Genomic DNA, 72,089 nt, shown 5'->3' with positions numbered 1-72,089 from the left:
CTTCTGGTCACTCTTTGACTATTGAACAGCCCTGCGGTGACATTTTTTGATGTCTTCTTTTCCACTTTGGTTGAAAAGATTTAACAAGACATTTAATTAATGTAAAAAAGTACAATTGTATGATTATTTTGCACATGTTTATTTCGGAGTACATCAGGCTCTGTGTGTTTGTGTGTCTGTGTTTGTAGGTGAGAGGGCATTCCAAATATATTCAATACAGAGCTTCTGATTCCAGGGGTTATTTTAACTTACCAAAGCCACTTATGGGGTGGGATAATGAAACTGAAACACTGGCCAATTTAGTGTTGAAGCTTTCATGGCTAAATTTGACCAGCCTGAGGGCCAATCTTCATTAATTAAACATTCAACCAGTAAAGCTTCGGTCACACCGGGCTTTGTGTGTGCGAAATTACGTCGTATGGTGCTGCGAAAAGGGGTTGGATTAAACAAGATGTTTAGACATTAAAAAAGCCAGAGATTTGCTCCATGTTTTAAATTTCTGTCCAGAGAGGTCATGTTTTGATCCTCGATTGGTCTCATGCAGTCAAGTGATGCGATTTCGCAGGTCAGAGTTCACCAAGCTTGAACTTTGCACCGCAGCGAACTGCGAAACTTGCATGACCCTGCGATTCCAGTCTGACGCATTCGCGTGCGTATGAATGGAAGTCTATGGGAGGAAAAGCCCAGTGTGACCGCAGCTTGAGAGTAGAGTTTGACAGGGTTAATTAGTAGAGTAATAGCACAGTTTTGCTTAAAATATTGCAATACACACAACAATATGAGTGACATATCAGAGTTCAGAAAAGGACCAATTGGTGCGCATCTCACTGGTGCATCTGTCACCAAGACAGCAAGCCGTTGTGATCTATCATGAGTCACGGTATGTCAGCATACCACCAAGTATGACGAACCACATCCAACAGGAGTAACTGTGGATGCAAGAGAAAGCTGTCTGAAAGGGATGTCCGGGTGCTAAACTGGATTGTATCCAAAAAACAAAACCACTGCAGAATTAAATGTGCACTTCAATCTTCCAGTTTCCACCGTAACTGTTCTTCTGGAGCTCCATTGGGTCAATACACATCGCCAGGATGCAATAGCCAAACCTTTGGCCGCTCGTACCGATACCAAACGTTGGTTTCAATGGTGCTAGCAACAAAAATCTTGGGCTGTGGACAATATGAAACAAGTACTGTTCTCTGATGAGTCCACTCTTACTGTCTGAAAGAGTAACAGTGTGGAGAAGCCCCAATGAAGCGTACCACTCAAACCGTTTCATGCCCAGAGTGAAGCATGTGGGTGAATCAATGATGGTTTGGGCTGCAATATAATAATAATAATAATAATAATAATAATAATAATAATAATAATAATAATAATAATAACAACAATAATCCTTTAAATTTAAATAGCGCTTTTCTGGAAACTTCAGCGCTTTACACTTTGGAGGGAAATCTCCTCATCCACTACCAGTGCGCAGCATCCACCTGAGGAGACGAGGTGTGATGAAGCCAATTAGGATGTTAGGAGGCCATGATGTACAGAGGCCAGTGGGCAAATTTGGCCAATATGCTGGGGTTAAACCCCTACTCTTTTTCGAAGGACATGCTGGGATTTTTAATGACCACAGAGAGTCAGGATCAATTTAACGTTTCATTGGAAAGATGGCGCTCACTGAGCAGTATAGAGTGCCCATCAATATACAGGGGCGTTAGGATGGACACAGACCACAGTTTGAGCGCCCCCTGCTGATCTCACTAACATCACTTTCAACACCACACCAATTCATTATTGAAAAATCATGGCATTCCCTAGACTGAATACTTGTGCTAGATGGGTGCGTCACTGCCAAGGACTACTGAACCATTCTGGAGAACCATGTGCAAATGTAAACAGAAATAGCAACATGGATGGAAACGGTAATATAAAACAAGTTCCCCCTTCCTATGTTACTAGGTCAGCGAAATCTAAAAAATGTAAATGCCACACCAAAACCTAACCAAAACAAAGTAATTTTCACCTTTCTGGGTTTGGTAGATGCACCGGTTATGTTAAAATATTTAATATTATAAAAAGTCTGAATTGTCCCCTTCAATTAAATCAGAATGCGCACACTGCACACCAAATTTCTCTTATTGCTCCCGCTCGAATGGGTTCCGCTGCCAGTTCAGGTGCTGCTTGCGAAGGTGTTATATGGGTACATTAGTCAAACAGACTCAGCCCTCTCTCATGCCATGCTTTAGGGATTTCTGTCTGATTCACACATATTCCCCCAAGCATCGCTCCATCTCTCACTCCGTCTGAAGTTCCTGAATCAGCACTATGTGGATTTAAAGGGCCCTCGCTCCTCAAAGAGGCCTGACAGCTTGGGCTTTCATAATGTTTTAATGTGACATTCTTCCTTCGTATTTTGTTTATTTTCTCTTCTCTTTCTGTCGGGACGCTGTAGGTCCGGCTTACACACCTGCAGCGCCCCAGGGGGAAGAGCAGGGATCAGACCCCACACCCCTGACACTCGACATGGAGGAAATGAGAAACACTTAGAGCTTTCAGAGATCACAGAGTCTGGAATTATTACCCGGCCGTAACAAAACACTGGCGCTGCAACCAAACCTATCATCTCCAGCCAGTTATCAACAAAGACAAATTGGCAGGAATTAAATTTACCGTCAAGGTTGCGTGACACACTTTAAATAAGGGAATAATGTTTAGTCTACAATCCAAATAAACGCCTCAGTGTTTTGCTCTCTGGCCGTATCAAATGAGGTTGATTGTTATGAGGGATTATTCTTTGTTTTTGGAACAACAGTATCTGTAGCCGTGTGTTTGTGCTGGTCTGTTTTTGAATGTACGTTATTTAAGTTTTTACATTCGGACGTGTGATCTGCAGCACCTGGGATATCAGATTATATTGTTTCTACCAATATTTATGACAGTTTGTAACACAATTATAGTTTAAGGTACATCTCACAATCACAAGAAACACATTTAATTGTTAGACATAACCTCCACAGTTTGATTTAGTAACTAAAATGCACCCATAAATAGATTTAACTAATATTATATTTTATTTTTCACATATATTTAATTATTGTCAATTATGAAAATATATTTGTTCGCGACCCACCCACCCCCTTTTCACTTTCGTCCATGAAAGGTTGTCAGAGGGCGCGTGCCAGCCAGCGGTGCCCCTGCATACATATATACATTTTGTACCAGGCAGGCAGTCACAGCCAGTTTAATACAAAATATATGTAATACATACCTATATTTAGCAACTTTTCAGACCCCCTTAGCAACCATTTTTTTAAAAAGCGACTAGCGACAAATCTAGCGACTTTTTTGGCGCTCCTGGAGATTTTTATAGACTCTTATGTGTCCATACTGTACTGTTCCTACTCTTCTCAATGAGCTGCGGGTGATGCCATCGGGCCCTTCCCCACCTCAGAGCACTGACAGGCGGCCTAGTCCTCATACAGCAGTCTCTCCCTCCTGCAGCCTGAGAGCAGATCAGCCCTCTGTGTACCGACGGCCAATGATTTAGCACCGCGAGTGTGAGGTATTTCCCTTGTACAGTCAAACCGATCTGCTTCTCCTTTGTTTGAAATGTAACAATTTTAACTATTTATTCTTTTCTTGTTCACAATCACAGAGATTTTAGCGACAGTTTCGGAACTTGTCTGAGTTTATTATGTCTGAGAGATTACTGCAAATTCACTACACATCTATACTGATATACTGGATTCAAACAACAATACATTTAGTTAAAATGGCATGCATACATAAAGCGTAGTGCAAATATAAATACCTCTTTGTTAACCATAAGATGTTAAACAAACAGACACGGTTAGCCATGATGATGTTAGTAATATGCAAACTGACGTATGATGTAATCTAGCGACATTTAGCGACTTTTCAGGCAGAGCATAGCACCTTTTCATTGAAAATAGTTAGCAACACATTTGGTCACAGCTAACGACAGAGCCCAAGTGATTCTCAAGCACTGGTCATGTGTTCAATTACATTTAATATTAGTCTTAATGAGATAAAGTTTTACTTGATAAGATTACTAGAATAATTATAATAAACAAAATTTGTGTTTTTTAAGTAGTAAAATTTCATGATCCGGATACCACTTCCAAAAAACCCTGTACATACATATACTGTATACATATCTCATTCCTCAATTGTGGATACATTTCAAACATTTTCCATTCATTTTCCTCAAACTAAACAACTAATGTATGTTTTACTGTAAACTGAACAATTTACAATTTATTCATTCATTCATTCATTTTCCTTTGGCTAATCCCTTTATTCATCACAGGTTGCCACCGCGGAATGAACCACCAACTTATCCAGCATACGTTTTACACAGCCGATGCCCTTCATGCTGCAACCCAGTACTGGAAAACATCCATATACACATACACTTCAGCCACTGTAGTTTATTCAATTCACCTATAGCGCATGTCTTTGAACAGTCGGGGGATTCTGTTACTAATTGTTAACTTATTGTTAAACTTTTTATCCTATAACAGAGTTGACATTTTCCACCATTTTGTGCTTTAGCTCAAGATGCTAACCTCAAACTATAATGCATGGCATGTCTAAAATTAAGAACAAAATTTATGTTTTTTTTTATCACATTATTGTTTTTAAAAAGGGAACTGACTGAAATACCACAATACCAGAGTTGACATAGCAGATGCCAATAGTAAATCAATCATAAATAATTTCTTCAAATGAATAATGACATGCCTTAATGCCTTCCAGAGTTTCCTGCCAGAGGAAGCGATATAACACAGAGCAATTCACAATTCACAAGTCAAAATGCTTTATCAAGATTTTTTTTATAACCTATGTAACAAAGTTGGCCTGAAACGTAGTGAGGGATATTACAAATATTACACAAAATAGATGTTTTTTTTTGCAAATGCTTATTTGACTTTTATGAAATCAGTCTTAAATACAGCTGCACTGATATTGGAATATGCGTCCATATGCGACTTTCTGATATTAGAAAAATCTAACATTGCGATATTTTTTTATTGTGGGATTTACACTACCGGTCAAATGTTTGGGATCAGTAAGATCTTTAAATGTTTTAAAATAAGCTTCTTCTGCTCACCAAGGCTGCATTTATTTAATCAAAAATACAGTAAAAATTGTAAAATTGTGAAATGTTATTGCATTTTAAAATAACACTATTCAAAAGTAAGTTTATAGTTTAATATAATAATTTATTCCAGTGATTTTACTCCAGTCTTCAGAGTCACACGATCCTTCTGAAATCCCTCTAACATTAATTATTATTATTATTATTATTATTATTATTAATGGTAATAGTAATAAAACCAATAATGCCTGGAGTAATAATTTCATTTGAAACTGCATACAATAAAAAATCAGTTATTTAAAATTGTAATAAATATTTTACAATTTAATTTAACCATTATTTTTTTTTTTTACATTTAATAAATGGCGCCTTGATGAACAGAATAGTTTTATTTACAAAAAAGACATGAAAAAAAAACTGACCTCAAACTCTTGACCGGTAGTGTATATTGCGATATAAATACAATTTACTAGATGACTTTAATATAAACTGTTTGGAAAGATCTCAAATTTTAGATTGATTGGGATGATTCTGTAGGGGAGTGCATAAAATATAAAAAAACAATCTACAAGCGTAGACAAATTCAATAATGAAAAATATACAAATGAATTGAACAGCATTTGTTTGTTTTCAGAAGAGTCAAACTGTATTCAGGTATACAGTAATTGAATAATCAAATGTCAAATAATAATACTGCAGTCTTTGCTTTATAAACAATTCAATAAAATTAATCCTTCTCAATTTGTCAAAGTTACAAAGGTACAATTTCTTATACCTGAATGCTTTTAAAACCCTCACACAGTCGCAGGCCTTAAAAACACTTGCAAGATGATCAGTTATAATCTAGACTCAACACTGCGCATATTCGCGATGTGCCTTTTGCGAAAGATTACATTGCGATATCGATGGTGAAACGATATATTGTGCAGCCCTAGTCTAAAGTATATTATATATTAACTTTTAGAAACTTCTAATTTTCATGCAATTTTCAAGGTAATTGTGTTTAATCCAAAGAATGCCTGTGTTGTGTAGTCTAGCTGTGTTCATATCACATTTTTGCTTTGATGATTATGCAGGATTGATCACTGTTGTTGGAACAACAGTATCTGTATTCATGTCTATGTGCCGTTCTGTCTGTGTATGTGCGTATGAGTGCAGTAACTTTGCATGTGAGTGTTTTTTTTTTTGCGTATGCATGTGCGATCTGCAGCACCTGGGACATCAGGCACACCAGGAACGGTCCCTTTCCCAGAGTGCCGAGCAGCAGTGCCCGCCTAGCTTTGGCACCTCAGCTGTCAGCCCGTTCTGCTGATGAGGAGAAGGTGTCGGGCGATGAAGTCGATAATGAAGGTACCATCTTGTTGTCACGACAGATTGTTTGCTCTGGGCTTTCCGAGGTGCCGGCAAGCTCCACCAAACTCCACGCCCCCTCTGCCTCGGGGCTTGGCACCTCTGCCGGGGAGAGGAAGGTATTTTTACCCAGCGTGCAACTTTCCGCACTCCTGCCCAGAGCAGCCACGCTAACTCTAAATGATAATATTTTGCCTAATGACTCTCTATTTTTGTAGACGAGCATGCATTTTCTGTCTCTGTCAGTGTTAAACTGAAGTGCGCACACAAAATAATTAAAAGATTTTACTTTTTTTGGTAGAATGTAAGGATGAGCTTAAATTAGAGTAATTTTTCTGTCGGAGGTTTAGTCTATAAAGTGTTGAAAGGGTTTCATGTGGGGTTTTTCGGGCGCTTTAGAGCTGAAGACTCTGAATGGCAGTATCTGAGTGAGCCAAGACTTCAAAAGAATGCTTTGTGAAATCTGTCAGGGATTTGCCTCTAATGAGAGTTTGCCCACTTGATGAGGGACGCCCACTTCCTCTGCACTAAATGCCATATTCATTACCTGCTTGTCTCTGATATTGTGCTCTTTGTCTCCGACTTGTTGTATTCTTTATTATCTGCCACTCCAGATCAAAGTGATCTGATTTTAGGCAGCCTAAGCACATAATGATCCTTACAGAAAGGTAGACAAACTAACCGTAGACTAATTCTGAAAGAAGTAATTGTGAAAACCAATCAAAAATATGCAGACCTTGACGAAAGGGTCAATGTAGATGGAATCGAGCTAAATCTACCGCACTAACTACCAACTTAACCAAATAAATAGTTAACTAACTAGCGTGGTTATACGTGTAGAATTCCATCTATTAGCCCAATGACGAAACTAACAGCATGGTCGAAGGTTAAATACATGTAAGACTTTTCTAGTGCTTCTGGAAAGAATTGTGGTATTTATTTATATTTGTTTTTCAGCTCCGAATGTAATCTGACTCCAATTTTAAGTGACCATCAAATTTAGACTGTATTTCTAATTGTAAGAACGGATCACATTCATCATTTATGACTTAATTTAGAGTTTTGATCTATATCTGATCCCATACTCTTCAGTTATACGTTCATTAGGGACCAAACGCCACTCAGAGTTTCATGCCCCAGGTTTGCGTATCTTCTCACGGACAGTATGTCGACACTCTGAAGTTAGAGGATGTAGGGTTAGCTAATACTTAAATAGTCTAGTTGCCAACTGCTCACTCATTCTAAAAAGTAGCAGATTTAGCCACTTCCATACAACTTGCTCAATTCAGCGATTAAATGATTAAAGATCTCCATGCTGTCGTGTTAAAACGACTCCATCCAGTCAAATGTGTCTAAATCAAAGAGTTAGAGATGCATACCTGACCAGAGAAGTAGCTATGTTGCAGCATAGAAATCTTAGAGACTCACGTGCTGTAAACACAACAGATCTCTCACAAAAGTGTAGAGTGACCTGATTTTTACTCTTCACACTGAATGAAGCATCAAAACAGATCAAAACTGACTTACTACCTACATTATTATTTAATGATCTTAGGAATCCAGACAGAAGGGCAGAATAGTAGAAAAACTCAAACTATATAGAGGCCAAAAAGAAGGCACATTTGCTATTTACATGGCGGACTTTGTAAGTGGAAAAACTGAACGCTTCACTAGCGAGAAAACAGTTAAACAGACCATCTGCAGCATGATGATAAAGAATGAGCCTCCTCCATTCAGCCTCTTTACTTTCTCTTTATTTTACTTTACTCCTTTTCTTTCGTGGATAAGGTAACGTTGTGGTACGCACTTCACTGAAGACATCCATTAGCCTACATATTTAATTTCGCTTGTGAAGCGCAAAGATTTGTTTCAAAACTGTTTCTAAATTCAGTTCTAACTTCCAGCAAATTAATAAATGAACAATAATAACAAAGTGTGGTGAAAAAGACGGACTTATATCCAAACACACGTCCTATTTGTATGCCCCATATGGTGATGCATATGTCTCCAAAACCCAACAGGTGGACAAATCTAAACCTGTTTTTATTCAAAAATATATATAAATATGCATATAATAAATAATATTGCTAATAATAATAACATTATACATACATATATATTGTAATGAACAAACTGAAAAAAGCCTTCTGAGATAAAAGCATGGAGGCAGTGGTTTTTATATTTATGTAGAAAATAATCTTTTTTGTAACATTTTAATCCTCTAATTTTTTCATATGTAAAGATATTGGTGTATTGCTGTACATCCTGTGTGTATTAAGCATTGTGTGAGTATTTTGGACCTGCATAGGCGCATAACTAACACGCTCTGCGCTGGACTTTAGACCAGGTTTTAGTTGGTCAATGGTTGGTCTATTTCAGTTCCTCAGAATAGAACACACATTCTTTTTAGACCGGAACACTTATGAGGTCACAAAGTGGTGTAAATGGATTTACTTTTTAAACAGCGTGGTGAAAAACGTGAAAATTAGTGTTGCGCTGGTCTGAAAATAGCAACAAATTGCACCAAACACGTCTTATTGCACTGGGTGTATGATATGGCCCTAAGTCTTTGCTAAAAACAAATAAGAACTTCCACAGAGCTGTAACTGACTAGTTAACTGGTCAAATTATGTCTACGCTTAAAACATAACCCACATAAAAGAAAAATAGTGTACTCCCATTTTTGTCCCCATTATAAGGTAAACATAATAAAAATATTACCTGACAAAAAGTTTAGGTGAACAAATAGGGCCAATGACAGAAGGGTAGAAACAGGAAAAATAGCTAGCTGCTTGACTATAGCCAGCTAACTACACTGTTAAAAGTTTCCTCTAAAATGTAACTTACTGGAAATCAATTACAGCAGGAATACTGTATTTACATGTACAGCATCATTTATCTTGCTGTATATGTATTTACAATATTGCATATATTAACTGTAAAATAAACAGTAATTTTCACAATGCAAATTTAAAATACAGTAAAATACCGTATAAATGTCCTACAGTAAAATTCAGTTCAATTTACAGTTACATACTGTGTAATTTACAAAAATTGCTAACAGTGTTGTAATTTGGACTTGATTTGTTCGATCCGCGTGCTTGATTTGATCTTAACACGCTGTATGAACACATACAGCAGGCACCCCGAGAGAAGGTTAGAAAGAACGAAGCGAGAAAACAAATAAATCCTAATAAGTTTAGGGCACTAATCCCACTAATGAAATGAATCATTTGAAAGAAACCATATGCAGAAGCATCTGCTTTCTGTGACTCTTAACTTGCAGAAAAGTCCAAACTATCTCCAGAGTCTCTTGCAGCACACCAAACACTGTTTTCAAATGGAAGGGCCATCTGTCCTCCGCTCTTCCCTTGCGAGGGCTTTTCTTGGCACGCAGGGATGCTCTACCTCCACCGCCGACTCTCTGAAATAACTCTCTCCAGACAACTCCCAAAAGTGGTGGGATATGGACTGTGATTGGACGATCTGTGTGTGTGAATCCGAGGAAAGTATTTGGAGAAGCATAGATCTCACACTAAATGTCACACAAAGTGAACTGCCAACATATGACTTGAAGTAAATATTTTCTCAGGCATAAATTCATGTGACCAATTAACTCCCAATCTGTTTCAGCGATTTCTTGCAACAAAAACGGGAGAAAAAGCTAAGAATATCTTCTTAAATATCTTCATTTCCTCAATCCTTTATGTCCAGTCCACCTGTCACAAAAGTGAATCATCAAAGGCTGGGGGCTTTCAGAGGAAGACGGGCTTACGTAGGGAACAACGAAAGGAAAGCTTTAATCTGCGTTCTTTTCAGGTCCTGAATGCTTGAGAGCTAAAGAGGCCTGTGGCAATAGGATGCGTGAATGAGACAGGATTGGATGGCCAAAATCTGACCCGTTTCTCTGGGTAATTAGACATTTTTTAAATGTAGGAAAATTTGAAGTTAAAAAAGTAATGAGCTATTAGCAGTCAGCCATGATTAATTTATTCAGTGAGCAATAGAGGCCAATAACAGAGACCAATTAAGCCAATAGTATTTGTATGGTCATGCGATTTCAATATAACTACGTTATTTTAGTATTTAAAATAATGAAATAGTGTTTTAGACACCATTGTAGTATTTATACATATTTTTATTTTATTTGGCTTTTATATTCTACATTTAGATTTGAAAACTTTAGTCATTTATTTTATTTTTAATTTGTTTTAGGTTAAGACACCTATTTTATTAACACTAAAAAAGATGTTTGCTGTTTGTTCAAACTACTTAATTAAAATGAGCTAAAACAACACAATTTCTGTATTTTTTGGGGGGACAACTTAATGTTTTTATGTTCAATCCACGTACATTTTGTAAGTTAACTTAATTCCTTCATGTTGTACCAACTTCATGTTGTCCCATGTTGTCCCAACAAATTGATCGTGTGAAGCCCAGAATTTTACACTGTGAAGTGACCTAATCCATATCAAATAAAGCTTTTAGTACTGGATTCGTCATCTAGGCATGGGACAAAAACCGGTTTACCATGGTTTGGAAAAGTTTTAAAACCACTAAAATTTTCTGTTCTACCCTTCCTAAGGTATATGTAAGGTTTTAAAAAAAATGTTTTATATGTATTGTAAAGAAATCAGTGTTTTTGAAACTAATGAAGAGAGTAAAAGTCAATGATTTATTTGAATTATTTATCCTGAAATGTTTACTGTTCCAAAATATTAAAATGTTTCCTAAAATGAATATTATGTGTTCAATGGGGTAAAAAAGTAGTTTTTTTACTCAGACATTTTAAAAAATACCTATTTTAGAGCAGTAATCACAATACCGTAGAACTGGAATTTTTATTCAAGGTTATTATACCATCTGAAACTTATACCAACCCATGCCTATTGTCATCGCATGTAAGCTTACATTATTTTAGTTTAAATCAAGAATGATGTATGCGACACACAATTCATACCAAGTGCACCTTAAACTAGCCTTTCAAGGCAGGCATGTTTTCATATCACACCACATGCCATGAAAAGTGATGACCAGATGAAAGGCCACGCAAGCGCTGGAATGCCCACTCACCGCAGAGCTGAAAGCTAGGAAGTGATTGTGAGCGCTGCACTAATCACTCGTGATAATACAGTGAGCTCCAGTCCTGCCGCTCGTAATGAGGGACTTGTTTTGGGAACCTGTGATGACGGCGGCTCCTGCAGGTGTCTATTGTGTTGGCTCTCCATGAGAGGTTTAGTAGTGGGAGGAGTGGCGGCTAGTTTGAAAACGACCACTAGAAAAGGCCCAGGCATGGATTAGCTTGTTCCCAGCAGTATGGGGCTATTTTGGAGGTAACGTCATTAGATGGCATTAAAGTGATTCACTTTTTTCTCCTTTATGCCGGAGTCTTTCCACAATGAGGGAAGGATTAGAGTAAAAGCAGCTTTAATTGACAAACCACAATCATTATTGATTTGCCTTTAAAATAACGTTATCCTTCACTGCTTATTGGTGATACTCTATAAAAATATCTAGCATCAGATCAATCTCTGTCAGGATAAAAAGCAAAGTGCTTAGTACTTATAACACCACAGAGCTTTTCCAACCAGACCTTATTGATTATCCAATTATCCAATTATTGTATATATTGGTGACTAATTTGTTTTTATTAATTTATCTATGATGAAAATGTGCAATACCTAGGCCCACACAGAATCTGCGCGCACATAAATCCGAAGACTTTTAGCCCATCGAGTCTATGTATTTACTTCAGTAAAGGTGTGTAAATTTATATTTATTCAGCTTTAAATTAATTGCACTAATATTATTATGATATAATAATAGGATGTTTATGATTTATTTACAATACAGTTTGTATAGTAATATGTTCAGTCTTTTGTTGATATATTATATGAGAGACTTGCTTTGTTTACCAAATAGGTGGATCTAATTGGATTTGCATTGTAAACATTAAATAAAAGTTAAAAATGTATTTTTATTTCATATATTAAGTTTTTAGTTTTAATACTTCTAAAATCATCCCGCATAAATCCACAGATTTTTTACTAAATTCTCCGCAGAAATAGCTAAATATTTTCGCATATTCTGTCTGGCCCTAGTGATAACTAACTAAATAACAAACTAAATGGTGTATTTAGGTTTATGCTGACACAAACAAGGAAGGATAACGTGACAAAAACATCAAGATTGCTCTATATAGATCCTAAAAGTAAGATCAAACTTAAACTAAGTGTCTAGCTATCTTGATAATGTGTGAACCCTCATCATACATGTATTAAATGTTAATACATAAATCATAAACATAACTGACTAGTGCTAACTAGAGATTGAACAGTAAAATTAAAACCAGAATGGAAGAAAATGTATAAAAATGTAAAGAATCTTGTATATAAAGCTAGCTAGAAAAATAACTAGTTACCCAACTAAATATAATATTCATGTTTATGACAAAAACATAAGAGGAAAATAACCTGGAAAAATATTTTAAAAAAGCAACATGAACAAAACTGACTGACTATTGAAATTAGTTAACTACTAATCTCATGTCAAGCAAACTGAGGAAAAACATCTATGTACTGTACCTGACTAAACAATCAGCTAGATAGCTCAGCTAACTAACATGTGATTTAATCTTTTTGCTTGAGGGAAAAAAAAAAAATAATATTAATATTTAAGTTTTAGGGGAAAATCCCAGTAAAATTAACGAATCTACTAAATTATATGTTTAAAAAAAACGTATACAGAACAACTTGTTTTCTTTTACTCAACGTGCAAATGTGGGAATTTTAGGGAAAAGGTATTAATTAGAGCTGTGTGATAAACTGAAAGCTATTGGCATGTACATTTCTCAGTAAAGCCAGTTTTGTAATCAGTAGTAAGTTCTATATAGTGCACATGCTTTCAGATGGAGCAGCATTTACTACATAGAGTTGTAGTTCACTGACAAGCAATATCACATACTGGCAACATCATATTCATTATCACAGATGATTTATTCACGCAATAATGAAATTGAAGTTAATAATTCTTCGATAATGACAGCTGTTTCTGTAGCTTCTCTCAGCATATGAAAGCATGTAAAAATACCACATTCAATAAATGTTGGACAATTTATCCAATTACATTAAACCATCTGTAAGAATTAAAATGTAGGTTTTAACGTTTGAAAAGGTTTTTAAGTGTGAACACATTGCTTTTGTCCTCTGCTCCCTAAATTGTTTGCCGATATGTTTTAGAATTGGATTTAAAATTTTAATGTATGTTCTTAATTTATTAATTGGCCAGGCTCGGACTTATATTTCAAATCTTATTACGGTTAAAATATCTGGCAGATGTTTAAAGGGGTGGTCCAGAGTATATTTGTAAGGCTCGATTGTGTTTATGGGGTACAAAGCAACGTGTGCTCAAGCTTCATTTGTAAAAAATCACATAATTTTTTCATATATCTTACTTTGATTATATACAGCTACTCAACTAACATGAAAATGACTGTCATATTTCCTAGTTCCTGCTAAAGCCCGCACCTCAAGAGGCTCTGATTGGTCATCTAACATAATGGCAGCATCACACCTCTATTAGCACATGCTTTGCCTCTGCTTGTATTGTAAGCACTTCTCTTGGAAGCTCTGTGGAAATAGCAGCATTTGGATGGCATTTTAGCTTTCTCTGCTATAACATTACAGCGCTTTTGGGCATGCCCCTTCGCTGCGTGTGATGCATGCGTGTAACCTAAAGCATTTATGACATCATTAACCCGGATGTGTTTTTTTTTTAGTCCCTAAACTTAGTTCGCTGTAGGCTTTGCTAAGCTAACTCTGTAAAAGCCAATGTCTCACTTTGCATTGAACTTGGAGCGTATTACATTCTGAGATGTTCTTTATGTTAACACAGCTACATTACACATCAACTAAAGTTTAAAATATGATATCGTAGTGGACCACCCCTTTAAGGTCATCAAACCAGAAAATGCTAGTAGTTCCCAAATCTAAATGAAAGAAAAAAGGAGATCGAGCTTTCTCTGTAGGCCCAAAATGTGGAACGGGCTACCTATGTCCATTAGAACAATTTCCAATGGATCTTTGTTCAGAGGGAAACTTAAACTACACCACCTAGAAAGAGCTTTTAAGACTTTGGTGTCTTGTTATTTCTCTTTGATGTTGTGTAGTATGTTTGATGTACTCTATGTTGTTTTATTTTGCTGTTGTTTATTTTTGATAGTGTACTTTTAGGTACGTACAGCACAATGGTCAACAACTGTCAGTTTAAATTGCTTTGTAAATAAATAAACTAAACTAATAATGTTTTTTGCTCTGAACTTACTAGGTAACTTCAGTTGAGTGTTTGAAATATGTAATGATTTCGTAGTTATGTGATTATCAGTCATGTTGAATCTATAAAAAATGTTAAATCTGTTTATTCAGCGACCTCTATACTATAGGGATTTCCTTGATTTCTAATTTGTTGCATATTTGGAGATTCCACACGATAGTGCCCTCTGGGTTTTGTAGATTTACTACTGATCAAAGAATTGTGCTTCCCTGACAAGATGCGCATGACAATTGCAGCGCTTGTGATTTTATTTCAATTCATCATGCAGCCCTAGTAAGAATAAATGAAAATGTACAGATGAGATTCAAATGATTTCTCCACTAGTTTGCCAAAACGTAAAAATAGTTGCAAATTGTCATAAGATTGTTTTGGCTCTGCTGCTGCTAAACCGATCCTGAATTTCACCTTGTTTAGTAATAGTAATACGAGGTTGATTGTGTTTAGTAAAAGTATATGTGTTTAAAAACGTTGAAATTAGTTCAACATTCAAAGCCGCATTTTGCAAAAATGTCAGGTTGTTTTGTCTAATAGCTCCTACTTCAGACTTTATTACCTGTCTGAAAAATTACGATTGGCCAATTACAGCCATTAGAAGCAAACTATTTTGCTCAAGTGAGGCAACTTTACTGTTCGCATAGCAGGAACAAGCAGCACTGCACTAATGTAGTCCTTCATCTCTCTAGAGCCGCGCTGTAATTAAAGCATGATTAAGAGGCCGGGTCTGATGAATGTGTTTCTAAGTGCCCCATGCTGTGCTGCTGTTGGGCCCAGCATGGCGATTTTAATTGATTCGGGCTAATCAGTGAGCAGAATTAAAACAGTCACAGTTGTTTGGAAGAACAAGAGAGCAGGTCTGGGCACCAGGATGAGTGAAACCAGCAGAAGGCCTGATCCACGCTGGAATGGCTTTCAGCCCTGCATAAATTACAGCGGGAGGCGCACCATTGCGCCTGGCAGTTTGGGGAGACAAATGCGAGCTGCTATTGTTTGCTATCCACAGAAATACTTCGCCAACAGACTCTTCTGCCTCATTTTTGTTCTCAGTTATGTCAATGTGCGCACGATTAATTATATGACTGAAGAGTCTGGTAATACAATGGAAATGAATTGTGCTCGTGATTGCAGTGGGGGAACTAATTTATTAGCGTGATTGCTTTGGCAATGCACAGAAAATGTCCTACGGAGTCGGTTTGAACATTTCTAATGATTGCAGGGTTGCAGAATGTCAAGCCAAAGGAGTCTATAAACTCAAACCTGACAAGCTGAGTAGTCTTTAGTTGGTTTAACCCCCCTGTTGTGTCTGTAGTGTTGGCAAGAGGCCCTGCTGTTCAAGAAGAGGAAGTCCTGATGATGTCCATGACAGCAGCCCTCAGGGCCTGGACTGAAGCCAGAGAGACCATAATAACACACACTCAGATGGACCAATGGCTTCACAAGGACTTAAATTACAACGGTAAATCACTAAACGGTCAACTTTGCAGGGAAAATTCAGTAGAAATCAGATAAAGTTACAAAATGTGTTTAAGAATCAGCTGTAATCTGTTGCAATTGATTGTTTTTCATTTTGAAAACAAGTTATATTTACCTGAGAAGTTTTAAAGGCTAGCTGACCCAAAAATTAAAGGAATTTCAGCACTGTAAAAACCAACCACATATTTTAACACTAAAGTAACAATAACTGTTTTACAAATATAAAGAAATATCAATTAATTCAAGCTACATAAAACCCATGTTGTCCCAATACAGTAGTCAAACACTCTTGTCTGAACACAGAATATCATACTAAAGAATTTGAGTGTTGTTGAAATGTTAAAAGGGTTAGTTCACCTAAAAATTGATTATTCTGTTAATCAAATATTAATCTGATATTTCAAGTAAAATCTAAGTGCCCCCTCTTCCTCTATAGACAGCAACGGTCCCGACTCCAAACTCCAAAAAATATGCATATGCAAAATATGCATGATTAAACACATTATTTTATAAAAAACATAAAATTTTACACTAAGTATTTTCTGTGGCTTGATAATATTTCAATTAAACCCCTCAAATATGGTCTGTTTTGAAGATTTTTCTGAACTCTGAATGAGTCGGGAATCTTGATATTAGGAGTGTGAACCTACACTGGTCTCACGGTTGGGTTACGATTATCATGCCATCGATTCGGTTTAATTCAATATCTTGGTGCATCACGGTGCATTCACGATGCTTAAACATTTTGATATTTTACTTAGCAACACGAGAATTCTTGTGTATAACTTATAATGTTATCATTTATAATGTATAATTTATATAATATTTGTAATACAATTTTGTCCTTTGATAAAATCATACAGTATATGCACTGCACCTTTAATTTTACCTGTTGAAAGAAAACACTAGTTTTGAGTGTATCAAACAAATCTAAAGTACATGCACAGAACAACATGAGCATTTATAGCAAGTAAACAATGTAAATATTATCCTGCTTGGTTTTTGAGCCTTTTTAAACGAGTTCTTAAATGCCTATGATTGATCATCGCTGCTGTTTGAGCGAGTTCTCAAATGCCTATGATTGATCATCGCTGCTCTAGCGCTGTTCAGCAAACCGTGACATGGACACTGATGTTAAACTGCCGTGGCGATCAGCTGATCCATTATAGACGGCGACGCGGTGAAGAAAACTCACTCTGCAGTCACGCTCGTGTCTGAATCCACAAGTAACGTTATTGCTGAAACAGCCGAAAGAGGAGACGAAAACGTTAACTGAAATGAAAATATTACCTAAGACAGAGAGTTTACAGCTTTCTTTTTTTTCCGAAGCTGGGTTCTGATGTACTTCCCTGTCAGACTCTCCAGCAAATGCACAAGCGGTGAATTGTGCACAGTTATCTGGTTTTTAAGTAGTTGGAGTGTTTTAATTACTCACAGTCTCCTCCCTCACCATAGTAAGCTACAGCCATATAACACACATGTAATAAATGACGTCAGAACATAATAACCGGTTATGATTATTACTGAACCGTTACCGAATTGTTCGCATCTGCATCGAAGAAACGATACATTTTGACACCCCTAATTGATATCTATGGAGGATGAGGGAGCTCTCAGATTTCATATATATTACTATTTGCTGATTTTCAAATTATTTTCTTCTGTAGCAGTTTTGTCATGAAATTTCTTGCCTAGTTGCAACTTCTCATTTTTTCAGTTCATGGCAATAATAAACTTTAAATAAGTGTGAACACTGCCATCTGAATCCTGGTGTAGCAGACTACTGGAAAAAAAGTGGATGTTGGTCCATTCCCAAATGAACTCTGGTGTGTTTTGAAATTATGAACGTAATGGAGACAAAACGCATCTAAAATAGAAAACAGGAAATAATGGAAGGTGATCAGGTCCAAAAGTCCTACAAACTAAACATGTAGACTGCATTAAGGTGGCAATTTTATGGAAAGACGAGATAACATCTGATGTTTGCATATGTACATGCCAGTACTGTTATGATGTCCTAAATGAGTAACCATGACATCTGTTTGAATACATAGGCTATACCCAACATACAATTGCATAAATGCAAATATTGCGTCAAATATAACAATGCTGTTGTATTTTCTCTTTTTTGACGCATTGAAATGGTCGGACATTACAGACAGAAATCTCATCTCTTACACTTTGGATCTATTCTGTTACTTAATGGAAAATTTTGAACAGATAATCAGAAGTTGTCTTTTTGAAATTATAGGGTGAACAAGACATTTCTTAATCACATTTAAATGTTCAAAATATTGTTATTTAGGTATTTTATTTATTTAACATTTATTTACTTTTGTTAATTTTTACAAAATGTTCTGAGAAATCACACCATTTTGTCATGGGAAGTTAATGGTCATCTGCCAACAATCTTCAAAACATCTACTTTCATCTTGCACAGAAGAGTAGTAGTCAGATTTAGAATAACATGAGGATTGATGTTATGGACAAAACACCAAATGGCTTTTGCCTATTAGTGAATTTGCTGTATTTGTGCCTACAGACCAGCTTGGATTATAGTTCCCCAACAAACACGATGTACAGTAAAGACAGATGTTTTGGCTGTGAACATGTCGTCTGCAATAGATGATGGTGATCTAATGAGAAAAGCCAAGCTGGCTGTACAGATGGCCGTCCTGAGGTGGCTATAACATCCAGAAAGAGAGATGTCATAAGATCTGCCTCCAAGGCCCCTATTAGAAGAATCATGCAATTAAACAGCATTTAGAAGCTCACTGGTACGCATGAAGCAGCAAGCGTGGCAGTTAAACAGCGATATATAGCACTAAAATGCATAATTAGTATGTTTAGATTATCTAAAGCTAATTCAAATGATGTTTTCTGAGCAAAAATCAATTCATGATGTGTCCCAAAAGACGAATCGGTTTCCTCTTGGAAAGTGTATAGGGAGCTCTAATTGAATACACCAAATCTCCTGCTGACCAAGCTATAAATAATGAATGTACTATGAGCTTCATTTCAATTTAAAAAAAGAGTGAGGTCAACATTTGTTTGTTAATTTATACCTCTGACAGTGTGTAGTAAAGAGGATATTAAATGAGAGTGCATGCAGGTCAGGACTTGACTTTATCCATTGGGAATTGATTGGATCGTGAAATTGTGAGTCAAAAAATTATGTTGTTCCAGGGTAGGTAATTCTATATTTATTAAATATTGCACTGAAGAACAATGTTGCAACCAAAATTTGGTAACACTTCATTTTGATGGCCCCTTTTAGACATTCTTTTTATGGAGCCAGATCAGTCTCAAAAATAATACATTTACAAAATAAAATTCATACATCCACAACACCATTTACATTTACAAAATCCTATTTGTAAATTTAAAACACAGTTCAAAATGACACAAATCCAATTCGTAAATTGAAAATGCGATTCATAAATACTAAAATCCAAGGTTCAAAACATCCTTCAAAAATACACAAATTCAATTAGTAAAATCAAAATACAATTTATAAATATGCTAATCAAATTTTTTAAATCAAATCTCGATTTAAAAAATGTAAATTCAAAAAATCTCACTCGTAAGTTTAAAACACAATTGATAAATACACAAAACTAATTCATAAGTTCAAAACAGGATTCATAAATATGCAAATCCAATTCGTTCCAAAGACGATAAAAAAAATGCTAATTCAATTAGTAAATTTAAAATACAATTTATAAATACGAAAATATAATTTGTAAATTTAAAACACCATTTATAAATACACAAATCTAATTTGTAAGTTCAAAACTTAAATAAAAAATACACAAATCCAATTTTCAAAAAAGATATTTACTTGTGAATTCTCGAATTGTGTGTTTACAAATTTGCTGTGCATGTATGAATTTTCAATTTTGTAAATGTATTATTTTTGAGACTGATCTGGCTCCATATCTTTTAACTTTATGTAATTCTGCAAATACACGTCAAGTCGCAGCCATTAGAAGATTAATAGACATTTTTTATATACTGTATTTACAGTATATGCAGTCTTCTGGGTCTAAATATTACATTGTGTCAATGCCACAGGAGTTCCGTGGGAAGTAATGGCCAGTCATTTGTAACGGGTTAGTTTGTCATAAATATTAATGAGACCGTTAAATCATATGAGAAAACACTTCACTCAATTCACTTCACAATATCAGCTTTGCTTAGAGATGCATTGTGGCTTTAATCTTCTATAGACAGTGTTGGGGTAACGCATTACAAGTAACGTGAGTTATGTAATAATATTACTTTTCTAAAGTATTGAGTAATGCATTACTTAGAAAATTTTAGTAATTATACTTTTATATTACTTTATACTACTTAAATATTTGAGTTATGCATTCATTCATTTTCTTTTCGGCTTAGTTCCTTTATCAATCTAAGGTCGCCACAGCGGAATGAACCGCCAACTTATTCAGCATATGTTTTATGCAGCGGATGCCCTTCCAGCCGCAACTCATCACTGGGAAACATCCATACTCTCATTCACGCACATACACTATGTACAACTTAGCTTACCCAATTCACCTACGTTTACCGGATGTTTTTGGACTTGCGGGGAAAACCAGAGCACCCGAAGGAAACCAACGCGAACACGGGGAGAACATGCAAACTCCACACAGAAATGCCAACTGACCCAGCTGAGGCTCAAACCAATGACCTTCTTGCTGTGAGGTGATTGTGCTACCCACTGCGCCACCGCGTCGTCCATATTTGAGTTACTTTTAAAAAAATTTAACTCAAATTACTTTTTAGATAAATTAATTCGCTTTTAAAAAATAATTTGCTGAATTAAAATGAGTGTAATCACGTTGAATCACACTCAATGAGAAAATTAGCTGCGAGAATAGTCAAAAACCAAGATGGCAGAGCCTAACATATATGTGATGGAAGCATTCTCATTATTTTGAACACATGGAAGAAAAGGGGATAGTCTCAATGGACAGGGATTTTACTAAACTAATACAAAAGTAGCAAACACATTGCTTTCGATTTTCATTAAACTGTATATTCGGCATGTAGAGCATCAGGAAGTTCTCAGAAGGTAACATTATTTATTTATTTTCGTAATTAGTTTTTTTTAAAAGGTAAATGAGGGTGTAGGTTATACTGTGTGTCATTAAATGCAGGGCTCCTCTATTTAAAAAAAGTACCCTTTAAGTTCTAAGTTCTAAAAGAGATCAAGCCTCAGGCAGGTATAAAAAAGTAACTCAAATGTAACTCAAAATTATCGTACCGCATTACTTTCCATAATAACTAAGTAAAGTAACTAGTTACTTTTTTGGGGAGTAACTCAATATTATAATGCATTATTTTTTTAAAGAAACTTTCCCCAACACTGTCTATAGACTCTGAATATTGGACAAAAAATGTGATTTCTTCAATTTATTAGTGTAACTGGTCTTTACCGGTCCTTGATAAATCGATCAAAGGGTTTTTATAAACACTGCAAAATAAGCTTCAAAAGTTGTTAAAGACACATCAGCATGTTCATATGTGTTTTAACTGCAGAGTAAAAATACAAACGACAGTGTATTAAATTATATCGATCATAGGTTGCTTATTTGTTTGTAATGCATGGTGAATAATATTGTTCATTGTGTTGTGTGTAATAGTGAATTGCAGCATGCCTTAACGGTTAGCGGCAAAATAAAGATTATGCTATTAATTGCTCATCCTCTTGTCATTCCAAATCCCTGAGAACTTCACCTGTCTTCAGAAGACAAATTAAGATATTTTAGGTGAAATCTGAGAGCTCCCTCATCCTCCACTGACAGCAAGGTTCAATCAAGCTATGAGAATACTTTTGTGTGCACCGGAGCAAAAAAAAAGTAAAAGAATATTTTTTTCCCTCAGTGTCAGTATAGGGTGCATGTTTTCTTTATGTTCTCATTGACATAATACATCGCATGCACATGTGCTTTATTTCAAACAGAGGAAGCTACGCACAGACATACAACAGTGCACAGGGCACATGTGAATGTGCGCCCTATACTGACACTGAGGAGAAGAAACTGTTGAATAAGGTTGTTGTTTTTGTTTTTATGTGTGCACAAAAGTATTCTCTTACAGCTTCATAATATTTAATTTGAACCACTGAAGGCATAAGGTCTGTTTTAAGGATGTTTTGTTCTACTCTATGAAGGAGTCAGAACACTTGCTGTCTGTGGAGGATGAGGGAGCTCTCAAATTTCTCCTCAGACATTTTAACTTGTGTTCCACATACAAACAAATGTCATAAGCGATTGGAACAACATGAGGGTGAGTAATTAATAACATAATTTTCATGTTTGGGTTAAGGATAAATCATCCAAAAATGAAAATTCTCACATTACTTAGTCTCCACTTGTTCTAAACCTGTTTCAATTTCTTTTTCCAGATGAACACAAAAAGATTTTTTGAAGAATGTTGGAAACCGGTAGCCATTGACTTCCATAGGTAAATACATTTTAATTTGGGGTGAATAAATCAAGCTTTTTATCTCTGTCAAATTTAAAGAAACCTTTGTCAATCTCAAGACGCTGTTGTATTGACTGTCTTCCACCTCCATCCTTCAGTTGAACAAGCCAAATTTGCCAACGTTTTTGCAAACTTTGTTGTGAAATTTATATTTTCTTTAATATTATTCTTTTTCTGATCCTTTAATACTATGAGAAAACCACGACAAAAACACAAAGGAAAATGACTTACTGATCAAGACATAAATCAAAATGGCAGTTGCTGCAAATCAGTATTTATACTAACCCCAATAACAGTCCCACTGAACACGCACACACTCTCACACCTGTACACACACACACACACTCCTCACCTCCCCAGTAGGTCTGTGCACTGTAACAGGCACACCTGGAGACGCTCGAGTACTCCTTGTGTGAAGCCTGCATTATGCTAATTGTGACCCACGGGCACTGTGTGAAGGCTTGGTATAATTATCCGTGTAATTGTCTCGTATTTTGTAAAGTGCCAGATCCTTTAAATCAGGATTAACATTTCTTTACCTCCAACGGCCAAAGGCTTTACTTCGACTCAACACCCCCCTCCCCCACTTCACAATATTCATATAAGCATGATTTTTACAGTACGTCTACTTCATGTACTATATTTGCTGGTCACAACACAAGGGGAGTTTTGTTCTCCATTGTGCCCTGAGTTCTGCCAGCAGTAAATGTTGATGTGTACTTTTGTAAAGAGAGATGACAGAACTACTTTCATTTAGGGCAGCATCAATTTTCACATGCTTGACGTCTTAATCCTTCAACTGTTTTCTCGTGCGGCTGCTTGGTGAGTTTTCACTCGCAACCGATGTTTCTAGCATGGTCAAAGACGCAACCACAAATTGAAGCACTATTAGTGATGGCATCACAATAGCTTTGTGGTTTCTTACCAAAGCCAAATGACGTTGACAATCGCTTTGACGCTTAATGATGTTTAATACAGGGTTTCTGCAGGTTTCATCAAGTCTAATTTAAAGATTTTTAAGACCCTTTTAAGACCATTATGAATGAAATTTTACACTTATACAGGGAGAATGGATTTTTTTTTTGACTGCCACCAAATGTAATTATTTCTTAGCACCATACTTTAATGTTTCAAAACAAGCAAACTCTAGTTGTATAAACTTATTTCAACAGAATATTTCTTTTTGACAAAAAAATTACAAGTTTAACATTGTCAAAAGTATATTTATTGTGGAGACAATTACATAAATAATTTTAAAAAATTGATTTGTTGCCTTTTGGTCCAATTTGATTGACAATAACTTCTATTCAACCTGATGCGTTTCTGTAATAAATCCTATTTATTAATATTATGTCTACTCCCCCTTACTTCTGTAAAAGTGTTTTGTATGAACAGAAGATAACGTAAAGGGATAAATTGCTGTTATAATCACAAGGAACTGTGTAATTGTTTTTAGTTTTCTTTCCCTGGGAATCAGGGAATTAATTTGGAGGACAGCTATTGTAAATTGTATCTCTTTGCAATAAAAAACTTAAATATAAGCTTAAATATTGTTTTTTAAAAAAAAAGGTTTTATTAGGAAGGATTGTTGGTGATTGGATGGATGTCGGCCTGATTGTGTAGCTTTACTTGGGTAGATGAAAATTAAGACTTGTTAAAAAATTATTTAAGACTCATAACACAATATTTCAGTAAATTTAAGACTTTTTAAGGAAAAAAAAATTGTTTTTGACCCTTTTAAGACCATCATGAATAAAATTTTAGACTTATACAGGGCTAAACAATAATGATTATTTCTAATAGCCCAGTTGGGTCAATGGATATTTTGTTTTGACTGTCACCAAATGTAATTATTACTTGGCAACACACTTTAATTTGTCAAAACAAGAAAACTCTAGTTGTATTCACTTATTCCAACATAATATTTCTTTTTGACAAAAAATAACAAGTTTACCATAGTTAAAAGTATATTTATTGTAGAGACAATTACATAAATAATCAAAAATATGTATTTGCTGCCTTTTGGTCCAATGTAACTGAATATATTCAACCTAACGTGTTTCTGTAATAGATCCTTAGGTTTCATGCCTATTTGTAAATATTATGTCCCCCCCCTCCCTTACTTCTGTAAAAGTTTTTGTATGAGTAGAAGATAATGTAAAGAGATTTATTGCTCTGTTATTATGATGAGGAACCGTGTAATTGTTTTTAGTTTTCTTTCCCTTGTAATTAGGGAATTAATTTGGAGGAATTGATGTAGAATATTTCTAACAGCTATTGTAAATTGTATCTCTTTGCAATAAAAAGATTAAATATAAGCTTAAATATTGAAAAAAAATTATTTAGATGGATTGTTGGTGATTGGATGGATGTCGGCTTGATTTTGTAGCTTCACTTGAGTAGAGGAAAATTAAGACCTGTTAAAAAATGATTTAATACACATAACACAATATTTCAGTGTATTTAAGACTTTTTAAGGCCTAAAACTTTGTTTTTGAAATTTAAGACATTTTAAGACCCTTTTAATACCATCATGAATGGTCTTAAGGCCTAAAATTTTGTTAAGACTTTTTAAGGCCCCGCGGATACCCTGTAGTAGCATGTCAGCTTTTATACAAATGCCCTGCATGTTGAATGAGAAAAAATTCAATGTGATTTCTGGAAATGTTTCGTGCCATTTTCCACTTCCTGTCTGTTATTAACAGGCGTGGCTTTGTAAGTTTGGTGTGCGGCCAAGGCCTTTGTGTCCTAATCTTTTGCTGTGTCTGTCTGTTGTGACATATACCTGTTGAATTTAAATAGTCTTTTTAAAGGAGACACTGCAAGCCTCTTCTTTGTGTGAGAGACGTGACATTCCATTAATTTCTCATCAATGTCGCTTCAGGCTCAGACTGGATGATTCTTTCAAGTCTAATTATACATTGAACAATTATAATCCATAAACCCGTACGTCTGGGCCTCACCCATCACCTGTCTAAATATAATAGGCGAGTAACTTCAGATTCAGCAAGATAAAACATTATGTCTGAAAACAAATTGAATGATTGTGTTGACTAGAAGACTGATGTAAATAAAATATCTGGAAAAGAATCACAAATTTACAGTAAATTAATTTTTGTGATTTACAGACTTCATTTTAATATTAGAATTCTGGTCTATATACTAAGTGATGTTTTACAATCTAATTTCTATCTATTCTATCTAAAATCAAACTATGATTGATCGCGGCTGGCCTCTCATCTGTAATCAGTAATAATCCAAACAGATTGATTCAACCTTACAATAAATACACCGATATTGCCCTGCTAACCAATGAGGCACCGTGCCGACCACAATCTTTAACTACACATCTTTACAATCTTTAACTACAGATTCTCATAACTACACTGATTAAAATCATTGATGTTGATTGATGTAGAAGAACCAGCTTAAAAGAATCATTTATCAGGAAGTCAAGGTTGCATTAGTATAATAACAGTGTAGCTTTGTAAAAACTTTTATTAATTAATTATAATCAGCTTATTGGTGTTTTTTTGCTTGTGATTGGGATTTTACTGGTTGCACTATAAGCTTTTGATTCAATCAAAAGAACCGGATTATTAGAGTGAGTTTATTCATGAATCAAATAGCTGTGCTGTATGTTTTTAATTCAGTTAATGGAATCAAAAACATTCATTTGTTCATGAATAAGATTATATAAAAGAACCATTTCGATATTGTCATCTATTCCTAAACTGAATTGCACAGGCTATGCTGTTAACTTCTGAATCAGTAAAATTAGCTCCTTCATTTGTTTGTGAATCACATTGTTCTGTACGTTTTTGATTCATTCAAAATAACTGGTTCATTAGAGTCTTTTGTTTGGATTCCACACTGATTTTTGATTCAGCAAACAGAGCCACTTTATTAGAGTCATAAGTTCAGAAGTTGAACTACTCTGGATCTGCTGTATGAATTTATTTCAGTAAAAGGAATAAAAAATATATGTGTTTATAAATCAGATTTTATAGTTTGTATGTTTTCCTTTAATAAAAAAAGAACCGTTTTAATATTGTCATTCATTTCTGAACTGAATTAACCAGGTTATGCTGTAAACTTCTGAATCAGCCGGTTTAATTGATTCATTTGTTTGTGAATCACATTGCACTGTAATATTTGTTTAATAAAAATAACTGGTTCATTAGAGTCTTTTTTCGGATTCCACTGTGATTTTTGATTCAGCAAACAAAACCACTATATTAGTTATTTGTTCAGAAGTTGAACTACTCAGGATCTGCAGTATCTTTTTAATTTAGTAAAAGGAATCAAAAACATATATTTGTTCATGAATCAGATTATGTAGTTTGAACTATGTTTTCATTCAGTAAAAGAACAATTTTACTATCGTCATTTCAAGAGTTCACACTTAGATATTGTTTGACAACTGTTAGCAAGTTTGGCATGCTGTCCCGGGAGAGAAGCCTGAGCTCGGAGATAGGTGAGCCCAGGGCTCCCGCCTGGTCCATAGAGCATATGAGGGGAGTACGAGATCAGGTGGTTCTCGAGAGCTCCCCGTGGTAAAAGAAAAAGGAGGAGAAGGGGTGGATGGGGGGTTTCTTCGGAAAACGAAGATAAGAGAGTAGTTCTAGCTAGGCTACTTATAGTGAGTTGGGGTTAATCTGATTGGCTAACTAGTGAATGTAGATGAGTGGCCAGCTGCAGTCAATCATATCACGTGCTCCTCTCGAAACTAGTTTGAAAACTTCACTTATTTCTGAACTGAATTACACATGTTATCATGCTGTAAACTTCTGAATCAGTACAAATAGCCGGTGCTGTATGATTTTAATTCAGTAAAAGGCATCAAAAATATATTTGTTTATGAATCAGATTATATAGTTTGAACTGTATGTTTTCCTGTAATAAAAAGAATCATTTTAATATTGTCATTTATTTCTGAACTGAATTACACATGTTCATTCGATTCATTTGTTTGTGAATCACTTTGCACAGTAAGTTTTTGACTGATTAAAAATAACTGGTTCATTAGACTCTTTTGTTTAGATTTCGCTGCGATTTTTAATTCATGAAACAGAACCACTTTATTAAAGTTACAAGTTCAGAAGTTGGACTACTTGGGATCTGCTGTATGTTTTTATGTTTTCAGTAAAAAGTCTCAATCAATTAGAGTTGTTAATTCATGAATCAGACTGCACTGACTATTTCTGATTCAGCAAAAAGCACCAGTACAACAGAGTCATTGGTCTGGGAGTCATATACTCTGTGTTTGTGTACACTATCACCAGTTCAGCACAACTGAACAATGATTCATTCACTCATTCATTTTCTTTTTGGCTTAGTCCCTTTATTAATCAGGGGTCGCCACAGCGGAATGAACCGCCAACTTATTCAGCATATGTTTTACGCAGCGGATGGCTTTCCAGCCACAACCCAACACTGGAAAAATGAACAATGATTGCATTAAGCACATTTTATAACTATTTATTTCCAATTAATGGAAGAATGTATGTGTGAAATAACCGACCGCTGTTTCTTATAGAACCAGTTTTCAGTTCCCAACTCTAATTACAAAACCAAATCATGCTATTATCTAATTACAGAATCAAATCATGCTGTTGCTATTGTATTTTACACTGATCGCAATTATAAAACAGCAATAATAACAATAATGGCTATTTTATCACTCACATCTGCAACTAAAATGATCACAATCAAAGCTGGAGTATATACAATACGTTTATGAGAATGTGACATGAAAACCAGTCAACCATGCAGAGTTTTACTTCGACTAATCCAACAAATGAGCAGTCTAGAGTGAAATGATTAGGCCTTGAGCAAAACCAGACAGACTGCAGTGTCTCAGGTGACAAAATTCTGACAGGCACTGAAACACCTGACATCGAGGAGTTTTCATTTAAATGTTACTGGGTAAACAGTCTATTCTCTGCTGATGAAGAGCTACGTAACACAAGTTTGGACTTGAAGCACCATCACCATAAACTGTACATTTACTTGCATTGGTCTTAAAGTGACTCAGATCCCCCTGGCATGGTGAGCTTTCGCATTTCCCAAAATCCATGAGAGGATTTCGGTAATAGTCATTTGTCACTTTGATTTACAGTGAATTACAAGCATTAAGAGATATTTGATCTTATCGGTGTGTACCGGGCGCACAGAAACACTGTCTTTCAAACGTCTGAAGTCTTGACATGCTTACAGGGCATTAGAGAGGAAGCAAAGTTGAGGAATTTTCTCATTCATTGCGAGATGATGGCATACAAATTGCTTGACTGATCATGTCAATATTTTAAAAAAAAAGACAGACACCACACAGAACTATGAGCTCTGATATTTCTGGGACGCTGTTCCAGATTTCCAACACGTCATAAACCTGTTGTACCTTCTGTATGCTGCGTCTGCCAAATCATCCTACAGGAAAAAAAAAAAAAAAAATAAAATCATTCCTCATGATGTGTAAGAGATGAATCTTGGGTTTATGAAACTCGCTGTATCCATTAGCAGTTACATGACATTCAGCATGTCAATATCTTTGATTCATTCTTGTTTTTGTATTTGCGTTGGGACGCATCCAACATGGAACAAATGCTCTTTGTCAGTGTTTATGACACGGTATGTTTTTGTTTCCTTCTGATAGGTGACTGACAACTAGCATGTTACCATCTGCACTGCGTGTTTCTAAAAACAATCCAGTGACGCAAAAGGCATCCTGCTGCAGTCAAATCAACTGGCATAACAACTTAGAGATGTCAGTACAGGCTGTAGGTCTAAATATTAGTGGTTCAAACTCTCGTTGAGGACAACAAAATTAACCAAAGTGCTTTGTGAAGTGTCGAGTTTCAGCACTTTATTTGCCTACGATGGATGATTTTCAACTGAACTTTCAAAGAAATGTTTCAACTGAAAATTTCAGTAATGCACCCGACCGCCTCTGTGACTAATACAATGATTGCAGACTGTGCTGGAGCCAGACTTGCTTTAATGGCAAAACCACCTCCCATCATGCACTTTCATTGCATGCTTGCGTAGTACTGCAAGTTGTCATTATATTTAGGAGAGACAGGAAATTGTTGCGGATTTTCAGTGTCATCAAGCAGTTTATTTAATGAATTAAAAACATGCTGACACAAATGCGTAAAAGCTTAGCTGTTAGAAAGAAAATTACGAAGGATAAAGAATTAAAAAGATTGATTGGTGTTTAAAATGGTGTCAAATTATTCTTGATCGGGCTGCACAATATATTGTTTTAGCATTGACATTGCAATGTACGTATCCGCAATAGTCATATCACAAAGATATGCGATGTTGAGTCTGAATTAGTTGAGCAGAATTGTATTTAATCACTATATTTATACAGAATTTATATGATTTATGGAAAAAATAATTTTTGTCTTGTTTCTGGTTCAAATATACATTTTGAAAACAAGATTATTTCACTTAAGCCACTGGTAGACATGAGACGATAACCGTTTTCAAGGTATACCGCAGTTTGGAAAAGTCAAGGTTTTAAAACCGCCAAAATTATCTGCTATTCCATTCCTACGGTGTATGTACTTTTTTTTTTACATTTTATTTTAAGTTTTTTAGGACAACAGTATCTCCAGTAGAAAATATATCCAAAGATGCCATTTTAAATTGTGTTTTTGAACCTAATGAAGACAGCAGAAGTCAATGATTAATTTGAATTATTTAGCCTGACATATTTACTGTTCCAAAATAAGTTTGTTAAAATTAAATATATTGTGTTTAAAAGGGGACAATTAAAAGACATTTAAAAAAAAAAAATATATATATATATATATATATATATATATATATATATATATATATATATATATATATATATATATATATTATAAAGCAGTAACGCGCAATACCGTAAAAAAAGTGAAACAGTGGTATTTTTATCCAAGGTTATCATACCGTCAGAATCTTATACCGGCCCATGCCAACTGGCAGATAATTTAGCTTGTTTTAAGGAAAAACTCTGACTCATTTCTAGTAGTAGTCGACTGTGGCATAATAAAAGCTCAACTGCTTTTTGTGCCATGTCTCTCATGAGCAATTGTTAGACATTCTTTGCTTCATACTATCACGATAATAAGTTTTGAATAGTTTAACTCATCCATGAACATAATTTCTGCAGGAGTCCTATTGATAGTTTCAAGTGGTATCACATCATTAGGGAAACGCCCCCTGATGGGCAAAATATTACTCTCCTGTTAGTGATTTAGTTTTTTTGCCAAAAAGCAGGATAATTGTTGTGCAATAAAATCTAGCATTACTAATCGACATGAGACATGCCTGAGTTGTGCTTCTGCAAAATTCCTTCATAAAAAGAACAGCCAGAAAGAAGAAATTTATGAATTTGTGCCAAATGGTAGCCTCATGACCCATAACAACCTATGGAACCTATGACTGAAAGTAGGCTTGTATTGATACAGTTTCATGTCTAATTTGCAGGTTAAGTGCAATTAAAGTATGAATTGAAGGGCAAGGTTGAAGAATAAATAGCAGAAGCAAACAAATAGATTTTTCTTACCACGAAAAAACAAACAAAAAATGACCCCAAATATAAAAACAGATACTTATACTCTATAACGGCGTTACCAATGACTAGGCCCAAGAGCGCAGAAATCCACAGATTTTTAGCCCATCATTGAGTCTATGTATTTACTTGTGTAAATGTGTGTAAATTTATATTAATTCAGTTTTTAAATTAATTTCACTAATATTATTGTGATATAATAACAGTAATGTTAAAATCTTCATATGATTTATTTACCATACAGTCTGTGTTATAATATGTTCTGTCGTTTAGTAGACATTTACGAGAGACTTGCTTTGTTTACCAAATAAGTGAATAATTGCATTGTAAACATTAAATAAAAGTTAAAAATGTATTATTTTTATTTTATTTTGTACACATTAGATTTTTAGTTAGGATACTCCTAAAGTAATTCCACATAAATACACAGATTTTTTACAAAATTCTCAGCAGAAATAGCAAAAAATGTCAGCAGATTCTGCCTGGCTCTAGCAATGAATAAATCACTGAGGAATATTCACAAGATAGATAAAAACATTGCCGAATTGGAGATCTGATGGGGACATAATGGTTTTAAATGACTGAAAAATGGCTGTAGGTGTATTATATGGATCACAAGTGCCCACGACTTACAGTTTGCGATCATATCTCTATTTTGTTTTGTTGATATGTGATCCAATTATTCATAGTTTGAAACAGATGGAAATATGACTGGTTTGTGCTGTGTTTCTATATGGAGATCCCAGCGTAGCTGCCATTATGGCCCATTGTTTTTTGCCTGCAAGGTCTCCACACAGGTAATGTGACTGAAAACTATAAATGAAGAGGAAAACTCCCATGATTCCACATTCAGTCACAGCGTCATCAAACTACGTCTTTGTATGTTTTGAATACAAATCCACTAGCAGTGAAAATTATATACTGTGACTTTAACAGATTCCTGTTCATTACTCACAATGCAACTAAAACAAATTCAGTACACACATTTTAACATTTTAAAAAGTGACATAAAAAAATGTCCAAATCCACATTCATACCTTAGTGAATTAATTTCACTGTTCACAAATATATATATTTATTTAAAATATATAAAAATATATTTAAATTATATTTAAAAGTTTTTAAATACTAGAATATATAAAACTTGATGATTAATTTAATGTTTGCTTGTCGTCTATGCTGAACATATGGAAACCCAACCTACAAAACCAAAGCTTTATTAAAATGCACACTTGTATAACGGCAAAAAAACTAAAACTTAAGAGTATATAGTTTTATACCTCCTGCCACAACTATCCCGGCTATTCTCTATATTAGAGAGTATGCTAAATATAAACTGACTTTCTCATTTAATTCCTATAGTGATTCTCTACCCAGGGGCTCTGAAGGAGGGGTGGAGGGACGTCAAACTGGTCTTATCTGATCCAGACCAGACACCTGTAGAATTTCCAAAGATAAATTACCACCTAAGTAGCCATAAAAGAAGATTTACGGTCATACATCTGCCATCCTGACAGCTGGAAACTTCACTGCAGCGCTCTTAAAACAATAACACTAAAAATACTCCCTCCAAATCGTCGCAAAATACTCGCAGATGACATCCGCAAGGTCTCAAGTTGGAGTTTAGTACAAAATGTTCAAGGCAGATTCAACGTTCAACGGCTCGCACAGGTCACGTTAGTATTGTGCCCAAGGACTTAAGAACACTGATCCATGCTGTCAAGCGCGGTCTTTGAGTTGCCTACCTGCTGGCCCAGGTTGAAAGCCAGTTTATTTGACACCTAATGTGTTGACAGGTGTCAAGGTAGGGGCCTCTGCTTTGTAAAGGGGAGATGGGATGGGGTAGGAGGGGTGTCTCCGTTGCCCCTGGGGTCTTCCTGTGGTGGCGTATGTTTCCAGTCAAATCCCTAAAGGTGATGGGGCTTTAAATAGAGGCTTTAAGCAGCCCAAACGGCTCCCTGGTGTGCACAATTAAGCCTTTGTACACCTCTGTTTGTTTTCCCGTATTCATGTTGATGCATTGTTTGTTTTGGTGTTACGTTATGTTCTTACGATGTCAGTGTCATTCAGTTTGGTGTTTGAAAGGTGTAATCTTTGAATTCATTTTCAGTGTATAATGGTTTGGTAAAATGGGATGTTTGTATTAAAGGAACAGCGCAGATTAAAATGAACATTTTGTTATCATCTACTTCTTATGTCGTTCCAAACCTGTATGGCTTTTTTTGTCCATACAAAACAGTACTTGATCCACACTGACGTTAAACTGTATGGGGAAATGTGGATTAATGCAGTGGTTCCCAAAGTTAGGGTCACAGGACAATAACAGGGGGTTGCTTGGTGATTTCTAATAGTTTAATAACATTTATTTAACTTTTGGAATTACCATATTTTATCCATAATCCATAGAACATAGTAGTTACATAAAAAAGATCATGCAAATGAAAAGCCATCAGCCTTTCAATTATTTTTTTCATAGGATTGGTGTGTTAACGTTAGATTAACAACACAGCAATAGTGTCAGCTGCAGCAGATTTATAGCAATTAAATACATTAAAATAAATACAGGCCACAACTGAACACTGAGGATGATCTCTGATTGGCGGTCTCCAAAATTAAACCAAGAACTGACTTGTACTGAAAACATTGTGTCCACCAGTCTCTTTAGGTGAGGTTAATATTACATTAAACAGACTTGTAAATGACTATATAAATTATATGGTTGTTAGGCTGTTGCACTTTTTTTGTGTTATCAATATGCTCATGTTTACATAGGCCTATTTTTGTGCGCTCAACATTTGTATATAACCACCCCTGAGAAATGTGTGGGTTGCGAGTCACTGGCATTGTTATTTTGGGGGTCACAGGCTGAAAATCTTGGGAACCCCTGGATTAATGGACCTATTATGTTTTTTTATAAAATGTAAATTAAGTCTCTGATGTCCCAAGAGTGTGTATGTGATGTTTCAGCTCAAAATACCACACAAATATATTTTTATAATTCTTTGATTTACGGTTTGATCCAAATTGTGCTGTTTTAGTGTCTTTAACTTTAAATTAAAATGAGAAAAAAAGTGAAAAAATTAGATTTTGATAAAACGAGATTTGAAAAAGAAAAGGGAGCTACAAACTGACTGCTTCTCACACAGGACTGTGTATGCTAATGAGTGAAAGATTGTCATTAACGGGCGGGACTATCTGATGAAACATACAGAGGGAAAATATCAATCAAAGTGCTTAATGAATTTTTACCATTACAGTCTGGATATATTCACACACTGTTGCCAGATAACTGTGCTTAAAGGTCTCCTTTAAAGGAATAGTTATAATAATAATGTGCATTATTTTATATGAGCTATTTACTCACCCTTTACTTGTTTCTTTTTTTTCTGTTTATACTGATGGAAAGCTGAAAACCCGTAATCGTTGATATCCATAGTAGGAAAAACAAATAATATGGAAGTTAATAGTTACAGGTAGGGGCGATGAGGTGGCGCAGTGGGCAGCGCTGTTGCATCACAGCAAGTAGGCTGCTGGTTTGAGTCTCGGCTGGGTCAGTTGGCATTTTTGTGTGGAGTTTGCATGTTCTCCCCGTGTTCATGTGGGTTACCTTCAGGTGCTCTGGTTTCCCCCACAGTCCAAAGACATGAGCTAGCTATAGGTGAATTGGGTAAGCTAAATTGTCCATAATGTATGTGTGTGTAGAAGAGTGTACGGATGTTTCCCAGTTATGGGTTGCAACTGGAAGGGCATCCGCTGCGTAAAACACGCTTGATAAGTTGGTGGTTCATTCCGCTGTGGCGACCACAGATTAATAAAGGGACTAAGTCGAAAAGAAAATGAATGAATGAATGAGTTACAGGTAGGGTTGCACAATATATCGTTTCAGCATCAATGTCACAATGTGTGAACCTGCAATAATCACATCGCAGGATTTCAAGCAATTTCAAGGTAATTTAAATCAATTGGGCACAAGAAATGAAATAGTTTCACAGTGGCACTTTAACAAAGATTAATTGTGTTTAAATATTTATACAATGAAGACTAAAAACAAAAAGCGAATTACGGCTTGTGCGAGGTGTTTCTAATGCAACGTCTATGGAACAGGACAGTAAATTTTATGTTGTTGGCTGCCTTCATCAGTCTCAAACTATTTTTTCCCCTTTTTCTGAAAGTCTTTATAACACCATCGTGGGGTTTTTCTTTTATTATTTGAAAAAATAAGATTAAAAACTATATATTTGTTGTATTCTCTCATTCACTGCTCTCTAAGATTTTCCAACTATGACGACTTCTGCTACTGAGAAACCCTGAGATGTGAAAAGTGTCTATTGCTTTTATCTGTGCTTTAATTTATATATTTTTTTATGTTTTTATTATTTTGTACATTGAATGCAGATGCACACTCTCCTACAAAATCATCCCAATCAAAGTAAAATCATTAATTATTTCCAAATAGCGTCATCTTTGATTTTGACTTTGGAATTATATTCATAAGAAACTAACTATTGCAATGTCAAATTTTTCCAACATCGTGCAGCCCTAGTTACAGGGTTTTTTGCTTTCTTTCAACTATCTCTTTGTGTTTAACAGATGAAAGAAACTCAAACTGGTTTGGAACAAGTGAAGAATGAGTAAATGATGATAGAATTTTCAGTTTGGGGTGTACTGGCCCTTTAAGACAAATACTATTTTGAGCAACAAAACAAAGCAAAAAAAAAAACAGGCTATTTAGATACTATTTAAAATGTTATTTTGGGTTTCACAAAGATAAAATACATTGGGATTTACTGTTAATGGCGAAACCAAATTATTCGCTTTTTAATTTCAAGTTTAAATACTATTTGTATTCCATAAAGAAATAAACCATATCAGAATTTAACTGTGACCCCTAAGAAAATCATTGGGGACCAAAGAAAAAAAATTCTTAAGATATCTTTTTTTTTTTACATCTACTATATTTAAGGATAACAGAAAAGATGTACAAGGATAATTCTTTCTGGAGTCTTTTTTTTTTTTGTTTGCTCAGAGCGAAATGACTTGCAATGACTCAGCTAAAGTGCTAACAGGTTGATGTATGACAGGAAACGTTTGCTCATAGGACTGTCTTTGAAAAGCATCCTCCAAGATGATTGACTTCAAATTTGTTTCTTCCTGCAGTGCAAATAAGATATAAATTGACATGGCACATACCACAGAGAGAGAGCGAAGGAGAAAGAAGGAATGTGGCTGAGCTGCATCTCTTGTCCATCATCCTTCACTGAAGTAAGGCAGATGTCAGTCATGCTCCTTTCAGCCCAGCTGCAGGTCAGTCTTCACCCCAACACCACATCTGACGTGTTTAGAACCGCACCGTGCCCACAGATGACAACAAGCCATTAATCCTGAAAAATATTATTAATATAAATAAGTTGTTGATCTGGACAGGTGAGCATCCATGTGTGTCGTTAAACAAGAGTCTAATTTGTAAGGAACGATCAGTGATTATGACACCACAATGCTCTTGCTTTAAACACAGTGGACTGTTGTGCCATCCAAGACAAAAAAAACTTGTGCTGCATATAAAAAAATCTTTTTACGAAAGTAAAAAAATATTAACAGTTGAAGTCAGAATTATTAGCCCCCGTTTATTTTTTTTTTTCGTTTAATGGAGAGATTTTTTCAACATTTCTAAACATAATAGTTTTAAAAACTCATTTCTAATAACAGATTTATTTTATCTTTGCCATGATGACAGTAAATACACAGCTTAAAGTGACATTTTAAAGGCTTAACTGGGTTAATTAGTTTAACTAGGCAGGTTAGAGTAATTAGGCAAGTTACTGTATAACAATGGTTTGATCTGTAGTCTATAAAAAAATATAGCTTAAAGGGGTTAATAATTTTGACCTTAAAATGGTTTTTAAAACATTAAAAACTGCTTTTATTCTAGCCGAAATAAAACAAATAAGACTTTCTCTAGAAAAAAAAATATTATCAGACATACTGTGAAAATTTCACTGCTCTTTTAAACATCATTTGGGAAAAATTTTAAAAAGAAAAAAAATTCAAAGGAGGTTTATTAATTCTGATTTCAACTGTAAATATATACATTTAAGATAATAACTGACCTTTGTAGAATACATTTTTGAAAAGTATCTTAGTGGTCTCTATTGACAAAATCAAATCATTGTACAAAACAGCAACAAACAATCTTCTTTTGTGTTCCACAGTAAAAATGAATGAGATCCACAGTAATAATACTGTGCTCCACAAAAAGAATAAAGTACTGCAGTGCTTTTACTTCAAACACAGTGAGCTATTGTGTCATACAAAAATAATCTAATGAAATTGTACTGCTTAGGAAAAAATGCATTGAAACATTTTTTAAATATCTTCTTCTATTTAAAAATAAATACAAATAAAATAATAAAATATGAGAATTACACTGACAAATTTGTGAAAATTGGTTTTCCCATAAGTAAAACTAACCATTGTTTTTCATGGTGCAAAACTGCAACATAAGCCAAAATATGCCCTTAAAAGTACAATAAAAATAATTACAAGTAAAGTAAAAATAATTAAGTACAATAAAATAGGGCAGTTTATTCTGCTGTGGCCACTTCTGATAAATCAGGGACTAAGCCAAAGGAAAATAAATGAATGAAAATAAAATAATTATACAGTGTATAGGTTTTACCTTATTGAAAGTTAAACTCTTTAGGCCCGTAACCAGCCTAGTGAAAGTGGTGGGTTTGTTTTATCAAAAAGTGGAGCTTTTTGCAGTTATTTGACTAATTTTCTATTTAAATATGAGATTTAAATATTGCATTTTAAGCACATTTTAAGCACATTTTTTGCTGGATTAGCTTGTCCGATGGTCGCACTTTTTGATGTACCATTTTGATGTTGAATAATAATACAAAATAAATATACATAATAATAATGTAAATCTTCACAACTTTTCTAGCTTATCTTGTAAAGGATAAGTACATTTGAAAATTCATGGATAAAAACAGTAGCCTAAAAAGTATTGATATGGGCTGCTTTTGCTGCTTCACAAGTTTTTATTGGTCATTTTTTCTTTCAAGAATAAGATCCAAGATTTAGAATAAGTTACTTATAAAATGTTTTCTCTATAACAACAATTCTGTGAAAGTTAACTTTACTTGCATCAGATTCTGCTCAGTCTTAAAGCCTTTTCAATGGGTTATTTTGATAACTTATGATGGCATAACAAGTCAAAATAGGACAAATGAGCTCATGTATGGGACAAATTCTGGACCTTTGTCAGTGGGGATGGGTCTTTCGAACCACCCGAACACCCATGACTGCGGGCCTGCTATTGGCAATACCAATAATTCTACAAAATGTATTAATTTTATTTAATAAAAAAACATACTTAAAACTATTCTCTTTTGTTAACTTTAAAAAACAGAGATCTATCGTGCCCTCCAAATACAAGCAAACAATAAAAAATATGAAAAATCTCATGAGGAAGATCCCCAGTGGCAGTTTTATGAAACACACACACACTTCCTAGTGCAAGTAATTATTCCAGGAGCACCCATGCAACCTCATTAGGGATCCATCTCTTAAGAGCACACCAGTGTCCTCAAACCCATGAGGGAAATACAGCAGTTTATACAGTGATCATTTAGCACACAGATATTTAATCTCGTCTATTTTTGGTGTCATATTTATGTCTGTCTTTGTCAAAGAGTTTAAGCAGATTTAAAATGATAATTTATGTCTTTGTTCCTAGGGACACTTTGCTTCGGGGTGGTGTACCATTAACTAAACTGAATCTCTTCTGCGTGTTTTCACCTGTATGAGAGCTATGCAAAAAATGCCATAACTCACCATATCTCTGGGCGACCGAAGACATATGAAGGAGTTTCTGAAGACCTTGAGCACATTTTTCAAAGAGACAGAAACAACTCATTCACTACCTCATCTAAACTGTCAGTCTGTCTAAATGTAGGACATTTGGATAATGTAAGCAGGTGGGACCGTGATGTATGTGTCTGTAGATTAAAATACACAAGCAAAATTAAGCATGCTGTAAATTAGTGTAAAAACGTACAGGCTACAAACATATCACAAACAAAAAGGTAATAATTTATACAGAATTAGCCTATTACACTTACATTACCTCAGCAAATCCTCCAAAATAGGTCGTATTTAGTGTAAATAAAGTCTTTAGAGTTTAATTTAGGCCTACTGTTCTTTTAACTGACACTAAAGGGAGCTGTTATTTCATTATCCAGCCCTAGCCGTCATTTTTTAAACTAACCAGACACATGGCGCTATCATGCCGACAAATTAGACGAGTAGTCACTGCAAACATGTTGTATCTTATCTGATTTGAACTGCGGGAATAAAGCCAACGAGGGAGGAGCGCGCATGACTGCGGCACAGAGCTCTCTAGTGGCGACTAGTGGAGTTACATGTGTACTGTATAGCCAATGAGCGCTCTCTCTTTATAACTTCAATAACGTCAGATAGCCTATATCTAATAACGGGTATATTTATATTTCGATTTATAACAAACACTGTTACCCTACATTGAATTAATAAGTACTAAATAGCCACAACAAACTGAGATTAAATAAAAAACTTTGACAATAACTGGTGTAAACATAAACAACTTTAGCGAATTTTGATCGTTATTTAAAAAGGTAGTGGCTGCACATGGATGCATGATCATTCAAGATGCAAATGCTATTATTATTATTATTATTGTACTATTTTGTTGTTATTGTTAATAAACTGACTGTCTGATTCGAGCTACAGAAGATTATTCATGATTCTAATGAAAATGAGGAAAAAATAATTCATTAAAACAATCATTTTTTATCTATTATAACCTAGAAAAGTTCAAATAAATTCAACCATAAAAATAAAAAAGTTAAGCTAATCATATGTTTCCCAAAAAAAGAAAAGAAAATATAGCATAATTTATAGGCCGATTTTGTTAGCCTTATTTATAGATTTATTTTCATATTGCAAGGCCACAGTTTTCATACAAAACTGCTATAACCTAATACAACAATTTTATAACACCAAATTATTTGAACATATTTTATAGGCTATTAATAAAATAAAATAAACGTGAAGCCTTTTAATTAGACATTTAGCCTATTTCCAGACTTAGTGGAATTAGCTTTAGTGAAATAATTCAGAAATTGCAGGCTATACTAATAAAATTGTTCATAAAAAGCGTTAACATTTGTGGAAAAACAAATCTGAACAAAATTGTTACAATGCCACTACTGTAAAAATGTAATTCTCAAGAAAACATAGCTTTGACTAACCTGACATAGCTAATGCCAACACTCATCGTCATAGCCTAAACGTGAATTCCCCATTCTTAACATGAAGCACGTTTAAACAACAATTAGGAAATCATTAGATATTGTTTAAATCCGATCAGTCTACTCTTGACATGTTTAAAATATGAAGCTGCAGCACTGAAACGGGAGTTTAGGAAATAAAGCTTATTATGGTGTGTAAAAAAGTGGGGTGATAACCAGCCCCACACCTTTTAATCAAAGCTGTTTTCCCCGGGGTGCAATTTTCACCTTTTTTGTTCTAAGTCAAAGTGATAAGGAACAACTCAGCAGCCCCAAATAGCAATCATCATATTTGAGAAGGTTCGTGTCTGCCTTCAACCCCTGACAATTTATCTTGCTGTAATAAATGGAAATTGTAATAAATACGGCGGCGGGATGTGTGCGCGCCTTCTGCATCTTATCGTCAAAGGACATGGAGCAGATGCAAGATAACCGCAACACACATTTTCGGCAATTTTAATGCACACGGGGACGCTTCTGCTGGGCAATTAACAGATAATGGACAGAAAAACAGGTATTGTATTGCGAGCTGATCGATGTCATAAAGAAGCGCGTGAACTCAGCTGAGGAGATGCACAACAAAACTCGCGCGCCTTCCCGCCAACCTCACAAGAGGGAGACATGCAGATCTTTCTCACCAAAATCAGCAACAGAGATTTTAAATATGTATAAGCGCAACAATATGCCCATATATATCTATATATATATATATATATATATATATATATATATATATATATATATATATATATATATATATATATATATATATATATATATTCAAATTGAATAGTAAAAGTATGATTACAATAGCCTACATAAGTGTAACAAACTGCAAACTGTTATATTAAATGAAAGGCAAGGAGTTTAGATTTAGCTAATTGATGTAAACACAAAAGCAGCGATTCAATGAAGGTTATTCTAAGTAAAAATTAATTTAAATATTCAACCCAGACAATTTATCTTGCTGTAATAAATGGAAATTGTAATAAATACTTATTGTAAAACAAAATAATTATTGTAACAAAAAAAATTTAATATTTTTTTCCATTATCTCCTTTACAACGGAGTACGCAATAAACCAGCACATGTAAATCGCATTTTATTATTAGCCAAAGTGATAATTAAAGTTAGTGCATTAATTTTGGAAGGCAAACTTCAATACTGATAAATCAAAGCAAGTTTTACCCTAACGACAATTGTCTTAAAAGAGTAGCCTATTTGTGGTGCATAATTGCTATTGTGCATATTTAATAACTGGGGTAAACTGATTAGAAAACCCATATGTAGTAGTGATTACACAGATTTTTTTTTACTTGCAACCTCGTTTGCATTAAAAATTATAAATATGGCATAATTTGTCAAATATGTCATGCATTGCAGTTACTGTAAAAAAGAAGAAGAAAAAAACACTGATCTTAGTTACTATGCAATGCTCACATTTACATTGTAGTCCTCAAAACAATAGCAAGGAAATTTAGATGCAAACATCTATAAATGACAGATTTTTATTATTATTGTTATTTTATTTAATCCCGACACAATGGCGGATGCGGACTTGATCTGCTAGTGTTCACTTGGGCTGCCATGAAAACACAAGAGCTTCTCACAGGTGGCTGGTAAATGCTCTGGGAACCTCGTGACTTCACTACAGGGGTCTGACCTGTGCTTATCTGAGTGGCTGGGCAGGTATTGTCCAAACATGTCAAACAGTCAGGCAACCGGTGAACCCAACATCCGCTCGACCAGCAAAAAGAGCCAGGCTCTACTCCACGTTTAAGTGCTGGTGTAGTCTAATAGAGGGGCACCTCGGGGCAAACGTCTCAGTCTGTCAATCAGACGGCCTTCATGCTCTTATTTGTCACCAGAAACACCCACCAATCAGTGTCTCATTACACGCAACAGTGAAAGTTGTGAGGGCATTGACCTTACACATGAGGAAAAGTCAGCTGAAGGACAAAAGAGCAATTCAGGGTTTTATTTTATTGCAGCAATGCGGATTAAAAAGTCTTCAGTCTGTAGAACATACCAGACTACAGTAGTCAACATCTGAAGTGGATCAAAACATTTAATCAAAGTTGTCTAAAAACCGTTCAACAACACCAATTTTGAAGGGTCAATTTTGAAAAGGGTATACAGATTTTAAGTGGCTGAAAATTTGAGGAAAACGTTTCTCATCAATGGCGCACGCTGTATAAAACAGTTTGATGGAGTTTTTTGCCTACTTAAATATAATCCATTGTTATAACCTATTTTAATCATGTTATCTTCATTTCATTGAGAACTCTATGTGGGGCTGCCCAAACTAGGGTCAATTCTAACTGCAGCGTCTCTTGATAACAGTAAACTAATATGTTCAAAGAACTGCAGACTGAAGAATGACTTGCATGTTATAAACAGTTTGTGACACATTCTGGAGGCAACATTTTAATCTGAGCAACAATACACTGTTATTTCCCTCACCTGTTTTTAGCTTAAGTCACTGCTCCCCCTAGAGACAAAGTCTGGGTATTAATAACTGTTTGGGTATAAGGTGCTGAAAATCTGATATTCATTCAGGACTCAAAATATGATGGAAACATGGAGCAGCACACCATGTCCTTTAACCACCACTATTATTGAACAATCCCTGCTTGATTAGCATGTTGTTCTCAAAGCAGCCCTTTGGTTTGAATTTTTTTTTCTGAAAGAATTCTTCAGTGACGGCGTCACAGTGGCTCAGTGGTTAGCACTGTCACCTTACAGCAAGAAGGTCGCTGGTTGGAGTCCTGGCTGTTTTTTTTTTTTTTAGCATTTCTGTGTGGAGTTTGCATGTTCTCCCGTGTTTGCTCCGGTTTCCTCCGGGTGCTCCGGTTTCCCCTACAGTCCAAAGACATGCAGGTGAATTGAATAAACTAAATTGGCCGTATGTATGTGTGTGAATGAGTGTGTCTGGATGTTTCCCAGTACTGGTTTGCAGCTGAAAGGGCATTTACTGTGTAAAACATATGCTGGATAAGTTGGCGGTTCATTTCGCTGTGGCAACTCCTGATTAATAGAGACTAAGCTGAAGGAAAATTTATGAATTCTTCCGAAATCAAAACACAATCCCTCTTATTCAGCTTTTATTGCTTGATTTTCTTCTAGGAAACATCTTCCACCAAAGGCACTGATTCAGAGGTAAACATATATAAATGGCAGAACATTTAAAATAATTCACAACAGTAAAGAAAGAAAATTATGAAAAATATGGATAGAAAGGCCACCGATTTACCAGTTATGCTATTAAAATAGCAAATCAATCACTGCAACTAGAAAGCCATCAAAAGAACTATAAAAAATGTAAGGAGCTCACAGTGGAAACTGTTCAGAACTTTCAGAGTATTATTTTAAAATTGGATTAGTAACTAAAGATTTTCTTGAAATAAATGCACACTGGCTTTGTGGGCCAACAACAATTGGATTTTACCCCTACTTTACCAACAACTGAAAAGCAGAAGAATTTGAAATGGAAATACTATGGCAAGATGTGCATAGTGTAAAAAAAACAAAACATAACTGGTAATCACCAAACACCCATCATCACTATACAGAATAAAAACACTGATATAAAAGTGCAAGTGCATCTAAAAAAATAAATCATGCTACATGTACAAGTGCTCTGGCTCCAATGTTTGGATGCAAGAAGACAACCGTTTTAATACCACCTACTTTTCTACTGTTTCCTAGAAAGAAATAAAAATAATGGGTAGAATAAAAACTGAAAAAACGGATATTAAAATTTGGCAAAAACTGCTACTATGTAGTATACGACAACAAAAAACCTATATAGATAGTTCACCCAAAAATGAATTCTCTCATTATTTATTTACACTGAAAAAAGGGGTTCACCACAATTAATTTGTGTTGGGACAACATGAATGAACTAAGTTAGCTTGTAACTTTTTATAAATTTAAATAAATTCAACAAACTAATTCAGTTGCACAAAAGACCGATACTGAGGACTGCTGGAAAAAAAAACTTTCAGAATTTGTGTTCCTACTAAAGCAGGGATGGGCAAACTCGATCCTCGAGGGCCGGTGTCCCTGCATAGTTTTGCACCAACCCTAATAAAACACACCTGCTTGTAGCTTTCTAATGATCTTGAAGACACTAATTAGGGTGTTCAGGTGTGTTTGATTAGTGTTGGAGCAAAACTCTGCAGTGACACCGGCCCTAGAGGATCGAGTTTGCCCATGCCTGTACTAAAGGTTACCAGTTTCCAACATTCTTCAAAATATATTTGTGTTTTACAAAAAAACAGGAAACTGATAAAAGTCTAGAGTCACTTTAACGTGAGTAAATGGTGAGGAAACGTACATTTTTAGTTAAACTATCTGTTTAAAATGCAGTTACCCAAAAGTGAAATGGGTAAACTTACACACCCATGGTACATTTAAGATGTCAATGACATATTTTCTTCACTTGAAAAAGATTACAGAAGGTTTTTAGCTCAAACTGTGGTCTCTGGCGATTTTTGAGTTAAAATAAAATAAATAAATACATACATTAAATAAAATAACTCTCAAAGATACATTAATATCTTACGAAGCTAACCATATTTACCTTTAATCCACAGCGGACGAGTGCTCAATATACGAGTGCTCAATTATAAATAAGATTATGATAAACTAACTGTTGTAAATTATGATGATCGCTTTGTTTCATAACACTTCAATGTATCGTTAAGTGCAGATATTAAGATATTAATCGTGTTTTGCCACTGATGTGCATTTCACGAATCCCAAAAACCAAAGTTTTAGCTAAAAACCTTCTTTAATGATCTAAAGTCATCTAGATCTGGCCTGACAGTGATTAAATTAGCATCAAATGTTCATTTCTGGGTGAACTGCCCCTTTCACACTAATAACTAATGAATAGATCCACAGCTAATTCAAAACTCAATAATAATAATAAAAAACCTCATATGCAACATCTCAAAATAAAATACAATTAAAATATAATTATGTACAAAAATACAGTTTTGCCAGTTAAAACTTTAAATGCAGTGAGTATAAATGCAAGTCCTTTTCAGCTTCACTGCATGTTCACAGCACTCCACAACAACTGGCATTTAAAACAGAAGGCACGGGTCAGGATACAGTGATACAGTGGGTTAAGGCTTCAGTCAGCTGGGAGACACTTGTGTGGGAATGACTGAGGGCAGGTGGAATGCGGAGCAGGAGTCTCTGCGGTGCAGCAGTTTAAACAACAGCTCCTCTTTCTCCTGGATGAGCTTCTGATTCTGCAGGGACTGTTTCTCCAGCACTTCCTGCAGGTCATTCTGCTCTTTGGACAGTTGTCTGAAAGAGGACGACAAGGGTTTATGGAAAAACTGAAAATATTTGTATTAAGTGTTTTGGTGATTTTAAATAAAGTACAATTCTCATCATTATCAAGCCAGTAACTAGGTAAGACGAACTAAGCCTAATGAACTACTAATTTGCCATTTAATTAAAGTCATCAAGACAGTAGGGTTTAGAGATGTAGCATAAGGTTATACTTTAAGTGCTAATATTATTAAGCAGGTAATAGAGCAGTAGTTAATAGTGGGAACTGGACTAAAGTGTTCCCGAATGTTTATGTATGAAAACTCACATACATGTAGCGTTATCAAAATTATGGCAACACTAAGTCACAATTCATGTCATTAACAATTCATTAACTAACACTACTAGCATAAGAAACTATTAATTAGCTGTTTATTAACAGTAAGAAGTTGGGTTCAGGGAAGGATTAGGAATGTAGAATATCATACTTTCATACATTAACTACTAATGAACGGATAATAATTTAATAATAGGCAGGTTATAAGCCAGTAGTTAACAGCATAAATTATAACAAACTACACTGCAACCAAAATTACAGTTGTAACTCGTTGGGTAATCCAAATAGTAAGCGAAATGTTCATAAAAGCATCTGTACCACCAGGTGGCACCAGATACAAACATTTGAAGTATAAGCAACTTTACACACATACAACAACAGGAAAGCCGGTAATTAAATAAAAATGTAATTATATCTATATAAGACACAAACAAGTTAATGTTTATTCAAACATTAAAATACTGGAATCCCTCACTTGTTCCAAACCTATTTGAGATTCTTCTGCTGAGCACTGGTAAACGGACTTCAGTAACATTTACAGTAGTCAAAATTTGAAGTGGATCAAAAAATATTTTCAAAATTTTCCCAAGACAAGAATGGCTGTTCTTCAATAGTTTTAGGCCAACTTTGATATACGGTTTTGATCTACTTCAAATGTTGACTACTGTATATATTTTTACCTACTATGGAAGTCAACGGTTACAGGTTTCCAACATCTTTTGTGTTCAACAGAAAAACAAAACACTCTTAACATTTAGAATCACATAAGGGCGAGTAAATGTTGAGTACCTTCTTTTTAGGTGAACTATAGCTTTAAAAACTATACTTTTAAAATAATTTTCCATGCACAAATTTCTACAGCCTTTAAAGTTCAACATGACCAACATTTTGCAGAAAAACTCATTCACAATCCATGATGTCTTCTGTCATCGAATTAACAGTTGATATGTTTTAGCAATTAAAAGTACTTTAGTATAATGGTAGTCCTTTTTTACTACGTAACCTTTACAGCATTTATTAAAGTAAACCTGAGAATAATTTAAATATTGCTGCAAACTACTCAAATCTAGTGCATCATCCATATAAGCATTTTTAGGAAAAAACACTTTAAAGAGGTGTTAAATACGATATATCAGTCATTTGCAGAATTTTTATTTGTACACATTGTAATTTCCATTTTGTTATCATATATGTAATTAATATATTACTGATAAATGTCTGTATTTAAGCCATTGTATCCTTAAAATAATAATTAAAATAGGAAAAAAATATTATAAGCCGAAGGGAGTCTTCATAAAATTCTTAACACACACGCACGCACGCACGCCATCAGTTGGCCAAACAGATATTCCTTCCCCCAAAAAATGTCAGGCTGCACAAAGCAGAAGAATGTTTTGTTGGCACCGTGTTTGATTGTTTGAGAGGATGACATACTGTATGAGGCTTTGGTAGTTGTCTATTCGGACTCTGAAGTCCTCGTTCTGCTGGAGAGCCTGCAGGAGCTGATCCTCCAACGACAGATTCTTCTCCATCTGAGAATCACAGAGAACAAGTGTCGTGATTTTACTAAAACTCCTGATGTGGAGGGTTAAAAAAGCTTTTGGCCTCAGTTGGGAACTACAGCATTTCTCTTCCAAACTTTACTAAAGTAATGTGCCTCATCAAACTTGTTTGCAAAATGCCAAAAATACACACAATTGCTGCAGTTTCAGCTGAAACTAAAACACCAGAGGAAATAAAAGTATAACCTCATTCCTTTTCATGCAAATTATGATCATGTGGCTGATTATTAGTTAAAGAATATATAACAATATAATAATTTTTATAATAATTACTATAATATATAATTATATAATTAGAATAATTATTTTCCTGCTCAATATGTTCAAACAATTCCAGGTGTTAAATAAATGATTAATGTAAGGTTTATGCTTCAAAATGGAACCGTTTGCACCACATGGAGTGTTTACTAATGTAGAAAGATATTAGTTATTATTAATATTATTATTACTATTACTACTACTACTAATAAAAAAAAAGGAATTTCCAAATCTCATATTTGAAAATAGAATGTCAACCCACCGAAGGAATATTTAATCTAAATTTAAAACTTGAAAGAAATTGTGATCATTTTTACATCAGGCGATTAGTAATAATCATTTAATTATTTGATGGTTTGCCAATTTTGTCCAGCCCTGCTTTAATTCAAACATTAGTGCAATATCAGTTTTGATAAAATGTTGCCAGACACATGTTTCGCATGAGCCAGAGTTGCCATTTCATTTTGCAAACAAATAGGTCAATTTGCCACATTCAAATTAACAACATGAATAAACAAATAAAGCACGCCTGTTTACTTTTGTACAGAACTTCTGTCAGCAAGAGTGAATAAACATGTTTAACAATGTGAATGCAACCAAATGTATTGTTAGACAGGGGGCTCAAAATAGATTTTTTTAAATCTGCTCTTTAAACAGGATATAGAGAAATTCAATACCTTTTAGGACTTTTTTTTAAACACTTTTCCCATACATTTCATACCTTTTCCATGCAAGACCTCATCGCCACTTCAGATTTCAACCAGTAACATTGAAGACACTAATTTGTAGTAGATTTGCTAAATACTGATTGTAAGAAACTAATCCTAAACTAAAACATTATTCATATATTGCATAAAAATGCTAATGCCAGCTGGTGGCATTTATAGAACAGCAGGAATAACAATACTTCCTTGGTTGCTTTAGTAAATAAAGCTAAGTGAAGTCATATCTAGCAGGATTTTATCGACTTTATAAACTAGACAGCATCCCAATATTGGCAGATTAAATTCAGGCGAACTTTAGCAAATGACTATACACATTGTATAATCATTCATTTATTCATTCATTTCTTTTCGGCTTAGTCCCTTTATTAATCTGGGGTTGCCACAGCGGAATGAACCGCCAATTTATCCAACATATGTTTAACACAGCGGATGCCCTTCCAGCCCCAACCCATCACTCGGAAACAGCCATACATACTCATTCACACACATACACTACAGAGAATTTTTAGCTTACCCAATTCACCTGTACCACATGTCTTGGACTAGTGGGGGAAACCGGTGCAGCCGGAGGAAACCCACGCAAGCACTCGGAGAACATGCAAACTCCACACAGAAATGCCAACTGTTCCAGCCGAGGCTTGAACCAGTGACCTTCTTGCTGTGAGGCGACAGCGCTAACCACTGCACCACCACGTCACCCCATTGTATAATTAAATTATGCAAAATTTAATACCATGTAAAATAGCATTTAAGATTTTAAATACTTTAAGGGCCTTAAATTATTCTAAATTGATTTATCAACTTTTAATACTTTAAGACCCCACAGGACACCCTGTTAAAACACGTAGTTATTGATGGCTAATCTAATACATTAACATGTTGTACCAGTGTTTCCATCTGCAGAAGCTTGTTCCCCTGGTCTTGCAAATTCTGACGTTTCATTTCAATCACAAATAACAGGCTCTCCTGCTCTTGCTCCCAGAATTCACCAGGGCTGCCATGAGTCTGAAACGAAAACATGGAGGCATGTGAATATCTGAAACCTGCTTAATTAACAGTGCCCCATTCTAAAAACAAACCTCAATATTCCTCTGAAGGTCTCTCTTGAGCATGGATGCCTCTGCTCGGCGCTTTAACTCGTCGAACAGCTTCAGCTCTGACATCAAGCCTTCAATCTGATCCTGAGTTTACAGAAAGTTCAGATCGGTCACATCAAAGTCAAGTCTGGCATGACTGGAGAATATTAGATCAGTCCTTAATCACATGTAATTTAGGCAAATCAGAGCAGTGAGGTTACAAATCGTCTGCTTCACCTTCAGAGCTTCCTCGGCTGCGACGTGAGACTCATTTAAAACATTCTTCTCCTTGTTGTGCAATCGCTGTAGCTCTGCAGATTTAAATATCATTTAATAAATGTCATTTACCAAAACCGGACTTGGCACTTCACATCATATGGCAGCAGTTATTGTCATTTAGTATTGCAGTTGTCTGACCTTCAGTCTCGCTCTGATGATGTTCTGAGACGCTCCTCATTTGTTTTTCATGAAGATCGTTCAGATCTGCGGTGATCTCAGTCTTCACCTATAAACAAGACCAAACAATATTAGCACCAAAGCTATTTCCACTGCAAACTCACGGGAAAACATGGGAAAAATGTATATTGCAAATATAATGCAACCATATTTTCTTACAGCAGTATTAAAAAAATAGCATTTATATAAACTCTTTCACTTCAATACTTGGTTTGAAATTATGCCAGACGTCGTTTTTTTTAAATGTCTATTAATGATAGGGCTGCATGATATTGGAAAAAAAATGGTATTGCAGTATTAATGCGATTAATATTGTGATTTGAATACAGTATCACTAGTAGTAATATAATGATTGACTAAGGTCACTATTAATTGTGCTTTAATTCGTTACAGTTAATTAATCGTCAAGGCTTCTTAACTCTGCGTTTTTGCACAAAACTGCTGCAACGAAACAAAGTTATGCCAACTGTGCACTAGTTTAAAGTTCGAGATTTTACACAGTACGCATGTACACTGGAGTAAAGGCTGACTTTAACTAGGGCTATTAACTAAGGGCCGTTCACATATTATGTCTTTTGCGTGCACAAGTTAGTTGTTTCCAATGGAGGTGTGCGGCTTGCATGTGCAGCGATGCACACGCAGTGCGACACTCCCACTCTCCAGACGCACCTAATTGAAATAATGATGCGAGCGCACTGCAAGTCACGTGACCGTCAGCTACATACTTTATGGAATATACACATTTCTACTCCAAAGAGAAAAAAATTCATTAATTCATTTACTTTTCAGCTTAGTCCCTTTATTAATCTGGGGCCGCCACAGCGGAATGAACCACCAACTTATCCAGCATATGTTTTTACGCAGCGGATGCCCATCCAGCCACAACCGATCACTGGGAAACATCCATACACACACACACAACGGTCATTTTTAGCCTACCCAATTCACCTGTACCGCATGTTTTTGGACTTGTGGGGGAAACCGGAGCACCCAGAGGAAACTCACGCGAACACGGGGAGAACATGCAAACTCGACACAGAAATGCCAACTGACCCAGCCGAGGCTCGAACCAGCGACCTTCTTGCTGTGAGGTAAACGTGCTACCCACTGTGCCACTGTGTTGCCAGAGAAAACAAATTCAAAGGGGAAAATTTTAAAAGGGAAATACTTAGCTTGGCTTTAAATATAGCTTAGATTTACATTAGACAAATGCTGTTTTTCCATTAGACAATTATATATTTTTTAGTTTATTTATTCATTGTTCTGTCATTTATTTTCAGTGTAAAATGATTACTCTTGTTTAAATGCCAAAAATCTTTTCACTTAATTTTAAGTCCAATGAGAAATGGACTATTGTTTGTTTTTTTATTATCATTTTGTGCTGTATTATTTAGTTACTGAGCAGCAATAAACAACACTTTAAAATATAGAGTTTTCATGTGATTTTCTAAACTAGTAGTGTTTTGAAATTAATGAATGCATAATAATCGTGATAACCATGATTATTCCTCAGACTATAATCACACAACCAAAATCAATAATCGTTGCATCCCTACTCACAGTAAAGTTGAATAGCACTATTTGATTGTTTTAACAGTATTCAGGTGCAGAAATTGAATAAAATCACAATGCAAAAAAGCTTTTCTTTGCTTTGTCTCATTTCTAGTCCAAATAAATATATCTTAGAAAAAATCTTAGATCAAGTAAAAATATTGTTTTGTTTTAAAATTAAGATAAAATAAGTCAACTGTTGCAGATGCACACATTGAGATATTGATGCTGAAACGATATATTGTGCAGCCCTAATTATTGACATTTCTAAATAAGACTGGTTTAAAGATATATGAACCTAAAAAAAAAAATATATGTATATATATGTATGTATGTGTGTGTAGGTAGGTAGGTAGGTAGATAGGTAGATAGGTAGATAGGTAGATAGGTAGATAGGTAGATAGGTAGGTAGATAGGTAGATAGGTAGATAGATAGATAGATAGATAGATAGATAGATAGATAGATAGATAGATAGATAGATAGATAGATAGATAGATAGATAGATAGATAGATAGATAGATAGATAGATATATATATATATATATATATATATATATATATATACGAATCAAACATGAGACTTTCTGGTGTTTGCATCTAATTCTATTTACAAAAGTCATCAGGTTTTATTACAATGTAAACTATAATAATAATAATAATAATAATAATAATAATAATTACCAGTATGTAAATAAAAAATAAAAAATCAGAAATTTCACTAAACCTCTTTACTGAGGTGTCCATTTTTTTTCCATTTATTTTATTATTATTATTACTATTATTGGTATTATTATTATTATTATGCAAGAGGTACACAAATAACATAAGATCACACACAAATGAAAAAAAACAAAAACAAAGAACAGATGAAAAAACAAAAAACAAAAACAGGCAGGTACAGGCAGGTGTGCATGTTTGCATGCGTGTGCACGTATGTGTGCGCATGTAAAGAGTGCCACTCATTAGAAATAAGAAAATATTTGTGTGATCATAGTAGTCATATCACACATGAAAGTGAATTTTATATAAAATCAAAGCTTACATATCAGTCTCTGGGCTTGCTGCATCACAAATACCAAAATTTTAACAATTTATAAAAAAAAAAATGAATAACTGGCCATCGGGTATTAGGCATAAAGATATATATTTTGACCGTGATTTTTTTTTAAGTATTACATTGCTTTGTAAACGTTTATTATTACTATTTGATGAGTCTCCCCATACAGTTTGATATAGCGCTTGGACCCGGAAGCCACTTAGCATGACGCCACACACATTTAAATTTTGGGGTGAACTATCACTTTAACTATCAACTTAATAATGACAACTTTATTAAATAAATGAGTCTACAAAGTTCTAGACTACCAATAAGCTCTTGGTGAAAGGTAAAAAAACAGCATCATTTGCTCTCCCTTGTAAAACAAGCAGTGCTCTAGTGCGTTTAAAAACACAAACCAACCCCCTTTACAGGGCAATGAATAACATCCCTCTGCAAACAGGTTTAGTTTTGTTGGTCAGAGGTTAACACAAGGACAGATGTACCACAGCACGCACACCCAAATCTAAACAGACAATCACCACAACTGTGCACACAATCCCCAAAATTCCCAATTATATTGTAATAGAAGAGCATGTCTTGTTTATTACTGCTGACAGCTCAATAATGTATAACCCGCTGACATAATCTGGGAGCAGAATACTTGGCTTTATTGAATGGCTATATGAAGCTACATGTACCTTCTATGAGCTTCATTCACAAGAGGAAAAAAGAAAAGGGATTTTTTTATAAAGATTACTAGGGATGTACCGTTGACCAGCGAGAAATCACATTTTCTTTGTTTTGTTTTAATTCAGCCCATCTCTGTTTTAGACTCGCATATAAGATCATGTTAGATTGTGTCTAGTTTTAAATATTTTAAAACATCGAAAAAAGTGACCAGGACATATATCAGGGTATCAGTAGGTTTCGAAGAGTTATAATTAAGACTTTTTAATACCCTATAGAATGAAATTTAAGACCAATTTTATAGTACAGAATTTGCACAAAAAAAAAAAAAAAAAAGCACGCAACACAATTAATAACGGCCCTTACTTAACACTGTTAATTATACATATAAAGTGTGGAAAACTTCAAAACATCATTGATAACAACAACAACAACAACAATAATAATAAGTAAAAAAATAATAATAAAAATCATAATAACCTTTTCACAACAGTTCCCCCAAACTGCATTAATAACACTAACAAAATATAACTTTCCAATGTCAATAACTTATGCCTATTAATAAATTAAAAATAAATATATTTTATATCTATAGCTTTTTATTATTGTTTTATAGATGCTTGTTTTCTGATTTAGTTTGATGAAGTTCTGGTAAAGCATTTGCTGGCAACCTCAACGTGACTGATGTTTTCTCTTTTTAAATTAAGACTGATGTCTACAAGAAAGAAAGAAAAAAAAAAAGTTTAATATGATTTAAACTGCATTTTACAGCATATCATATTAATAACATAGTGCCACTTTCATAGTGTGGAAAAGGCTCAGCACCAATGACAAGCTACATGCTGCTCTGAGTGTCTATGGGAGTCTGTATAACAACACAGCGCGCTGATCACCAGTCAAGTGAGCAAAAAAATAAATTAATAAATAAGATTACGGTCCCAGACAGATTCCAAGCCCTTGGTTGGTCGATCGGTGCATTAGCATTCTTTATTTGCTAATGTATGTGTTGACGCAGCTGTTATAAGCTTTTACAGAGCGCAATTCCAGCAAACTCTGTTTTTACACGAGGGAAATCCCAGCGAATATTAAGTATGCAAACAAAATGCTTTTTATTGGGTTCCACCAAAGACTATAAATGGATTTGGTTATACCCATGTTGTTCTGCATGAGGACAGATGAAGAGATTTAAACAGATTTCAAAAGGGAAACAAAATCTTACAGGTTCGATTGGATTGCATTTTTAAGACTTTTGAAACATGGATTCAAGACCTTTTGACTGCATTTACATAGCAGATCTTGATTTGTGGCTGTATCTGATTTTTTTTTTTGATGACCTGCTTACATCATCTTTTAAAAGTAACTCTTATCTGATTGTCTGTATTTACATGGTACAAGGCAAAAAGACACAATAAGCAAGCAAAAAAAAAGAAAAAATGAAAAACATTTCTTTTTTTTCTTAATTTTGAAAAGTTGTTTTACTATAGTTTATGACAGAAAATTTCTCATTTGGCCATCTTCTTTTAATCTAGACTTTTTAAAACCAGTAGACATCTTAACGTCATTTCCATGGCGTGATTTATGCATGTGGTGTACACAACAGTTTTAGTCTAGCCTATAGCTTTCTCTCTCGTTAACATGCTTAAATACTTGTGCTACATGACAATATAAAAGCTTTTTTTAGTCCTAGTGTGTGAGATTTAAGGTTTGGGACTCTGCTGATGTCTGTTCCGAAATGAAAGCGTCAGAGTTGACATCATTCGCTATGGTTTTTAATGACGCACTACTCGCATTGACATGTGAAAATCTGATATACCTGCTTACGCTGCAAACACAGGGACACAGATCCGATTCATATCGGATAAACTTCTACATATGAACAAGGCCTTAAGCTGATTTGAGTAAATCGGAATACATGTGATTTTTTCCTGCTTACACGTACATGGGCCATATCCGATATGTGACACAAGAGAGAGATAAAAAAAATAAAATAATAAAAAAGAATTGGGTCACATGAACCATGCAGTGTAAATGCAGCCTTTAAGACTAATTAAGACCTTATTTTATACTACAGAATTTAAGACTTCTTAAAGATCCGCAGAAGCCCTGTACATTTTAAATAATCTGAGAAAATTTGTAACTAAAGCGAATTAAAGATCCATCCAAATTCATTCGGTATAGTGTCAGTATATTGTGCACGCTCTACAAGCATTGTGCAGTGATGTATAACCCAATGGATTAGAGCACAACTTCATCTGTTTGAAACAAAGCACAGGCCAATTTGAAGTGCAGACATTCGATCTTGACAGATAAACATGCACCCTATACTGATACTGAGAAAAAGAAACTTTTAAATGAAGTGGTTGTTTTAGTTTTATGTGCACGCAAAAGTGTTGTCTTAGCTTGATAATATTCTGATTGAAGCACTGAAGCCATATAGTCTGTTTTGAGGATGTTGTTTGGTACTTTTCTGGACTGTGAATAAGTCAGGACAATTGCTCTCTATGGAGTGTTGAAGAACTTTCAGATTCAATCTAAAATATCTTCATTGAGAAATGGACAAAAGATGGACAAAGTTCAAATGACATAAGGGTGAATGGGGTGAACTAATCCTTCAAAAGTATTTTGTTGCATAATTACACAAAGCTGAAATCAAATCATCATGTTTTGACTTTATACTTTTAAATGAATCTATACAATCTAATTACCAAAAAATGTATTCACAATGATGAGAATAATACACTGTTTGTCAAATTAGCCAATCTGTTTATTACCGAAAAGTACCTTCTCTGTAATGCTATGGACTAAAGTGCAGATGTCCCCAGGATGGTCCTTAAGGAGTTGCTCTCTCTCTTGGTCTCCTGAAGCCGTCAAAACCGCATGTAGGATCTTTAGCTGCCACTCATAATTCTCCAGCTGATTCTCCAAACAACAGTGCTGCTCCTCAGACGAGTGTGTACCTGGGGGAGAAGCAATGAACAATTCATTGTTTGCTTTATAATACATCTGTAACAAAATCTGCATGCACATGAGCCAGTATTGCCCATGGGTAACAACACAACAGTACTTTAACAGGTCTCTGCAACCCATAATCGGCACTACCAAACCCAGAGCTCAGCCAAAAACAACACACTTCATAATGGAACCGTGGGACATTCAAAAGACACATGAAAAACAAACATTAATAGATAACAAAAGAACACATTAATAGATAATAACTGCAGCTTATGAAAGAATATGTGAATATGATATACAGTGGAAGTCAGAATTATTAGCCCCCCTGCTTATTTTTTCCCCCAATTTCTGTTTAACGGTGAGAAGATTTTCTCAACACATTTCTGAACATAATAGTTTTAATAACTCATTTCTAATAGCTGATTTATTTTATCTTTGCCATGATGACAGTAAATAATATTTGACTAGATATTTTTCAAGACAGTTCTATACAGCTTAAAGAGACATTTAAAGGCTTAACTAGGGTTAATTGGGTTAACTAGGCAAGTTGTTGTATAATGATGGTTTGTTCTGTAGACTATCTAATATATATATATATATATATATATATATATATATATATATATATTTTGCTTAAAGGGGTTAATAATTTTGACCTTAAATTTTATTTTTTTAATTAAAAACTGCTTTTATTCTATAGCAGATATAAAACAAATAAGACTTTCTCCAGAATAAAAAATATATTATCAGACATACTGTGAAAATTTCCTTGCTCTGTTAAACATCATTTGGCAAATATTTAAACTTCAACTGTATATTAAATGCAGTAATACATTACATATTTGATATTTTACAATATACACATGGCTTCTGTGAGGCTGTACAGTATGTTGATACTATAAAAATGCACTACGTTTTAGATGTAATGTAAAGAATACAGGTTAAAATTAAGTTGCACACATTTATAAACTTTTATATATGGAAATGTTTGTGAGGTTTTATAAGGGGAAAAAGGTGTTTATTAAATGTAAAGTCATGGCAAAAGTGAGAAACTATATTTTACAACTGAACATCTATATAATATAAAGTGTATTAGTAAATGTATTACATTAACGCAATATGACATTGTATATTTCAACATTCAATAAATGTAATATAACATAATTTATCAGAAAAATATTGTCAAGAAATATATTATATAAAAGCAATATCCTGTATTACACTAATAGAATATATTTTTTTTGTATAAAGTCAACATGCATTAAATAATTTAACATATTGACAGAAAATAGTCATATTGTTCGATCTAAAAAAAAAGCAACAACCCCTCATGTATTATTAAATATACTGTATTATATTAACACTATATAATATCCTACATAAATTCCACCCTTTAATATTTTAGTTTATCTGAAGAACATCTGCCAAGCACAGGCGTTCACGACACGATTCAGAGAAACCCTTACCACTTCCATCTTGCAGTTTGATGTCCTTTGTGTGTTTCTCACCTTCTTGTGCTTTATTTTTCTTCTGCATAAAAAGAAAAAAAAAAACATTGTATAAATGCGCTGAAGAGAATGAATCAATCAATCAGAATTTGGCTGATAAACATCTACATGTACAACCCTCTCATAGGAGTGTCATATAAATTGATATTTGTTGCATTCCAAAAGCTTACGTTACCGGTGAGATATGTACTCAAGATTGCACAATCATGACATCATTGACAAACCACACACAGCACACACTCAAAACTTAGTAGTTCTCAGTTAGTAGTAAAATTGAACCCTCACTTGTAGATTGCCAAATTTTAAACATTTAAACATTACACAAAGTCACTTCTGTAATCTGTACTGATCATAAGGCCAAAAAGAGTGAAAGATTTCAATAAAGAGGATTTTAAGTATCTTTTTATCATTTCAGGCTGGGTGATGAGACAAAAATCTCATATAACGATACAAGTCATCTCATATCCTGATGATGATACATATTAAGACTGCACAATATTGGAAAAAGCTGATATTGCGATACAAATTGCAATATGAATACAGTTTCACAAGATGGTTTGAATAGCTTCATCTGATGTTTTTCTAGGGGGTCTAACATTTTTCATTTGTTTCATGCTTTCATTACTTTGCTGTGTCTCGGTCTTTAGTCAAAATATCTTAAGATATTAGATCATGTAAAAATATTGTTTTATCTTCACCTTCAGAAGTCAAAATTACGTGTTTTTCCTTAAAACAAGCTAACTTATCTTCCAATGGGGTTAGTATCTTATTTTCACTTTGAAATTTAGATATTTGGACTAGAACAAAGACCTATAATCCTATAAAATCCTATAAAAATAAATACAAGTAATCTTTGTTCCACTATTTGTTTTAATTAAATGCACAGTCACAAGCCTGAAATAACTACCCTTTAACTGTATTATGGTTAAACTTAGCAGTGACTACAAATCACATGTGTTCTGTAGCTCCTGGTCAGTTGTGATTCAGACTCAGCATTGCATATGCTGCAATGTGACTATTTTTGATAAGAATATTCCGATATTGATGCTGAAAAAATATATTGTGTAGCCCTAATACATATCACAATATATTCAATCAGGTAACATTGACAATACGGAACTGAATTTTCCTTTTCTTTTCTTTCTTTTTGACATCAGGTATATGCTCAAATATGTACTTATTCATATATGATTATTTTTTATCACTTAACTTGTGTGCAAATGACTTAGTGTAGAAATATAAAATAAATATTCTTGAAATATAAAACACCTTTTAAAAATGATATTACAGTCCCAGCATAAAATATTTATAAGTAAAATGCAAAATGTAAACATTGCCTTTAAGCAAGAAACTTTTTCACTATAATGTTTATTCATACTTCTGCCTGCATCCAGATTGGTCATTGAAATGATGAAAAAGTATTACTGTAAATTATGTATTTTGCAACACTACAAACAATAGATTTTATGCAGCATTTAAAATATGTATTTTATTTAAATTAACATACACAAATTTCTAAATTGAAATAAATTTATATATATATATATATATATATATATATATATATATATATATATATATATTTTTTTTTTTTTTTTTTTTTAACCATTAAACTGAACAACAACAAAAAAACTATTCCAGGAAAAACCCAAAAACGTAAAATTGACAGTTTTTTTTTTTTTTTTTTGCAACCTTAAAAAGTTTGTGGTAGTTTAAAATATTACAGCTTTTTTGTTTTAAATTAAAAGATTACATTATAAATATCTTCACTGTAACTTCTGCATCTTGCCGAAAAAAAGAACTAATTTATTCACAGAGTCTCATCTTCCTGACCCAAAACTTGAAAGGCCTGGTAGTATATAAAGATTTTAGTTAATGCTAAGCTTAGCATACGGTTGGGTTTATCAGCATGTTCTCCCCACACATTTAACAAGCACTGGAATTCAGGAAGAACACTTCATATATCCATAGGGAGTAAAGAATGTGCCGTTCCAGTGTGAATGTTTGAAGACAGGAGCTCAGGGCTGCCGCAGTTCACAGGTGATTTAACGTTTTGAGGTATACGTGCCAAAAGTCTGCTGAGATATAACCCACACACAAACACTCACAAGCGCAAAATATCTCTCCTCTAAGAGCAAAGCCTGCCTTTACTAGATCAAGTTAGTACCGGGTTTTTAGAGTACAGCTGCTGGAGATTTTGACATTAATCTTTAACAATACAAATACTGTATAAAAGAGCAAACAAAGAATGTGTTGTATGGCCTCAGCAGTGTTGCAAGTCATATGGCTTCATCATGATTGGGTTTTATTATTATTTAACCAATAATAACCTACTGAACCAATCAGGCTCAGAGCATCAGGCTCATCTTTACAAATGATCTTGAGTGAAAAAAACAATTATGAATTAATAATAATAATTTATTCAAATATTCACATTAACAGACAAACAGGCATACAGACAGACATTTTGAAAAAAATTTAATTTAGGAAAAAAAATCGTATTGATTTTGAAAGGTTTTGTATACAAATGACTACATTTAAAAAAAAAAAAAACAACAACTAAAATGCTTTATTAAAATGCTTAATTATGCATACCAGGTCAGTTAATGATGATATCAAGTTGTAAAGAAACATTACACACCTGTGTTGTCCACCATTGTTGCTTTGATTGCACAAGACCACAGACTGATCATGAAATACTCTGCATTTCATTTGCAGTAGCATTTTAAATCTGTCATGGGGTAAACTAAATATCAATGTACTGCAGTGACTGTTTTCTTTTTTCTTTTAACACAGTATTACCATACCATGAAGTGGCAAAAAAGTAACTTCAACAGTTATAATAACAAAAAGTATATATATATCTGGGTTTCTTCAGGTATCACAAAGTTAAATTTAAGACTTAAGTCATTATGAATGAAATTTTAGACTTACACAGGGCTAAATGCTAAGGATATTTTTTTATATCCCAGATTTCCACTTACCTTATGAAAAAATGATAAATTTAATACGTTTAATAATACGGCGATGATAATAATAATTTTGTTTGAATAGATTTTAATACATTTTCAAATATATCCATTCACAAACCCTAACCCTTACCAAGAATAGAACAAAACATAGCGGTCAATGACTTCAGTCTACAATAATAATAATAATATAATAATAAAAATATATAAATCAGGTCAGTATCCTTAACAGTAAATAAATGGAGAACTTTTAAGCAAATGTTACTGTAAGGAAAGTAATTAAATGCTATTTATTAAGTGTTATTGAGATGGATTGCTTGTGACTGTATGGGTGTTAATGGCCAGATTGGGTAGCTATACATGAACAAAAGAAATAAAAAAAAAGATTTAAGACCCACTACAACACAATATTACAGTAGATTTAAGACTTTAAGGCCTAAAATTTAGCTTTTGAGATTTAAGATTTTTGAAGACCCTGCGGATACCTTGATATATATTATATACATGGTGAGAGCAAACAAATGTTCTAACCAAATTTAATTGCAAACAAATAATGAAGTATGATAGGTAACACTTTATAACAGTCTCATTTAGTAAATTTTAGTTCATCATGGATTGTGTTTATGGATCATGTTAATATTAGTAAAAATAAATACAACTGAATTTTAATAGTTTTTAACTCCATTTAATAAATCAGATTATGACAAATTGACTTAAGGACAATTTCAACAGATTAACTCGATTAACATCACCTTAGAGTAATAAAAACTTTTCATTTTGAGTTAAGTTAATTTAATTAATGCTAATTATTGAACCCTTATTGCACAGTAATGTATAATAGTCGTAAAGTCACAGAAATTTCAAATAATAGTTCCGCATATAATAAGTCTGAATAACAAATGAAACTGTTAATGATTTTACCATGGAATTAAATCTCTAAGCATTCATCATATGAACACCACTGCAAATACAATCTGAATATTCTTAAAAAGCACAGTAAACATTTACATAATTATCCACGTTTTGAGGTGTTCACCATATTAATATTGCGCATGTTCACTGTCAAGTCAAGTCATATTTTGTGTCAAAGCAGTTTAAGAGATAAAGTAGAGATATGGCAAAAATACATTCTTGATAATTATATTCCATGTTGATTGTTGTTATATGTATTTCGAAGATGTTAATGCTTCCAAATTTAAAAGAGTACCCCAACAATGACTGAAGCCACAAAAATGAAAGAGTCCATTAAATGGCATAATCATAATAGCCAAAATTCTATACATCTCTAATATCAACACACATTTACATTGTTGCTCATTTCTGCTGTAATTGGCTCTTAGATCAACATAGAGTAAAAAAGTCCAGAGCTTATCATTGTTAATTATTTTAATTGCATTATCTTTCAATTTCTAAATATGTTTTGTGACTAAAGTATTATTTTAATAAATATATCTGTTTAATAAATCTGTTTTGTTTAAATGCACCAAAATACATTGCCTATATTCACTGAGAACTGGATAAAATATTCATTTTCAAAATGGGCTGTACTCAATTAACATAGAATAAAAAAAGTCCAGAGCTTATCATTGTTATTGACAAATTATTGCGATTCGATTTATATCATTTATAGGCTCAGCCCTAGAGAATACCCAGTCGCAATATATTCAATATTAGCATCTACTACCAGTAGGTGGTTGACAAGCAACTGTTAAAAAAATATAAAGCTTTTATTTAATTATTCTTTCAAATAGATTGGCTCAAAAACTCTGATTCATAAATCAGTGTTCTCACAAGTCCCAAATTAAATCATTCAGTCAAATTATTTTTATTAATGTATTATTTTTTAATATACTGCAGCAATTATCATTGAAACAGAAAATCTATTAAATCATATATTATTTGATTTTTATTTAGTCCTACTTTAGCATTAAGAATCAAGGGAGAATAGTGTTAAAAAAGAAGCTGTATATCCAGAATTGTGCAACAACATGAGAATTTGCAAGCGATGACAGAATTTTCATTTTTGGTTGAGCTGCTCATTGAGGGTGTTGGCTTTAGTCAAGAACAACAGGAGTCAGTCAAACAAAGTCAAACCTTCCTTGGTTAATAAATAGTGAGATTCTTTCTCTGTGCCACATGAGACGGTTTATATGGGAAATGACACGACATGTATGGTTTTGTGTCAGTGTAGGACACAAGCCAACCAAAACACGACATTTATTCTTGATGTAATCTCCAGTTTGAAAGGAACCAAAAGCAAATGATGTCATGGTGTCCATAGCTTGAAGGTCTGCGTTTTTAGATAGCTTGTGAAACAATTCAGTAGACTAGGTTACTTTTCACAAATTAATCATGAATAAAAAGCCAGAACAGGAACCGCTTCCATCTCATCATAATACAGTTTTATCCACAACAAGACTATTATGCATTTGCTGGCTCTCTGTGGCAGGGAACCAAATGTTCTGGAACTTTAATGAAGGCTTGGCTTTATTACACTTCACCGTCATGTGGTTATACGCTTTTGATGCAACTCCAACAGAGGCTGTAATAGCGAGTGTAAGGCTTTCTCTGTTTAGTCTTCAGAGACTTTTCACACTTCTCCAGTTGTCCATGTCAAGTATACTAACACATGGCTATGTGATTAACAGGACCAAATGAACTCTGTCTGTTTATAGGTCGCATTAAAACTTGTAGTGTGAAACTTGGGCAGTAGGGACCCTGCGTGTGTCACATCCAAGCCCAGCGAATCTAAATCCTTCAGCAATCTGGGCTAATGAAAGCTTGACCCTGTCGCTATCAAAGCCAGATTTTATTGCACTCCATGTTTGAGAGCCAAAGGAATGTATTTGATGAATGATTTTGCTCATGCATTTACAGTATGTAATGGCAATGACAAATTTGAGGTTGGTCCAATGACGTGAATTTTTATTATTAAATTAATCCATTTGACACCTTTACAATAAAAACTAATAAGTGAAATAACTTCTGTATTCTTTTTAAATGTGTAGGTGGTATAAATGTCCAATTATTTATAAAAATAATACTATGTGCAAAGTAAATATAGGCTAATGTAGCAGAAAATACTTGCAAAAATGTATGAAGCCAACCCTGTGGTAAAGTTGGTTTTATTATGGAACATTCATTCCTTTTTTTTTAACTGTGACAGGTTGTGACAACTTTGTTTAATTCTGATTACTTAATAATATAAAAATTATTATAATACAATATTCACAAACGTTTTGTTTGCCAACTCTAAACAGGGAAACCATATTACCAGCCAATGGCAATCAAAGCACAACCTTGTTCAGTCAACTAAATAGTGCTTTGAGGAAAAGTTCGTTTTATATTTGCTCATTTAGTGAAAACTTGTGACATGCTCCATGTATTGTTTACCATGGTACTTTAAATATTCGGTCTGAAATGGCACAAGTATGACTTGAAAACAACATTGGCACTATTTAATTGACTGTGAACAATGCTATACTTTCATAGTCATTGGCTGCTAATATAATTTCACTATTTAGAATTAGCAAATAATACTTTTCTGAAATTATATGAACAATGCTATACTTTCATAGTCATTGGCTGCTAATATAATTTCACTATTTAGAATTAGCAAATAATACTTTTCTGAAATTATATGAACAATGCTATACTTTCATAGTCATTGGCTGCTAATATAATTTTACTATTTAGAATTAGCAAATAATACTTTTCTGAAATTATATTATTAGGGTGAAAGTCTGAATGTGTCAATATAAAACCAACTTTACCTCAATTTAGTGCTTATGTTGTTTTAAAGTCATACTTGCATGCTATTTCAGACTGAATATTCACTTCAAAATGAAAGAATGTGCGAATATAAATCCAACTTTTCCTCAAGGAAGCTAACACGAACACTGGAGTTTAAGTCTATAAACCTGGCAAACGTGTTTTAAACTACATTTTACAAAAGATCTCACCTTTTTATCACTTCGTACATCCTGATTTGTCATTTGACCGAAATGCGGAACATTTTAAAAGTGAGCACGAAGCGATCACACTTAAATGCAGGATAACACGCCGTTAATTTGTCACAACGGATGTCAGCGGCGCATTTTAAACAACAGTAGATCTCATCTGATGAAACACCGGCATCTGTTTCTAATTAAAACTTTCACAAGTCGACAAACTAACAGGAGAGCTTTCGCATCGACTAACGCATTAGGGAGGAAGTAACAAGTGATTCGAGAGAACAAAACAAGAGTGGCTCCCTGAATACAAATACATTTACACGTGGTGTTTTTTTGCAGGGTTTCTAACGCTGGAGGCTTTGCTGCGAGTCTCATTGTAACTGTATTATTTCAGCATGTAGGTAATAAAAAAAAAACTAAATAAAATACGACATACCTTTTTCTTTGAGACCTGGCCACAAACTTTGCTGTTGTGACAACCCATCCTCCTCTGCCTTTCGCTCTTTCTGCCTGTGTTCTTCGGTATGATAGTATGTTTTTGGGTGCCTGCAGCAGCTCAAATGCGAGCCCTCTATGATCTGCTCGAATAGGCTGAGACTAAGGCGGAGGGGCGGGATCTACAGAGTCACGGCTGCGCTCTAAAAACGCAGGCTCGACATTTACATCAACGATTTGGTGAATTGGTGAATCAGTGCACAGCTGCGTAAGCCAATATACGCCGCAGGTTCCTCGAGTGTACTTTTTTGGGGGAAAAAGTTTTATATTGTTCGTTTGTTAATATCGATAATGAATATTTATGGAGTCAATCTAGGGCCATATATATTTGCAAAATAAAAGAAAGTTTTGCAAATCTTTCAGTGTTTCAATAAGGGTGTTTAACGTGATTTTATTTTAAACAGATGAGAAAGTAACTAGTCTACACAAAAACCCTATACATGTGTAATATAAAACCTTGAATAATTTAAATAAGCACTTTTTGTTCAGGATTTAGCTGCAAACCTTTTATTGGTCATGTTGAATTTATGTTTATGCCTTGAATTTTTGCTTAAGAATTCAAGGCATAAACTATGGAGCCAGATAAGTCTCAAAAATAATATATGTACAAAATGAAAATTCATACATGCACAGCACAATTTACATCTGAAATATTTTTGCCAAATAAATTGGATTTGTTTTGAATCAGGTTTTGAACTTACTAATTAGATTGAGAGGGGTCTGGCTGCAGACTTGGTGCAGATGCAATCTGTGCTGCATCCAATTCTTTTTAATGCGCTCATCTAACCCCACCCCTAACCCTACCCCTCACAGTGACATCACTAGTTCCATTGAGAGCATTGTATCTGACATTGCATCTCTGAGTGATGCAATCTCAGCTTGCATCATAAAGGCGGCATCCAGATACTGCGTATTTATGAATCGTGTTTTTAATTTATGAATTGGATTTGTGTATTTATAAATTGTGTTTTAAATTTACAAATTGGATTTGCGTATTTGGTTTTTATAATTATTTTTTAGTGGTTTTTACCTTTATTATGCTGTGACAGTAGAGATTTTAGACAGGAAAACATTGGGAGCAGAGAGAGAGGAAGGATCCAGGAATTGAACTTGGGTCGCCGTGAGCACATCTGCACTTTCTGTCAGCACACAGTACGAATTGGATTTGTGTATTTATTAATAATATTTTGAATTTACGAATTGTATTTGCATATTTTTTTATCGTCTTTGGAACTTACGAATAGGATTTGCATATTTATGAATTGTATTTTGAATTTACGAATGGAATTTGTGTATTTTTGAACTGTGTTTTGAGACTGATCTGGCTCCATAATAAACATTGTTGCATTCAATTGCATTGTTGTTGAATAGAATAAAATGTAGCATTCAGAAACTCAGGTAGCCTTTTTAACATTATCTGAAAATTTCCAAGTAGTGAATAGAATGTCAGATTACATTCATGTTAAATTGTTGACAGGAAGCTCATGTTCATGTTAATTCTGATAGTATATGAAGGGCCACAGGGAAGTTCAAATTTTACAATAATAGAATAGATTTCTCATTCAACTGAATAGATTTCAGTTTTTCAAGATGTCCCACGCTGATTGTACAAAGTAATAAGATTTAGATTCTGAAGAAATTGGATATGTTTCACAGATGAGAATATGTTAGTATGTTATGGCTTCCTCGATAATACAGTTTTTATTGTTAACTGTTTAATGCTGTCCTAACACCTTTGTCTTGCAGTATTGCTTTTAATAAAATAATCGGCTGAAGTTTATTGAAGAATAAACTCTTAAAAATTAAGGTTCCATAGAAGAGGCATTTGTGACCCTAGTCAACAAAAGTTTGAAAATGAGATCCATTGAAGAATAGGAGGAGATAATATTTTTCCAAGATACAAATATTAGAAAATAGAGAATCTGAGGGTTTAAAATAAATAATGAGAAATTTGCTTTTAAAATTGGACCTAATGCTTAGCAATGCTCAAAAATCCTACTCAGAAATTGAGTTTTGATATTTTTAAAGTAGGATATGTATAAAAATCTTTATGTAACATGACTTTATGTAACATCTTTAATAGTTTAATGATTTTTTCTTTGGCATAAAATGTTTATCATTTTGACTATTGCCAAAAATACACCCATACAACATAAGACTGATTTAGTTGTCCAGAGTAAAATTTTTGGGATGCTTATAGAATCTTTCAGTGAACAGTTCTTAAAATAGCCTTTGCTTCTAGGTGTGAAGAATCTTCTGAGGATGCTAAAAGCTCTTAATTGAACCATCAATGCAAATAAACGAGAACACCGAAGAAGATATGTTAAAGAATGTTGGAAACTAGTAACTACGGCTGAGAGAGCTTAACATCCTGCAATTTTAGAAAACGTGCAATTCCAAAGATCTTCATCCGCTTGACAGCACACATGCTGCAAATCCTCACAACACAAACACATCTTTAAAAAATGTGCTGCATTTTCACACAACGCAAACAAATGAATAAAACGAGCTGCATTTTCTCACAAACCAAACAACTTACAAAAACGCACTGCATTTTCTCTCAACACAAAAGAATGGACTACAACAGAATGTTTCAAGTGGACCCAAAAACATAATAGACACCGCTGTGCCATGACTATTGCTCAGTGTAGTAGGTAGTCTTTGAAAGGTGAGTTTTTTGGTTTGTTTATTTTCAAATTTCCCGATTCCTGTGCCTTTAGTATTTATTAGCCTAAATAACCATAACCTAAATAGCCGGGTGCCTCACATTTTAGGGGCTCTTTGAAACATTTCTGCTGTGTTGTGAGAAAATGCAGCGCGTTTTTGTAAATTTGTTTGCGTTGGGAGGATTTGCGTGCTGTCAATCGGATGAAGATCTTTTCTTAATTAGCTTTTTTCTTAAATTGCAGCACATTAAGCTCTCGCAGTCACCATAAGTAACCATTGTCATCCATAGTAAGAAAAATAAAAAAAGTGGAAGTCAAAGTTTACTGATTTCTAACATTCTTTCTTCTTTTGTGTTCACAAACAAAAACAAAGAAACAAAATCCTCAAATTCAAACAAGTCAAGGGTGAGTAAATCACAGAATGACAGAAGTTGTATTTTTTTTGTGAACTGTGCCTTTAAGTCAATTCCCAGAGAACAAAATTATGTCCCATCCTACATTTTTATTGTTCCATAACATGACTTACTGGGATATACATCACAATAGGGAATTGGGTGGTTTTTAAAATGTCTGAGAACTAGTTATATGTTGCAGGTTTCATTGTGTAAGCATCATATTCATCATCTTTCTCTAAATTAAAATAAGAGTAATTAAAATTCTGCTGATAAAAATGGCCATATATATGAGGCTCACACAGTTCGACAGAGTAAGTCGACTGCTTTTTAACTAGCCATATTGTCACTCCACTGCTTTAGAGGAATTCTGTTTAGAGAAACTGTCAAAACAGCAGTGATCCATGAGGTATGTGGATGCACATGCTGATGTAAACATAACACGCTTCACACCGACTGCCAGTTATGATTTCATCGTGTCATTTTTATGATAAATGAGGTAAACACTGTAAGAGTGAATTTACAAAGGGAGAGGTATGATATTTAAACCTTCAAACCATCATGCCATAACATAAAACATCATCAAAATGTTCAGTGTACAGAAACTGCATGTTCTGTGCTCTTCATATGGTGTAACCTACAGTATGGTGTCAGAGAGATGCATCTAATTTTGGCCTCTTGGCTTTCTTGTTTGGTATATATCAAGAGCTACATAGCCTTTGGATCATCTGGGTAATTTGAGACTTTCCTTTTTGTCAGAACTGTCTATTTATAGTAAGGTCTCATATCTGTCATAAAAACGATAGAGCAGTTGTTGAGGTGAAGTGTACAACTTTCCATTGACAGGCAGCTGCAGAGTTTCAGCAGCTTAGTGGTGACAATAATAAAGCAAGCCGTCTGGGAGATCGGGTCTCCAGTTATCTACGGGAACAAAAACACACAGCGATCACATAAAAGAGTATGTTTGGATCTAATGTGGGATTTGCCAAAGTTAACAGGCTTATCACACATGTGAGGTCAGAGATTTGAGGGAGAACAATAAATCAAGCCTATTTCCCTGAAAGGAACACTCGACTTTTTTGAGAATAGGCTCATTTTACAGCACAGCACAGTTACATTTTACCATGAGAATCCATTCAGCCTGTCTCCATATTTGGTGGGAGCACTTTTAGCTTAGCCTAGCTTAGCATAAACCATTGAATCAGATTAGAACATTAGCATCTCGCTAAAAATGAACAAAGAATTTGAATAATTTTCCAATTTAAAGCTACACTCTTCTACAGTGACAAAGTGTAGGCTACTAAGACTGACAGAAAATATTGATCTTTTTTAGGCCAATATAGATAAAAACTATACTATACTCTCATTCTGGTCAAAGACTATACACTCATATATATACATTTGAATGTGGACAAGTGTAACTGGAAATATGAAATGAAGGGAATGAAGCCCCACCTACTAGTACAGAAGCCAATCATCGATTGCTAGACTGATGTTTCTTCAACAAAAACTGCTAGACGAGTTTTTACGACATTTTTTTGTGGTTAACAAACGCACTGGAATCTCAGCGAATACTTGCTTCACAGACATAAGAAATATATCCACATAAAGCTTGAAATCTGTACTTTAACCAATTACTACAGTTTTTTTTGGTTTTGTATTCTGTATGAAATGAACGTGAGGTACAGTTTGTCCTGTCAAAGACACGTCATATGACCGCAATTACTCAAACCCCTACAAACTTATAAACAAAGAGTCGCTGTCATTTCTGGAGGAGATTCGCCTTCAAGGCCAAGTTGTGAATTACTTCAGAAGACCAGCGCGCGATCTGACAAAGCATTATCCAGAGGATGATATGATAATGTGTAGAACGGCCATAAATGAGGTTGGTGTCGTGAGCTCATTCCTATCGAGTGTGCATTAGCTCGGACAACTTGACAAAACACCTATTTTGTTTGATTTGAATGTTTAGAAACAAAACTTATGAGATGTTGTTTAATTTTATTGGTGATTCCAAATATGTAATGTAATCAGGGGCGTTGCTGGACATAAAGCTCTACTGGGGCACGCACCCCCTTCCCCTTAACCCCATCAAAAAAAAAAAAAAAAAATATATATATATATATATATATATATATATATATATATATATATATATATATATATATATATATATATATATATGTGTGTGTGTGCATATTAATTATGAAATTATATAGACAATTAAATAGAACACAATTTTTTTTTTATAGAATTATTTGTTTTCTTAGACTTGACACATGTTATGAAGCGGACAGGAGACAGAGGTAAGGAAACGTTAGGGTGTTTATTAAATGACAACAAGGAGCACATGAAGGATAGCCAGGAGGATCAGGAATGATGTTGGGGTCTTTTCCTCCGTGGCTGGGTAACAGGAATACACGAGGATGGACAGCACACACCAGATACAGCTGACAGAGGATGACACAGACTTGGAAGGACTGGAAGACAGGACGATTCGGGTGGACCAGGAAGACTAGGAGGAATACAAAGAGAACAGGTAAGTAAAGCGTTTGTTTTAGCTGAGGATGACTACGCTGAGTGGTCGCTCAGTTGTCCGCTTTCGTCGAGACGTGCCCGGACAATGAGCGACTGGAGTGCTGTGCTTTTATCTGGTGCTCGTGAATGTGATGCAGCTGTGTGCTCATTAGAAGTCAGGTGATGGTGATCTTCGTGAGTGGGGATCGTGAGAGCCTGACCAATCCGTGACAGTACCCCCCTCCCCAGGGCCCGCTCCTGAGGGCCGACACCTCCGACGCCGTGGTGGTCTCCCTCTGCCTCTAGGCGCTGGGAACTCAGGGTGGCTCTCATGAAACTCCACCATGAGACTAGGATCGAGAATATCAGCTCTGGGAACCCATGTCCTTTCTTCGGGGCCGTACCCTTCCCAGTCCACCAGGTACTCCAACTGGCCACCACGACGTCGGGAACGCAAGATCTCCTTCACTGCGTAGACGGCTCCTTCTTCTAGGAGCAGTGGAGGAGGGGGTTCCTCTTCGTGGTCAGGCTCTGTGGAGGGAAGAACAGGATCGTGATAGGGTTTCAGGAGTGATACGTGGAATGTAGGGTGAATACGGTAGTGAGAGGGTAATTGTAGTTTGTAGGTGACGGGGTTAACCTGTTCCACGATGGTGAAGGGACCAACAAATCGGGGACTTAACTTGCGAGAGGGCAGTCGCATGCGTATGTCCCGGGTGGATAGCCACACCTTTTGTCCGGGTGTGTATCTGGGTTCTTCAGACCTTCTTCTATCGGCGGTTACCTTGCTTCGACGGACTGCCCTCTGCAGATGTTGATGAGCCTCGTCCCAGACTCTCTCGCTCTCCCGGAACCAGTGATCCACTGCGGGGACATCAGATGGTTCGCCATCCCAGGGAAAGAGCGGTGGTTGGAAGCCCAGGACGCACTGGAATGGCGTGAGTCCGGTGGAGGGTTGCCGCAGTGAATTTTGGGCATATTCTGCCCAGCCCAAAT

General features: G+C 34.7%; 1 protein-coding gene across 1 annotated transcript; it reads right to left on the bottom strand.

Annotated features, from left to right (window-relative positions):
* Positions 1 to 43,751: 43,751 nt before the first annotated feature.
* On the bottom strand, positions 43,752 to 65,591 carry ccdc69 (coiled-coil domain containing 69). Its single transcript, XM_056472734.1, has 9 exons — positions 65,460 to 65,591; positions 58,060 to 58,123; positions 56,423 to 56,598; positions 50,325 to 50,412; positions 50,145 to 50,218; positions 49,911 to 50,012; positions 49,717 to 49,836; positions 47,721 to 47,818; positions 43,752 to 45,982 (listed from the first exon to the last, which is right to left on the bottom strand). The coding sequence occupies exons 1-9, from the start codon at positions 65,505 to 65,507 to the stop codon at positions 45,808 to 45,810; spliced, it is 945 nt and encodes a 314-aa protein (XP_056328709.1). The 5' UTR covers positions 65,508 to 65,591; the 3' UTR covers positions 43,752 to 45,807.
* Between the last annotated feature and the right edge of the window lie 6,498 nt (positions 65,592 to 72,089).

The sequence above is a fragment of the Danio aesculapii genome, chromosome 14 (assembly GCF_903798145.1).
Source record: "Danio aesculapii chromosome 14, fDanAes4.1, whole genome shotgun sequence".
In the NCBI taxonomy this organism is placed as follows: Eukaryota; Metazoa; Chordata; class Actinopteri; order Cypriniformes; family Danionidae; genus Danio; species Danio aesculapii.
Note: the sequence above shows the minus strand (reverse complement) of the source record. Positions and strands in the feature narration are given on the sequence as shown.

Bases quoted from the DNA above. Each gene is read 5' to 3' on its own strand.
- ccdc69 (XM_056472734.1), bottom strand. From the start codon at position 65,507: ATGGGTTGTCACAACAGCAAAGTTTGTGGCCAGGTCTCAAAGAAAAAG. The intron at 50,413-56,422 runs GTACTTTTCGGT...TCTTGTTTATAG, and splicing joins TCCATAGCATTACAGAGAAG to GTGAAGACTGAGATCACCGC. The intron at 45,983-47,720 runs GTATGTCATCCT...GTCCTCTTTCAG, and splicing joins AACTACCAAAGCCTCATACA to ACAACTGTCCAAAGAGCAGA.